General features: G+C 35.6%; 9 non-coding genes across 9 annotated transcripts; 7 read left to right on the forward strand and 2 right to left on the reverse strand.

The window, feature by feature from the left end:
* Positions 1-19268: 19268 nt before the first annotated feature.
* TRNAL-CAA (transfer RNA leucine (anticodon CAA)) lies at positions 19269-19385 on the reverse strand. Its single transcript has 2 exons — positions 19348-19385; positions 19269-19313 (listed from the first exon to the last, which is right to left on the reverse strand). It is a non-coding gene; the product is annotated as a tRNA-Leu (tRNA).
* Positions 19386-23461: 4076 nt separating this feature from the next.
* Positions 23462-23578, forward strand: TRNAL-CAA (transfer RNA leucine (anticodon CAA)). The gene is made up of 2 exons: positions 23462-23499; positions 23534-23578. It is a non-coding gene; the product is annotated as a tRNA-Leu (tRNA).
* Positions 23579-26204: 2626 nt separating this feature from the next.
* TRNAL-CAA (transfer RNA leucine (anticodon CAA)) lies at positions 26205-26321 on the forward strand. Its single transcript has 2 exons — positions 26205-26242; positions 26277-26321. It is a non-coding gene; the product is annotated as a tRNA-Leu (tRNA).
* A 4690-nt stretch (positions 26322-31011) lies between these two features.
* On the forward strand, positions 31012-31083 carry TRNAW-CCA (transfer RNA tryptophan (anticodon CCA)). Its single transcript has one exon. It is a non-coding gene; the product is annotated as a tRNA-Trp (tRNA).
* Positions 31084-34993: 3910 nt separating this feature from the next.
* Positions 34994-35065, reverse strand: TRNAW-CCA (transfer RNA tryptophan (anticodon CCA)). The gene has a single exon. It is a non-coding gene; the product is annotated as a tRNA-Trp (tRNA).
* A 3394-nt stretch (positions 35066-38459) lies between these two features.
* TRNAL-CAA (transfer RNA leucine (anticodon CAA)) lies at positions 38460-38576 on the forward strand. The gene is made up of 2 exons: positions 38460-38497; positions 38532-38576. It is a non-coding gene; the product is annotated as a tRNA-Leu (tRNA).
* A 1339-nt stretch (positions 38577-39915) lies between these two features.
* Positions 39916-39987, forward strand: TRNAW-CCA (transfer RNA tryptophan (anticodon CCA)). The gene has a single exon. It is a non-coding gene; the product is annotated as a tRNA-Trp (tRNA).
* Positions 39988-49013: 9026 nt separating this feature from the next.
* On the forward strand, positions 49014-49130 carry TRNAL-CAA (transfer RNA leucine (anticodon CAA)). The gene is made up of 2 exons: positions 49014-49051; positions 49086-49130. It is a non-coding gene; the product is annotated as a tRNA-Leu (tRNA).
* A 3406-nt stretch (positions 49131-52536) lies between these two features.
* On the forward strand, positions 52537-52608 carry TRNAW-CCA (transfer RNA tryptophan (anticodon CCA)). The gene has a single exon. It is a non-coding gene; the product is annotated as a tRNA-Trp (tRNA).
* Positions 52609-72089: the final 19481 nt, after the last annotated feature.

Below are 72089 nucleotides of genomic sequence, written 5' to 3' on the forward strand. Positions count from 1 at the left end.
ATAGCACCGGAGAATATCGCATTAATGGCTCCTATTTCGTGATTCTCGTGTGAACTTGGCTGCTAGAGTGTATGCGAAGGCAATGATGAATAATGTATTCTAGCGAGTCCAGTGGATCCGGTTTCCATTCCTCGTAGAGAAGTGAAAATTTGACGCTTCTTAACTTAATTTAAATTTAATTTTATTATATTCTAGAGATCGTACACCAGCATTGTAGCTTTGAGGTTTGGAACACGTAAAAAATAAAATAAAATAAAAAATGTATACAAAGTGAAAAGTGTTGAATGACAGTCATTTTAAGGGGCGAATCATGAGCATAAATGACACTCAGGAGGAAATTAAACGCAGAATAAATATGGGAAATGCCTGTTATTATTCGGTTGAGAAGCTCTTATCATCTAGTCTGCTGTCAAAAAATCTGAAAGTTAGAATTTATAAAACAGTTATATTACCGGTTGTTCTTTATGGTTGTGAAACTTGGAACAGAGGAACAGAAATTAAGGTTGTTTGAGAATACGTGATTAGGAAAATATTTGGGGCTAAGAGGGATGACGTTACAGGAGAATGGAGAAAATTACAGTACACAACGCAAAACTGCACGCATTGTATTCTTCACCTGACATCGTTTCAGATGGGCAGGGCATGTATCACGTATGGGCGAATCCAGAAATGCATATAGAGTGTTAAGCCCGGCTCAGACGGTGCTTGTTTCCGTGATGGATTCCAAGGTGGCTGCGCTGATGGCTAGCCTGCGTGCTCACTTGCTGGAAGTAATGCGCTCTGGTGGCTGCTTTGGTGGGTAGCTTGCTGGATTTCGAGTGTAGGTTCCTTGCTGTTTTTAGTGTTGGTTTGCAGGCTGGAACCAACGATGATGATATAGTATCACCACAGAAACCATGTCGTCATGTTCGTTTTTTTCTAACAAAACCTGTTTTTTTTTCTATATTCTGTAGTTTTTAAGAAACAGCAATTAAATATCTGACTTTAGCTCTTTTGTACTTATGGCTTAATTACCTTATTACGACATTTACTATTGTCAATGTAGGACTTGAGTTGTTTTCCACTCACGGTTTAGTTTCTTTTTGACCATGAGTGTTGGCAACAGATGAAACAGCAGATTTTTTTTCCAATTTGAACTGTGAAAAGAGCGAGCTCCGTGAGAACAACAACCATCACCGTAGCCAACACGGGAGCCAGCACCGTACCCACCACGCCACCCAGCTTGCTAGCCAGCAAGGAAACACGCAAGAAAACAAGCACCGTCTGAACCGGGCTTTAGTTGGGAGACCGGAGAGAAAAGGACCTTTGGGGAGGCCAAGACGTAGGTGGAAGGATAATATTAAAATGGATTTGAGGGAGGTGGGATATGATGGTAGAGACTCAATTAATTCTGCACAGGATAGGGACCGATGCCAGGCTTATGTGAGGGTGGCAATGAACCTGCGGGTTCCTTAAAAACCATTTGTAAGTGAGTAAGTATGCAATGGAGGAGGAAAGGAACTAGCCATCTTACTCTATTATATCCTGGCTTAGTTACCTCATTGGTGCCACTTATGATGTTCAAACCTGTCTTCGGACAATTGACTAAACAACAACAATACAAAAGCTACACAAATAGGCTGCATTTTGTTATGGTCCTAAAAGCTGCACCAGGGTTTACCGTAATCCTTTAGTTTAATTTACCAAAATCCTCGTGAAACGATAAAAAATTACTGCGATTTCTAATGAACGCTAGTGAATATGCTTATTCATTAACTTTTTCCTTCGAAACTGCTGATATTTGTTTGGTACTCTTGTTTTATCTTTCTTATCTACGTGTATTTATTGTAAAACATAATCCAAAATATCTGGAATACAAGTAGCAAACTCACAATATTATGACAAAATTTTCTCTCTCCTTGTATTTTGCTTATTTATATCTTTGTGTGTCTCTTCCTATATTTCTTTGAATTTGTAACTTTGTTTTTGTTTAATTTCCTCTTTATTCTATCTTGTCTTGTTTGTTTCTTTATTCCTTGAGCCACTTTTTCTCTGATCTGCGACGCTTTCACCGATAATTGCCTCGTACTCTAGAGATGTTTGGAATTACGTGGGATGTTGTTCATCCATTCAGTTTAATCTGAAATCCAAAAAGTTACTTGTTACACTGTTACACTGATCTCCTAGCAGACAATCTCGAGCAACCGTGCAGCAAGTGAGTTGAATAGAGAGGGAGTCTATGTAACAAACCACTCAAAAATCCACCCTTCACTCCTCTGCATCCTGCTGTCAACCCCTGATGATGCTGGTGGAACTTGCGGATCTTCATACAGCTAAGCCCCCGCATTGTCACCGACCTGTACACGTTGGGTTAACGCGTTTGTCTCTATAGACGCGCAGTTAATGATAGACAATTATTATGCTTTCGCTTTATACTGATAATCGGAGAATCCGTATTGTTATGAATAAAATATTATGGTCGACGTATATTTTTTATATTAAAAAACTATAAAGTTTTCAGCATATTTGGTACCTTAAGTTACTTTTGGCATGCTCATACCCTTTGCAAGATGTTGGAGCATTTTGTGGGGACAATGAATCCGCATCATTTAATTGCAATTTTTAAAGAAGGTACAGCATATTCATCAATATGCGGACACCTACGGTGGCTGAGTGGTCAGACCTTCAGTCTGTCATGCAGTCAGTCCGGGTTCGAGTCCCGGTCTGGCCTGGATTTTTATCGAAAATTCCATAGGCATTTGTGGTGAACAAGATCTTTGAGGTTTTCTCGAGGTAGGACCCAAACTTCTGATATAAGATCTCCCAGATCCATTACAGAAAAACAAGAATAGAAGCTGCAGAAATGAGGCTTCTCGGTCCATTGGCAGCTTATAGTTTACTCCACCATAAACGAAATACAGAAATCCGCGACGAACTTAAAGTAACATTTGAGCAGTTGAGAGCAGAAGTGGTGTAAGTCAGAAATGGGTAATGAGGATTAAAGTAAACATTCTGTAAAATACAGCGCAAAGTAGCAATTAATATTCTATTTATTTAAACTATTAGTAGTCGGTGGATAGCACGAAGGACATATTAATTGCTACTTTGAGCTGTATTTTACAGAATTTTTACTTTAAACCTCATTACCCAACTTTGACTTACACCACTTCTGCTCTGAACGGCTCATTTATAACAACTTTAATACATTAATATACGAGACTGAGTCAAAAAGTAACCTTAATATATAAATAATAGTACATTATGCAACGAGCCTATAATGATAGTAATTAAGAATCGAGTATGGATATTTATGAAACGAGCGCAAGCGAGTTTCATAATTTTCATACGAGCTTCTTAATTTCCATTATAGGCGAGTTTCATACGACTTTTTATGCTCGACCATATTTCTAACTTGAAATTACCGGTATTCAGATGTTTACATTTTATTTGTAGGTATCTGACAAGATCGGAAGTGACCTTGTTCTAGGTCGTGAATTGTGAGATGTGTGCAGACGCGAAAGTATTGATTTTTTCCGAGGAACAATAATGTCATTGACCTTGACGTAGTCCCGTTAAACTTGATAATATTATAATATTATAACCTTGATTATTGAATTCGACATTGAAAAACGAGATGACAAATTGAATTTATTTGAATATTATTTACAATTAACGCTAATTATTATAGTAACAGAACATAACCTTCTGCGACAGTATTGGATTTCCAGCCTCCGTGACTTTTCGCTAATTTTCTTTCGATTGCATATCCGAGAATAATCGATACTTGCAGTTTTATAACGGTACAAAGCTGACTTGTCATTGGTTGAACACATGTAAGCTGAGTTATCATTGGCTGAAGACCTGTACTTTAATGAGTAGGTGTACTTTAATGACATGCATTAAAGGACTGCTACCGGGTGTATAATTAGTACATTTCGGCATGGCCGAGCATAAAAAATAAAAAATCAGACTCACATAGTAGTACTACACACACACACACACACACACACACACACACATATATATACACACACACACAAAACATCTGTATAACAGGAATACTTGCATTGAACGTAGTGGAACTATGTTGAAAAGTGATGAAGTGTTTGTAGTCTTATTATACATATACAATTAATAAAACAATTATTAAGGTTACTTTTTGTCTCTCTCTCGTATAAATAGATAGCATTATCATATTCTCAGAATAGAACAAAATCACTTCCTAGAAATAATAAATAATCGATATAAACCAAGAGGTAGAAGAGACATCGGTCGACCTAAGAAGAGATGGAGTGACCAACTTTAATTTTTAATATTATTCTTAAATTACACATGGAGACGGAGGAGGCCTTAAGTCCCAAGCAGCTTTTTTTATAAATTATTATTATTATTATTATTATTATTATTATTATTATTATTATAAACATCATAGAAAAACACATTACATATCATCCACTATGATGAAATAAGACGAAGACTTGGAGTATATAGTCTAAATGAGACTGTTAATCGGTAGAGAGAAAACTGGATTGAACCATGAAATGCGTTTCGAATGCTAGAAAGAAGAACATTCTAAACTTCAGACCAGACGGGAAAAGAAATCTAGGACATCCATAAACAATAGTTTTAACAAATTACATTTAAAAAAGATGGCTCAATGGGTAAAAGTCAATGCTTGTTTAAGATGATGGTGATGACTATTATTATTATTATTATTATTATTACTATTATTATTATTATTATTATTACTACTACTACTACTTCATTTCAGCTATTTCTAAAGCAGCCTTGTTGCACTGTGCTTATGGATTGCAAACTCTGTAAAAAATGATGTCACCCGCGTTTCTCATATTTCTCGTCCTTGTTTCCGTCACCTGATCTTGTTTACACAACACAGGAATGACGGTTTATGTTCTCATGTTACTATCCGGAAATTCCTCTTATGCTTGATAGGACGAAATATGAAGCAATCTTAAATAAGTCGTAAGCATATTCTGATAATTTCGTCTCTGTTAGTTTCTTTGCAGCCTAGTGGTAACGTGATATAATACTGCGTGCTTATCTAGGATGCTGCCAAATAAGAATATTTTACCTTTACATAATCTTCACAGTGTGTACAGTAACCCAAAGAAAAATTGGGCCGTTGGAATAGATGCGAAGTGTCTGCTGCAAGACACTGTGCTTAAATGAGACAGGCTCATATCACTATATTAAGTGGCATGTAAAAGAACTCCTGCGAGACAAAATTCCGGCACAGATACAAGACACTGTTCATGATCCGAGACCCAGAGCACAGATACCACGTAATTTAGTTATTTAAATTCACTCTGGTTTGAATAATTGTGACGGTATCGTGTATAGTTCCTGGGGTAGCTCAGTCGGTAGAGCGTTCGCGCGCTAAGCGAAGTCGTTTCTGGATCGATACCCGGCCCCGGAACACTTTTTCCTTGAAATTATTCAAACCTGCTTTACAGGGAGCTTCTACCTGAAAGCCAAATTTGCATCTCTCTGGTTTGTTATGGAACTCGTTCCGAAACTCACTTGAAAGATTACAAGAAAATGTTAAAGTTGTTGCAAATAATAGGTACATATTATAGAAATGAATTCCTTTTTAACATGAACTAATTTTTTATTAGTCTCGAAACGATAGTTAGCGAAGAGGTAGATAGCTGAAGCAGCATTGCCCACCTTCAAACAAAAAATTATGGAATTATAGTCTAAAAATTATCGGTTTTTCCACAAAATCATTGCAAACATAATCAGTACCTAATAATATCGCTCTATCAAAACTTTACACAATACTAAATAAACTTTCAATCACTTCTCGCATAGAAGCACCAACAACTACGAATAGACTATTGTGATTGATTGATTAATTAATTAAATCATTAATTAACAAACTATGACGCAAGCTTTCTAGTGACTGCAGAAGAATCCGGTCTCTCCCCTGATAATCTTGACGGAAAGTGGTACATATTTGAAACGTTTATTCAGGAAGTACCAAAATAAATAAGATAATGTTTCCCTATGCAAAGCGAAGTAGAAGAATTCTGAGGAACGATAGATTAACGACAATTATCGCATTATCCTGTAAGAGTTATTGTATATCACATCAGGGTTAAAAATATCGCACAACGTGATAATTTAACGTGGTGTTGGCAACGTTGAACAGAGTTGATTATTTATTTTACGCCAATACAGTATATACCGGAACCGCTCATTCTACTGCTACTTTTTTCACCACCAGCAATGGAAAATATCCATTCTGCATCTCGCCTAAATACTGTAGAATGTAGCACATACGAACAGCATCGAACAAGAAATTGGAACGAATTTGCATTGTATATTGCAGTCATTAAAATGAGTTTAGGACGAGTTTATAAGTATGATTAGGCCTACCTACATTTAACAATAATCATGAGTTCATGACATTCTTGAATGTTTTTAATTAGATATTTTACGACTCTTTTCCAACTGCTATGGTTATATAGCGTCTGAATGAGAGGAAGGTGATAATGCCAGTGAAATGAGTCCAGGATCCAGAACCGAAATTATCGAGTTTATAAGTATGATTACTCATCTTTAACAATAATCATGACATTCTTGAATGTTTTAATTGGTTGTTTTACGACTCTTTTCCAACTGCTATAGTTATATAGCGTCTGAATGAGATGAAGGGGAAAATGCCAGTGAAATGAGTCCAGGGTACAGCGCCGAAATTATCCAGTTTATAAATATAATTACCGACCTTTAACAATAATCATGACATTCTTGAATATTTTTAATTGGTTATTTTACAATTCTTTTCCAACTGCCATGGTTATATAGCGTCTGAATGAGATGAAAGTGATAATGCCAGTGAAATGAGTCCCGGGTCCAGCGTCGAAAATTACCTAGCTTTTGCTCATAATGGGTTGAGGGAAAACCCCAAGAAAAACCTCAACCGGATGTGAACCCAGACTCACTCTTTCACGGTCAGGAATGTTAACCGTTAGTCCACAGCGGTGGAAGTTTTGAAATTGGACGACTTTATGTCCACTGACGACAACATTTTATTCTGGAATTCAAACGGTATTTTTTCGAGATAAAGAAGGCATGCAGGCCTATTGAAGTTCGCAGTATATGTTTTTATCTTCTTTCTTGGTGTGTTGTTTTGTTCAAAATTGGCAGAGAGCCGTCATTATCAGATATATATTTTTATTCCAGCGTATTTTGTTTTTATATAACCTCTTATTTTATTCTGTTTGCTACGATTACATTGAAACCTACTGCATATCTCTGTCGTGCAAGCCGCATATATTACAAACTAAATGAATTATCTTTTCAGTTGTTCTAGGAATGTAACTTGGAAAATTGTTACGTATCTATCTCCCTGGCAAGCGTCCACTGTACTGTACTGTACATACTCGCTGACTTTCTCATGGTCTCTAGCGTCTCTGGAACTTTTTGTTAATAGAGAGGAGAATAAAGTACTGTTGTGTTTAGATAGCTTGGCCGGTTATAACATTACGCGCATACTTGAAGTTGGTAGACTCTGATATCACCATACTGTTCCTTAGCCATTGCCATTTCAGTTGCCATGAGGCAGTGGACGGAAAAGCATCGTGAATCCGCAGGAAAAACAATTGTGGTTGTGAAGCTGTATGACGAGAATTTCGGTTGATCAATGCGAAATTGTCACAAATCCTAGTATTTAGTTCATGTAGGGTGCGAGAACACTCCTTTTAAAATCCTTCCAAAATTCACACACTGAAAGATCAGGCGATCGCGCGGGCTGGTCCATGTTGCTGTTATACATGAGACCCTTTACAAAGAGCTGTCGCAATGCAGCGATGAATATTGATTTTCCTCACATTTTGCTAAAATCGGTTTAGCAAAAGTTACCCATCTGTTGGCCGGCAAAGCGCGTCTCGTCCCCGGTCTGTAAATAAACAACCCCGGCTGAAATATGTTTCACTAATCCAGGGACCCTTCTCGTCCCAGGCTTAAATATATTTCCAATTCCAATTCTCATGCATCGACAACTCGTACACACGACTGAGTGAAATGTTCACGGGGTAAACCAATTCTCATGCACCGACTATTGGCAACCCTCCGAAAGATGGCGATGTGTGGTTGATAGTGTTACGACAATTCTGCGTTTCTGTATTGTAGTAAACCGAACGTAGTATTTCTAATAATTATACTTGTTTCCATGATATTATCCCTTACTAGTTAAATTGTGAGTATTCAGTATTTTTGAATATGAAATTTCGATTAAGGGGTTAGGTACAGCTTACAGCAGTAAAATTTTTTTGGAAATATTCAACATTTTTTTTTCTCCATTACTGTATCTTGTACAATAATGAAAATTAGTGTGTGTGAAACACTGTCCTTCTGCTATATGAAAAAAAAATATATATATTTTTACGATTAAAAAAAATATTTACATTTTTTTTTCAAAATTCATAATGGTGGTAGTTCACTGTGCAGTAATGAAGTGTTTCCCTTATAACTAATAAACTTGTTAACTTCTTCATGCCTCTTTCTTTTATTTTATTGCTGAAACTCATGTTTACAGTATCATGCTCTTTCAACTACATTCTTTAATAAATAATATATATTTTTTTATTTTGTGTTAGAAGAAAATACTAATATTTGACCATTTTTAAAATGAATTTATTTTTTTATCAGACAATCTATCAAAGGTAGAGAAGTGATCTTTCATCATATTGCAGATATGACATGCATAAACACACACAAAACATTTCATCACAGAATGTTGGATAGTTTTTGAGTTATGCGGGAAACGCTTCATCACTGCACATTGAGCACAATTTTCAAAAAAGAAAATGTAAATAAATTTTTAATCGTAAAAATATTTTTATCATATAACAAAAGGACAACGTTTTACACATACTAATTTCATTATTGTACAAGATATAATAATGGAGGGAAAAAATGTTGAATATTTCCAAAATTTTACTCTTGTAAGCTGTACCTAACCCCTTTAATTAAGATTAACAGGAACAGAACATGGCCAACCAAAATTAATACATGCGGAATACATGTACAATAAGCATCGCACGGTTAGAAATGGTTTTATTATGGCGGTGAGATAACCGCGGTGAGTGTAATGCAACGATCACGATTACATATGACCACACAAGAATAATCGAAGGCCTTGCATCTCATTCTCCTGATTGGGGACGAATTGAGGCACTGGAATATATAGAACTTGTGAAAGAAAAAAACAGGAACTTTAAGAGAGACTGTGTTTTCCATTATTCAAACTGGTGTGCTGCAGGTAACGGGTGAGCGAGAAAAGAAGAAATAAGACGAAACCTGCGAAAGAAAACTTCGCCATCTGAACCCAAGAATCTTCATGAGTTGGAATTGCTACGTCCGAACACTTGAAAATATTCCTAGGACGATCAACACTTGCGAGACGTGGCACTGAAGGCTTTACACTTTAGTTGGTAGGCTAAGCTACTCCGTTCCTTATATGATCTACTTCAGAGACTGAAGAGTGAAACTGCAGAGATTGAAATAGGCATAGAGAGAGTTGAAGCAGGAGGTTCACCAACCAAAAAGAAAATGAAATTGATTGAACATGGTATTAATATAGAAAGAATTGTAACAATTACAATTCCATAGAAGAAAATAATGCACTTCGATATCTTAGAGCCATTGGCCATAACTTGTCGGGGAATTACTAGTTAGTATTGAAAATAATAAAACTTTTAAGATAATTCAACTTGAACTTCGGGAATAAAATTCAATACAAAATTAGAAAATATTGTAACAAATTAATACTAAAATTAATACCTCCCCCATGACCAATAAAGATTATGACTAATACAATTGTATGACGAACTAACGCTGTGGAAAACTCCTCTTATATGACGAAGTGCAAGTGACTAGAAACACCTATGACGAGAGTAAGTGTAACCAGTTCTCCTACAACCTAGTAAAATATGCGTGATTTACTTTGCATGTTCGTCATCAAGGAAGTTCAAAACATGTATAAAAATATGATGAAGAGTGGGTGGAGTGGAGAAAAATTCTCTCCGGCACCGAGACTCGAAGCCAGGTTTTTAGCTCTATGTGCTGACGCTTGATCCACTAAGCCAAACCGCATTTAAGTTCCGATGCTGCATTGAATCCTCTCAGTTTAAGTTCCACCTCTTAGTTTCCCTTTAGGGCCAACCCTCATGCACTGTGTCACAGATGTATGACAGTGGCACCCTGTCCAACACACTATGTGCAGATGTGCATTCATTACGAGTGACTAAGTGGCCGGGATCCGACGGAATGAGCGCCGTCTTAAATCACTAAGTGATTATTTACGCATTTTATGTTATTGTGATGTACCGAAGTACCTACATATGATATTTCTGTGCAGGAATTCTGTATTATCATATGATGAAGGATGAGTGGAGCGGAGAAAAATTCTCTCCGGCACTGGGCTTAGTGGATAAAGCGTCAGCACATTGAGCTGAAGACCCGGGATCGAGTCCCGGCGTTGGAGAAATTTTTCTTCGCTCCGCCCATCCTTCATTATATGATAATGCAGAATTTCTGCACGGAAATATTATAAATGTACCGGTACTTCGGTACATCATAATAATATGTATAAAATGTTTTTGCATGACTTTCAACTGGCCAGTAAAAATATGCATTTGCGTATGAATCCTGGCCCTAAACATAAGTCTTCAGTAACGTCTTAAGAACAATGGAGCTGCCTTACGTGAGACGGCTTATACTGTGTGAGGTGCCTCTAATTTAATTGTAATTGTAGTGAAGCTGAGTCTCACGTTACAAGCTCCACAAGTGCTTGCGGGGCTAGCTGACCGTGAAACATAACGCCGAGCTCTGCTCGTCACGTGCTGGGCCTTGAACTAGGCTGGGGCACCTTTGACGAGATGGAATTTCGAGAACTTCGCCCGCAGTACAGATTTCTTCTTTATTTCTAATCATGTGTGAATACATCGTGTACAATCTGTAAGAATGTATCACTTCTGTTATTAGTATTGTTGTTGTTGTTTAGTCAACTGTCCGAAAACGGACTGAACCTCACAAGTGATACCAAGAGGAAACTAGGCCAGGAGATAATGGGGTAGAATGGCCAGTTCTTTTCCCCCTCCATTGCATACATCGCCGACTAGCTACATATTACACTAGTCAGACTTCAGACGTATATACAAACACTTGTTCTTCCTCTGACACATATCGTCAAGTGAGATGATAATAAATGTACATATCAGCCAAAACCTCAATCAGAGGCTTTATCAGTATTCGATTAATTTAATTCTACTAATAATTGTGAAATTAATAATAATAATAATAATAATAATAATAATGATAATAATAATAGAAACATTACAGATGATGAGATATCCTCAAGAAGAATGGTTACATATCTATACCGATGATTCCTTGATGTGGGGTTAGGGATCCACAGTAGGCCCTTGTTACACAAACTTTGATGGAGGAAGAAACTATCAGAATGGAATCGGTTTTCTGAGAAACCCCTTAAGTCACGAAATACGAAGTTTTGGGAAAACACAAAACGTGTTTAAAAGAAATGCATGAGTTAAGATCTGGAATATTTGAAATGGGAAATGTTGGTAAAAACATAGCGAATATTTCTGTATGCAAAAGAATATTTTAAAAATAGATTATGACTCAATATGAAAATGTTTGACTTATGGGGTTAATTGGAAAGTTATTTAAAAAAGTAATACGAATTTTATTCTTAAAACCAGTATTTAGAAATATTCATGTTTGAAAATGTTTGACTTACAGGGTTTCTCAAAATATGGTAAAGATTTAACAAAATGACTTCTTTATTTCATGAAATAATTGAAAATTTCGTTAAAAATAATACGAATTTGATTATCAAAACCAGTATTTAGGATGATTATTATGATTATTAGAGGAGAAAAATTCGCTCCGGCGCCGGAGATCGAACCCGGGTCCTTCGTTCCACGTACGAAGTGCTCTAACCACTGAGCTACGCCGAAGTTCAATCCACAGCACCGGATCAAATCCCTCTCCTCTAGTATTTTTCCTTTTTTTGGCCGGACTCCAAGTTCGACATATATGTTGACATTAGTCAATGCCATTATACAAGGAGTCTATTTCTGCAGAGCGAACATGGGGGAATATCGAACATCGCCATACTCGACAAACTTGAACCGAACTTAGCGCCTGTAATGTACGATACTAACGTCCATATTGCCTTTTAAAGCGACGCTGAACAGTAGTATCAGACATTATTACTACTAAGGCATTCGATAAATAATGGCAACAATGCTGTAAAACAGTGCTCCTAGTGATGACCATTGAAATCTTGTACTACGTAATAAAGCAGCGATTGTTTCATAACTTTGTAATATTGAAAGTCTCGAAGTAGCTTATTTTGTAATTACAGTGGCTGTTTCTGATTTGTAATAAACAATACAGCCCTAAAGGTACGAACAAAGGTGTTTCATAAAAGTCCAAGTTGCAAGAGAAAAACATGCAACTCAATGCTTTAGGGCATTACAAAAAGCCTGTGGGAGAGAAGTCCTACGATACTGAACTATTGCAAGTTGGGTGGAAGCGAGGCATTCGCTTTCAATCAACAATTGACATCCGAAGAGCTTTAGTTTGATCAATGAGAGAGATATCCAGAAATGGTGCTGCAGATGGAGTCCGCCTTCTTCCTAGAATTTTTTTTACTTGGTTATTTAACGACGCTATATCAACTACGAGATCATTTAGCGTCGATGGGATTGGTGATAGCGAGATAATATTTGGCGAAATGAGGCCGAGGATTCGCCATAGATTACCTGACATTTGCCTTATGATTGGGGAGAACCTCGGGAAAAATTCAACCAGGTAATCAGCCCAAGCGGGAATCGAACCCGCACCCGAACGCAACTTCCGATGGGCAGGCAAGCACTTTAGCCCACTGAGCTACGCCGGTGGCTCTCTTCCTAGGATTTGGCGACTATTGTTGACATGGCAGGAAACTATATTTGAAGTATGTAATGTCAAAAGTAACCTAAATAAATTGTGTGTGAAACAGTAACTATGTTATTACTTTTCGAATGCCCTTTTATTATTATTATTATTATTATTATTATTATTATTATTATTATTATTATTATTATTATTATTATTCTTAACTCCGTACGTAGATGAAATTATTGGGGATCATCAGTGCGGTTTTCGGCATAATAGATCGACTATTGATAAGATTTTTTGTATTCGACAGATAATGGAGAAAAAATGGGAGTATAAGGGTACAGTACATCAGTTATTCATAGATTTCAAAAAGGCATATGACTCGGTTAAGAGGGAAGTATTATATAATATTCTTATTGAATTTGGTATTCCCAAGAAACTAGTTCGATTAATTAAAATGTGTCTCAGTGAAACATGCAGCAGAGTCCGTATAGGTCAATTTCTATCTGATGCTTTTCCAATTCACTGCAGGCTAAAGCAGGGAGATGCACTATCACCTTTACTTTTTAACTTCGCTTTAGAATATGCCCTTAGGAAAGTTCAGGATAACAGGCAGGGTTTGGAATTGAACGGGTTACATCAGCTTCTTGTTTATGCGGATGACGTGAATATGTTAGGAGAAAATACACAAACGATTAGGTAAAACACGGAAATTTTACTTGAAGCAAGTAAAGCGATCGGTTTGGAAGTAAATCCCGAAAAGACAAAATATATGATTATGTCTCGTGACCAGAATATTGTACGAAATGGAAATATAAAAACTGGAGATTTATCCTTCGAAGAGGTGGAAAAATTCAAATATCTTGGAGCAACAGTAACAAATATAAATGACACTCGGGAGGAAATTAAACGCAGAATAAATATGGGAAATGCGTGTTATTATTCGGTTGAGAAGCTCTTATCATCCAGTCTGCTGTCCAAAAATCTGAAAGTTAGAATTTATAAAACAGTTATATTACCGGTTGTTCTGTATGGTTGTGAAACTTGGACTCTCACTCAGAGAGAGGAACATAGGTTATGGGTGTTTGAGAATAAGGTGCTTAGGAAAATATTTGGGGCTAAGCGGGATGAAGTTACAGGAGAATGGAGAAAGTTACACAACGCAGAACTGCACGCATTGTATTCTTCACCTGACATAATTAGGAACATTAAATCCAGACGTTTGAGATGGGCAGAGCATGTATCACGTATGGGCGAATCCAGAAATGCATATAGAGTGTTAGTTGGGAGACCGGAGGGAAAACGACCTTTAGGAAGGCCGAGACGTAGATGGGAGGATAATATTAAAATGGATTTGAGGGAGGTGGGATATGATGATAGAGACTGGATTAATCTTGCACAGGATAGGGACCGATGGCGGGCTTATGTGAGGGCGGCAATGAACTTTCAGGTTCCTTAAAAGCCATTTGTAAGTAAGTATTATTATTATTATCATTTACCGTACTATTACTATTATTGTGGTATTTCTTAATTCTGCCATATATATTTTGAAATCAATGTAACATGTGACGTAACATAAATTCTATACTCCGACAAAGCATGGGAAAAGCTTAACGTTTCACACTTCATAAGCCCGGTTGCTCTTCTCTATTCTCACACTCTCTCCTGGAATGCGCGAAGTCTCCTGACTCACTCGTGTCTGGCCCTTGTCCAACGTTATGCAACAGTATGGTCCCCTTCCCAAGTCATGGCATCCATTTCTGCTTCCAGTGATTTCCTTTCACTGAGCAGCAAAATTCAGAACTCATTTTGAAACTTTGTTAAAAAATTTACGGTATAACTAGTTAATAAAAGTTCGCAAAATTGGACGCCTTTTAAAAGCAAATAATCTTCTTCGATAATAATAAAACTAATATTAGAATCATAAACCTATATTCCGGACGTAAAAGTTATGGAAATATTAATTTTAATTTTTAACATAAATATTTTAGAGTTCTTTCTAGCATTTCTTTTTTAGCTGGTCTCTACTCATTCTGCAAAACATATGTTGTTTATAACAAGTTGATACCCAGCACTGACGACTGTTGCAGTGAATGTTTCCTGAATGCGAACTCTTCTGCCGTGTCTGTGGCTTAGCTTTAACGCGTTTGTCTTTCATCTATGCGGACCGGGTTCGGCCCCCAGCCTGGTCATGATGGAATTTTTGTTGGACAAAGCAGAAATTGTAGAGGGTTTTCTCGGAGTACCCTCATTCCATTAACACTCTTTATCTTCCCCTCATTTCATTTATCATCTTCAATAGGGAGTGCATGTTGTTTCTCAATGGCCACATGCACTCCCTAGAGACATGTGCATGATTGGAAACGAAAACAGAGGCAATAACATCCCGGCCCCAATGCAGCAAACTGACGAACTTCCATGTTGATATATAGGGACATCATTTTATTTTTACTTCATTTTTATTGTATCTGAATTTTTTAATGTACTTCACTCCCACCCCCTCTACTAGTAAACTTCCAACCGTTCTCCACACAGAACCAAGTCCGCGTATGCGGTCATAGTAAACAGTACTGAGTTAGTGAGTATAGTAAGTTCCATAAATATGTTCGTGTTTTCCAGTGATGAAAGAGCTTTCAATATGAATCATATTTTCGCACAGGTACTGTCGTCCGTTTTCCTACGTCGCATCCCGGTTTCCACCACTCTCTTCTGCTCGCCCCTCTGTAAAGGCTAGTGGCTGGGCTGTCTTAGCTCTTTTCTGAAAACATTCATTTCTGTTAGGAATTGGACGTCTACGTACTATTATACAACTGTTTAAAATAACTTAAATAAATAGGCCTCGTTAAGTAATAAACTGTCACGTGATTTCCCCCCTTTCTACGACCCTGCGACATAACCACTTGGACGGACAGTAGATAGCATGTGTCAGTAATTTTATATTTTTTAATCGGGCAGAAGTGAAAATTGAATTTATAGTAAGGTACTCTTTTTCTAGAGTAGGTACAGAATTATTTCAATATGAGTTACTAGTACGAAGGCCGAAACTGGTAATTGGAATTAGGTATAATAGTCTATAGTCCACACCTATGGAGTAACGGCTAGCGCGTCTGGCCGCGAAACCAGATGGCCCGGATTCGATTCCCAGTCGGGGCGAGTTACCTGGTTGAGGTTTTTTCCGGGGTTTCCCCTCAACCCAATATGACCAAATGCTGGGTAACTTTCGGTGCTGGACCCCGGACTCGTTTCACCGTCATTATCGCCTTCATATCATTCAGACACTAAGTAACCTGAGATGTTGATACAGCGTCGTAAAATAACCTACTAAAATAGGCTATAGTGCGGTAATATGCACAAAAAGAACTGAAGCCTGTATCGAAATGAATGGTCACCATTTTCAAAAATGTGTTTAAATATCCATATTATGATTATTTTTCAATTTAAGTTCATTATCTATATTGTACGCTAATGTGCTGTAGACAGTATAATATACACTGCATAATGAATACGTCCGAATGGATAGCTCAATTCGTGAGTAAAAACACTTATTGTCAATACAGTACTGTATTTTGATTAAACAAAAACCTATAATGAAAATTATCAAACTGAAAATCGCGATATTTCCTAGTTTACGTGAATGGATGAACTACGTTTCTTCCCTCCTATACCTAGTAAAGTGATTTGTTTGTATTTTACGCCATTATCATTGAACTCCAGCCGTGGAAGGGGGTAGCAAACGGTGCTTCCGGTTCTCAACCGTTAATCCAAAGATATAGCCAGGTTAATATTAGAAATGTTAGTAAAAATAAAATGATGTCCTTGTACTTTGCATCATAAAAGTTAAACCCACCTCTGGTTCAAAGAGCTCGAGTCGATAATGATATGGCGTTATACGTTTGAAGAATATGGATTTGTTATATTGTACTCTAATTAGGGCCTATAATGAAACGGTGATCATGTATTATGTACTGGCCTATGTATTTCTATATAATCAGTAACTCAGTAAAACTAAAGTAACCTTTGGAAGCCCACATGAAGGAAAACTGCCTCAGCGCATAGATAACGTAAAATATTGGTTACCTCAATATCTCTTCCAACTGTGCTAATTCATTCGGTTTGAGAAGTCATGGTCTACGAAGAGAATGATATGCAGAGACCTTGCTAGAGCGGATGTAACGTTGTTATCTGATCTGACAACTTTCGCTTGTCGGGAATTCTTGCGTATTGCAAATTATTTAATTATTATGGCACAAAATGTCTCAGCGCAGGGATCTGTACAGTGTGTCTAACGTAAGAAAATGTTGGCTAGTAGACTAGCATAACTACTAGATTACTTTCCCCTGAAATAAGTATATTTCTTTATTAACTCTTCTTCTAAATTACAAAGTTTATTCAGAAACAGTGAGATGAAAGCATGATGGTGTAAAGGAATTCTGTAACTTTATAGATCAGATAGGTCTAAGTATTTGACGAACATATTTTTTAATTCGTCTACGAAAAAGGTGGACTGAATTCCATCTCCACTGCAGTGAATCAATTTTTTATGTACAATTTTTACAAAGAATGGATGACGTGTGGCATTAAGCCTTGGTATTTCTGAACCGACGCATGCGACGTGCGAGGTGCGAGGCCCGCTCGCATCTCGCAGTTATAGAAACCACTCACTATCTCTCATGTAGTCCGGATTTGTGCGAGGCGGGCCTCGCACCTCGCACGTCGCATGCGTCGGTTCAGAAAAACCAAGGCTTTACTGTCCGGAAATACCATAGAGATTGGAAACCCTTATATTTATCGAATTTAACTGACTCTGATGTGGAAACGATTCTCGCAAAGTTAATTTAAGTCGGGTCTTGCAAAATTCTTCCTCGTGTCATTGAGACCGGTCCATAGTGACGTCATAAAAAAGCTGAAATCCGGATATTCACTTTGATTGGAAATGTATCTGTGTAGTGCCTTTTGTGTTTATGTTTTGTGGTCCAAGTAATGCATAGTAGATACAAAGTAATCAATTATTTAATTGTTTACTCTGTTTAGGGAAGCGAAATTCTGATGATCGAAGAAGTGTATAATTGACTTGTGCCCACGTGGAATATACCCCTCTGAAGCTCACAATGAACCCAAATGGCCAAACAGCAGGAACAGATGCTCCATTGTTTTAATGACATAAGAATTGCGAGTTTGTGTTAATTCAGAACTGGACTGTCAGGATTGTTATAATAATGTGAAAAATGTTTTAATTTAGGACATAAGCTGTACCACTAACCAAATTTATTATTATGGAAAAACATAATTTGTCGCTTCCTAGGTATAATAAACGTTTCTGTTCTTCATTATCAATAATAGATTGCTTTATTTAGATGTGTTTAATTAAGAAACAGTTACTCTTCGAATTTATTCAATGGAGTGTTCTATAAAATATACAGAAAACAGCTATAGATTTTTATGTTTTATGATAATTTATATTTTATTCCACACTTTAAGTACCACCCAGCAGTGGCTCACGTGCTGGTTAAAATATTATGGCCACATTTGTGGATACCCCGTTTTTCTCTGACTAAATCTTAACAGTAACACATCATTTTTTTAAATTTAATACTTGTATACTAAAATGCATTTTCCTGTTTGTGATTATGTATTCAGTCTCTTTTTTTATTATATATATTTATTATTATTATTATTATTATTTTTTTTTAAGTTAATACTGATTGTGTATATGTATTCAATCTCTCTTCTTACTTTATTATTATTATTATTATTATTATTATTATTATTATTATTATTTTTCACAACATTATAACAATCCTGGGGCGCGCTTCCGAACAGGGGCAGCAGTATTTCCTCTAAGGTTAGAGCCCAGTTTAGGTGTGTGTGTATTAATCGAAAATTAGGAGCTAGAAAATATTGAGAATAGGACGCATGTTTATATGACATTTTTTCGATTCATACACACACACCTAAACTGGGCTCTAACCTTAGGGGAAATACCGCTGCCCCTGTTCGGAAGCGCGCCCCAGTCCAAGACAGTCCAGTTTTTAATTAACACAAACTTGCAATTCTGATTAATATTATTCTCAACACGATGAAGATACACATTATTTTGTTATGAAACATGTGGAACGTACTGTAGGTCTATAATGAAAAAGTGTCATCTTAGTTGTTGTACATTTTCTTTCCAAAATATACGTTTCAAAATTCACATACGAATAATCCGCAAACACGAAAATTGGGAGTTTGCTGCTGTAAATATCAGTGTGTACAACATAATTAATTATGCACGCAAAATTGCATTTTAGCCGGAAGTTCTTCAGTGAACGTGAGCAACATTTAGAATGATCACATTTCAAAACAATTAAAAATTATGTCAGAAGTGGGATTCCAACCCACGCCCTCAGAGAGAACCAGAATTCCATTATACTTACAACGAAAGAAAGGACGTTCCTTGAGTCTGGCGCCTTAGACCGCTCGGCCATTCTGACACAGGTGAGAAATACGTCGACAAATTATGCTTTTCTACACGGATGTAATATGATTTGGGGAAAACATCTGAATACAGTGACCGAATCCCTGTAATTGCGTTATATGTTCATGCTGTATGTGATTGTTATTGTAGGCATGGTTGGGATTATAATGATGTTTGGGACTTGAAATAAAAGTTTAATATTACTTTTCATTTCAGTCTTCACACTCCCCTCATTTAAATTTATTAATTAAAAATAGTAGTACATCAGTGAAAAATGTTGAGAACAGCTGATTTTAATAATGAAACTGCGTAACTAAATAAATGTATCTGCAGATAAACTTGGGCACTCATTGTTAAAATATTATAGCCAGGTGAAATAAACTCGGTATTCTATCCATTTGAAATTTATCGCACGTTTAATAAAGTTATTCATAAAATTAATGTCCTACAAACTGAAAGAAAAACTAAAGTTTCATTAAACTTAATGCTAAGTTTCATCAGGAAAGAACATTTTCAAATCTACATCATATAGAGCAGGGCTGGGCACATTACGTGATTCTGAGAAATGAGCGCTGTGTGCTTTAAAGAGCTGGTCTTGCGAGCGCTGTGTGCTTTAAAGAGTTGGTATTGCGAGCGCTGTGATGTAAGCATACTGTACGTCATTCAGTGTCGGTGCAGTGGTGACTCTGGCGAACTTTGAAGACGGAGCTTCCGCTCATACACTAAAGCGTCCCGCTACTCCCAATGCTTTTAATGTATCATGGGAGGAGGAGTTCTTTTTGGTAGAGAGCAGTGGATTAGCAAAGTGTTTAATTTTGCATAAAACACTCCAACTGATTAAGAAGTTCAATATTCAACGACATTATTCTTTACAACATGCTACTGAATATGACAAATATGTTGGTAATGAACGCCATAAATTAATACAACTTAAAAAAAATGTTTCTCAGGTACATTATATTAGAGTATCTATTTGATATTTATAATACATTATAAGTTATTATACATTTAATAATATATAATTTTAAATTATACGAATATTATATCATAGTATAGTATATTATAGTTTATGATATATTATATGATATATATATATATATATATATATATATATATATATATATATATTACTAAATGTACTATAATGACTTATAATGCAATATAAATATCGAATAGATACTCTAATATAATGTACCTGAGAAACATTTTCTTTAAGTTGTATTAATTTATGGTCATATATTATATTGTATTATATTATATTATATCATATCATATCATATCATATCATATCATATATCATACCATACCATATTATATTATATTATATTATATTATATTATATTATATTATATTATATTATATTATATTATATTATATTATATTATATTATATTATATTATATTATATATTATGTATTAACAGGATGACAATAATGCACTTAGTGAATCGGTTATGAGAATTAGCTACAAAATTTGCCACGAAATTGCAAAGGAATTGAAAACATTCAACGAAAGTGAATTCATCAAGCGAAGTTTAATTATATTGGCAGATGAACTCTGTCCACAGCAAGTAGGGGAAGTGGAAGCCATACGCCTTCTCGTAGAACCGTGGTGAGGATATTGCAGTATGTGCGTATGGGTTATGTAAATAAGCCTAATGATGTGTGTGTGCATAGAGCGAAGTTTATTCCATTAAATTAATAAGAGTGTTATAAATTCTGTAATGTACAATGGATTGATGTAATATCCATATAAACTATTATATACTGACAGACTGAATGACTAGAACAACGGTGGCTCTTGTTATATTAATGCAGGGAAGGTAGCTGTAATGAGAGTCCGCCACTGCGTGAACGTTCTGCTCTGGCTTGGAATTGAAGTGCGTTGCGGAGCGAGAGCAGCTCTGGCCGACTAAATAGAGCCGCTCTCATGCCCGGCCCTGATATAGAGTGTCCACAAATGCATACTTTACTTTCACAAATTTAACAAGGCGAATTTCCCTAATTTTTACAAAACCCATCTGGCAGCTGTGTGTATGAGATATATGCATTTATGTTCGAGTATGCCGTTGGTTATTAAGGGGACACATAGGCTATGATGTTTTAAACTGTAATCATTTTGATCCAAAATTTATTAAATTTTAACTACATAAACAGGTCTACAATACTATCTTTTGGATAAAATTTGGTGTCATTAAGGCTATTAGTTTTGTAATTATATTTATTAAATATATTTTATATTTACGCCACTAAAAAGACTCCATGCGCTAAAATTATCAAAATTATTAGTTCATATTTGCTGAAAAGCTTGAAAATAGTCATTGGATTAACAATTAATTAGCTTTTTGAGCTCAATCTAAATAGTCTTTCACAATTGATTTCTTTTTAATTTCAAGAATTCATTATTACAGCATATTTTAATCTAAGTGCAATGTGAATATGTCCCGAAAAAACTTAATATTAATACTTCATACAAATCCTAATTAAATTTTATTTATCAACATCTAATTGATCCCTGTGAGAAGTTTCAGACCAATCTGACAACTGCTGTGCAAGAAGCTTTTTTTTTTTAATAAACTGCTTAAAATTTTGAAGTCGAGAGAACAGCATAAAAAACATTTCTCTCAACTCATTCACGCACCGTATGTTTGGCTGCATTTGTTTATATGGTTAGATAATTTAAAACAGTCTCAAATGTAATTACGATCATAAAAACAAAAAAAAAAGTGGATTTCCTTAATTTTTAACATTATTTCACCGTAGTAGCTCCTTAAGCAAAGCAGAAATTAATCGATATCACATAATATTTTACGCTATAGACGAAGTGTCGTATGAGACGATATCATTATAACTAGTTCAACTCTGTAATCAGTTTTAAAAAATTGTACACGAAGTTTCTCTCTGACGTCGGGTGAGTGAAATGAAAGCGGGCTAACCTATTGATTGCGTGGCTTTCTTCAAAAGAGAGTGAAATTCTTCCACGCGGAAGAATCATCCCATCCAGTCGGACGTCATAGGTCTCGGCGGCATCACAATGATTTTGCTATGGAAACACATCTTCTGCCGAAAGACATTATGACAAGTCTCCAGAGATAAGCTGTGTTTGGCGTCACTTTTGCAACATTTGCACAGAGAATTAGTCATGCTTCCCTTCCTTTTGGGTCTTACACTGAAATATATCGGAGATATACAACGACGGAGCAAGTTCAGCATATTTACGTTTTTCTTTCGCTACTACGATTCTTGTTTATGTAAGTTAAATTGAAAAGTGGAGATCCTATGTATGGTGAGACGATGGCGACAAATTCATAAATTTAGTCTCCATGCTTTTTACTCACTCATTAGAGGAAATATTTTGATGCTACACGAATTACACTTCGATATTTTCGCCTAAATACACTTTGTCAGTACCAATGTTACCGAATTATAGTATTAGTTTTTGAAACATACAACCTTTTAACGTGAAATGTTTCTGAGCCTGACATTCAAGAAATCTGGTCACATTTTTTGTTAATACGATGACGTCATAGAAGAGCGCTACGTCACATAGGCAATAAAAGCAGCGCTGTAATAATAATAATAATAATAATAATAATAATAATAATAATAATAATAATTCACTTATTAATTTGTTCATTCATGTATTTATTTTATTTATTTAAATATTTTTTTGTTCATTTATTCTGGCGGAGTTAAGGCCAACAACTTCTCTTCCAGCCAGCAAGAAATATAAGAAGCTTATACATTATTGCAACTTAATAATACAGACTAATATTTAAAGAACATTCAAAGTTGAGTAAAATAGTATAATCATATTATTGTTCGTGTTTGGAACCTGTAGATCTGGGTAAAGAAAGGGCTCCGTCTTGTTAAATTTAAATGAGGGGAGTATGAAGACTGAAATGAAAAGTAGTATCAAACTTTTATTTCAAGTCCCAAACATCCTTATAATTCCAACCATGCTTACAATAACAATCACATACAGCGTGAACATATAACGCAATTACAGGGATTCGATCACTTTCTTGAGATGTTTTCACCAAATCATATATCTGTGTAGAAAAGCGTAATTTGTCGACGTATATCTCATCTGTGTCAGGATGGCCGAGCGGTCTAAGGCGCCAGACTCAAGGAACATCCTTGCTTGCATTGCAAGTATAATGGAATTCTGGTCCTCTCTGAGGGCGTGGGTTCGAATCCCACTTCTGACATAATTTTTAATTGTTTTGAAATGCGATCTTTCGAAATGTTGCTTACGTTCACTGAAAATTTTCCGGCTAAAAGACAATTCTGCATGCATAATTAATTGTGTTGAACACACTGATATTTACTGCAGCAAAATCCCAATTATCGTGTTTTTCCTGATTATTCGTATGTGAATTTTGAAACTTCTATTTTGGAAAGAAAATATAGAACAATTAAGATGACACTTTTTCATTAGATCTACAGTACGTTCTACGTGTTTCGTAACAAAATAAGGAGGTTTTTCATCGTGTTGAGGATAATATTAAAATTGTTAGATTTTTTGTTTGAACTATTATTCAGAAGAAGAGCGTAAATTAAACCATTGACTATGCATTTCAATAAAAAAAGATATTGTTTCTCAGAAATACACATAAAAGTCATTCTATATAATGTCAGAATCAACACAAACTACTTTGATTACTCCCTAGATTCAAACAATAAACGTATACAAATCGACGCTGAATAATCTAGTAGTTGATAAACGTCGTTAAATAACCAAGTAAAAAAAGTGTATAATATTATCGAATGCTACTGCCCAGTGTCTAATAATGCAGTTAGTATTGTTAAGACTTAATAATAACATTTTATAATATAAGACAGTAAAATTAAACCTTATCCGGGAGTGGAAAGTTTAGCGCCCGAATCGAAACCAAAGGTGATAATTTCCATTAGCGCATAAAACCTGTTTACTGTAGTGTGTTAAGTAATATTTTATACATTATAACTTTTAAAAATGTGCAATTAAATCCAATTTCATATTAAAATTTCAACTAATATTCCAATAATAAATATAAATGTTGTTCTCATTACTGATATCTAAATTTCATTTTAATTTGTGGGAAATTTCTTTGTAATACAAATCAGTTATTTAAGGCGAAAATACAAAACTAAAAACGTCAAATGTGGGCTACTTATTTTCAAAGGGCTGTAGTAAGAGATATGGGGAAATACTCTTTCCTCTCTCATGTTAACAATGGGCGCAAGCTAAATGAAACAAAATCTCTTATTACTAATAGAAAAAATTGCGTTTGCGAAAAGCACTTGCCGAAATTATCATATAAACCAACAAAAAATTACTGGTGGAATAGGATCTTAGATTTATTAAGAAAAAGGGTCCTGGCCATGTACAGAAGATTTAATAGGTGTAAATGTGAAGCTCTTCTTCCGAGCTATGAATACAAAACCAAAATGAAGGATGCTAAATTCAACTGCTGGAAGGAATTATGCTCTATGCAAACAAGTAAAAACCCATGGGACGTAGTGTGTAAAATTTGCCGTAAACCTCAAAATTACAATGAAATACAATAATCAAAACCGAGCACGGATACACTAAACCGGCATTAGAAACAGCTACCATATTCGCACAAAATTTCTTCCCAGATGACACTCAGAACAACGACACTCAAAAAACCATTCGGTGTGACTCAATTTTCCCACCTTATACCGAAGATGATGTTCTGTTTTCATATCAAGAAATAGAAAACATAATCATGAGCAAAAACGACAGCAAGGCCACAGAGTGGGACGGAATTTCGGCAAACATTATTAAAAACGCTTTCAAAAGTACTCCAAAACTACTTTCCAGTCTATACAATAAATGTTTGGAATTATGAACTTTTCCTGATATCTGGAAAAGGTCTGTGGTGAAACTCATACCTAAACCTCACACTCAAGACAGATTTAGCACCAAATCATTCCGACCCAAGTTCCGCTTAGCCAAAAGACATGCAAACTGCAGTAAATGTAAAATTTTAATGAAATATTCAACTTAATTTTAATTTAATAGAAAATTATTATTCGTTCGCAAATGGGGGTGATTAATAAATTCTGGAAGTGTAAAGACAGAAATAGTTCATTTAATATCCTAATTTAAGCTACTGGCGTAGCTCAGTCGGTAGCGCATTTGTCTTCTGATCCGAGGCTGCTCTTGGGCGTTGGTTCGATTTCCGCTTGGACTGATTACCTGGTTGCGTAATTTCCGAGTTTTTTTCCAAAATGTAAGGCAAATGTCAGATAATGACTTGCAAATCCTGAGGCTAATCTCGTCATATACCATTTCCGTATCAACGATTCCATCGATGCTAGTAATTGTCACAGCTTCCTTAATTAACCCTTCTAAAGTATAAAAAATGAATACTAATAATTATGAAGTAGCCTATTTCACTATGGTATTAATTTACAAATGAATTCAATCATCTGAAATGGGTAATAATGTGTTATTATTCATTATAATTTTACATACGAGTATCTCATTGGCGTCATATTGATATGTGAATCGTTTCGACTCAGTTGGATTGTTGTTTCCACACTAGGCCTCACGGAATAAGGAAGGGGTTGTGAAGAAGGTAACGAAAGGACTCCGTTTTGTTAAATTTAAATGAGGGAGTGTGAAGACTGAAATGAAAAGTAGTATCAAACTTTTATTTCAAGTTCCAAACACCCTTATAATCCCAACCACGCTTATTATACAATAACAATCACATACAGCAGGAACATAATATTGCAATTACAGGAATTCGATCACTTTCTTGAGATTTCTCGAAATCATATATTTGTGTAGAAAAGCATAATTTGTCGGCAAAGTTACCATCTGTCAGAATGGCCGAGCGGTCTAAGGCGCCAGACTCAAGGAATGTCCTTGCTTGCATTGCGAGTGTAAAGGAATTCTGGTCCTCTCTGAGGGCGTGGGTTCGAATCCCACTTCTGACATAATTTTTAATAGTTTTGAAATGTGATCTTTCGAAATGTTGCGCACGTTCACTGAAGAACTTCCGGCTAAAAGACAATTCTGCTTGCATAATTAATTATGTTCAACACACTGATATTTACAGCAGCAAACTCCCAATTTTCGTGTTTGCGGATTATTCGTATGTGAATTTTTAAACGTCTATTTTGGAAAGAAAATTTATAACAACTAAGATGACACTTTTCATTATAGACCTACAGTGCATTCTACATGTTTCATAACAAAATAATGATCATCTTCATCGTGTTGAGAATAATATTTAAATTGTTGAAGTATTTTGTTCGAATTATTATTCAGAAGACGAGCATAAATGAAACAACTGACTATGCATTCCAATAAAAGAGATATTTTTCTCAGAAATACACACAAAATTCATTCTATATAATGTCAAAATCAACACAAACTACTTTGATTGCTCCCTAGATTCAAACAATAAACGTATACAAATCGACGCTGAATAATCTAGTTGTTGATACAGCTACCGGCCCAGTGACTAATAATGCAGTTAGTATTGTTAAGACTTAATAATAATATTTTATAGTGTAAGACAATAAAATTAAATCTTATCCGCGAGTGGAAAGTTTACTGAATGAGGTATAAACAAATAGTAAGAATAAAAACATTCAAGATTTATATAAGGGTATAAAGTAATTTAAGAACGGATATCAGCCAAGGGTAAACGTGATCAAGGATGAGAATGGCGACTTGCTTGCAGACTCTCTATCAATCCTAAACAGATGGAAAAACTATTTTGCGCAACTACTAAATGTACATAGGCCAAATAGAAATGATCGGGAAGAAATTGAAATACAAACTGCTGAGCCATTTATACCCGAACCCACGCTTTCAGAAGTCGAAATTGCGATAGAAAATCTGAAAAAGTACAAGTCGCCAGGTATCGATCAAATTCCAGCAGAATTAATACAAGAGGGTGGAAGTGCATTATATAGCGAAATTTATAAACTTGTACTTGCTATTTGGGAAAAGGAAATTGTACCAGAACAATGGAAGGAGTCCATAATTGTACCTATTTTTAAAAAGGGGGACAAAACCAACTGTGGTAACTTTCGAGGAATATCACTTTTGTTGACGTCGTACAAAATTTTGTCCAATATTCTTTTGAGAAGATTAACTCCGTCCGTAGATGAAATTATTGGGGATCATCAGTGCGGTTTTCGGCGTAATAGATCGACTATTGATAAGATTTTTTGTATTCGACAGATAATGGAGAAAAAATGGGAGTATAAGGGTACAGTGCATCAGTTATTCATAGATTTCAAAAAGGCATATGACTCGGTTAAGAGGGAAGAATTATATGATATTCTTATTGAATTTGGTATTCCCAAGAAACTAGTTCGATTAATTAAAATGTGTCTCATTGAAACATACAGCAGAGTCCGTATAGGTCAGTTTCTATCTGATGCTTTTCCAATTCACTGCGGTCTAAAGCAGGGAGATGCACTATCACCTTTACTTTTTAACTTCGCTTTAGAATATGCCATTAGGAAAGTTCAGGATAACAGGCAGGGTTTGGAATTGAACGGGTTACATCAGCTTCTTGTCTATGCGGATGACTTGAATATGTTAGGAGAAAATACACAAACGATTAGGTAAAACACGGAAATTTTACTTGAAGCAAGTAAAGCGATCGGTTTGGAAGTAAATCCCGAAAAGACAAAGTATATGATTATGTCTCGTGACCAGAATATTGTACGAAATGGAAATATAAAAATTGGAGATTTATCCTTCGAAGAGGTGGAAAAATTCAAATATCTTGGAGCAACAGTAACAAATATAAATGACACTCGGGAGGAAATTAAACGCAGAATAAATATGGGAAATGCGTGTTATTATTCGGTTGAGAAGTTCTTATCATCCAGTCTGCTGTCCAAAAATTTCAAAGTTAGAATTTATAAAACAGTTATATTACCGGTTGTTCTGTATGGTTGTGAAACTTGGACTCTCACTCTGAGAGAGGAACATAGGTTATGGGTGTTTGGGAATAAGGTGCTTAGGAAAATATTTGGTGCTAAGCGGGATGAAGTTACAGGAGAATGGAGAAAGTTACACAATACAGAACTGCACGCATTATATTCTTCACCTGCCATAATTAGGAACATTAAATCCAGACGTTTGAGATGGGCAGGGCATGTAGCACGTATGGGCGAATCCAGAAATGCATATAGAGTGTTAGTTGGGAGACCGGAGGGAAAAAGATCTTTAGAGAGGCCGAGACGTAGATGGGAGGATAATATTAAAATGGATTTGAGGGAGGTGGGGTATGATGATAGAGACTGGATTAATCTTGCACAGGATAGGGACCGATGGCGGGCTTATGTGAGGGCGGCAATGAACCTTCGGGTTCCTTAAAAGCCATTTGTAAGTAAGTAAGAAAGTAAGTAAGAGTGGAAAGTTTACCGCCTGAGGCGAAACCAAGGGTGATAATTTCCGCGAGCGCATAAAATCTGTTTACTGTGGTGTGCTGAGCAATATTTTATCCATTACTGATATCTAAATTTATATACAACTTTAAAAAATGTGCAATTAAGTGCAATTTCATATTACAATTTCAACTATTAATGTAATAATCCAATAATAAATGTAAATGTTGCCCTCATTACTGATATCTAAATTTAATTTTAAATTGTAGGAAATTTCCTTGTAATGTGTTGTATGTGAAGAAGTTATAAATGAATGTATGGATGTTATTGCAGCTAGTGTGTTGGTTGACAAGGAGAGGGTCAATAATAGTACATTATGCAACGAGCCTATAATGTTAGTAATTAAGACGCAAGTATGTTCGTTTATGAAACGAGCGCAAGCGAGTTTCATAATTTTTATACGAGCATCTTAATTACCATCATAGGCAAGTTTCATGCGACTTTTTATGCTCGACCATATTTCTAACTTGAAATTATTCATAAGTTTTCATGTTATGGTTATGTTAAGTGACGAACAGAACTGACCTGAATTGTGAGATGTGCGCAGACGCGAAAGTATTGATTTTTTCCGAGGCATGAATATCATTGACCTTGATATAACCTAGAGAACATTAGTCTTGATATAACCTGGAAATTGATTTAGAATTGAAAAACGAGATGAAAAATTGAATTTATTTGAACATTATTTACAATTAACTCTAATTATTATAGTAACAGAACATAACCTTCTGCGACAGTATTGGATTTCCAGCCTCCGTGACATTTCCCTAGTTGTCTTTCGATTGCATATCCGAGAATAATAGGAAACCTAAACTTTAATGAATAGGTGTACTTTAATGACATGCATTAAAGGACTGCTATCAGGTGTATAATTACTACATTTCGTCATGGTCGAGCATAAAAATTTTTAATTCACATGTGAATAAAGCCATTGTTTAGGTTGCAAAGGACTGTGAAATAGAGTCCAGTTCAGATACCAGCTATGTATAAAATTAATGTATTTCATTTAATAGCCTATTATAAAAAGTATTGCATCGGAAGTATTAGCCTAAAAGAGGAAAACGAAATACTATATCTTTATGTATCTTATTAATGTGTTTAATAATGTATTATGCACTCGAGAGTCCATTTGTTTTTAAAAATATTGTTTTTGAATACTGCCTTCTATTGCTGTGTATGCGGAATTATCATTGGGAGGGGAAAGGTTAGACAACTGCCGAATTAATCGCACATGTGTTTCAAGGTTGCAGGTATATCATATTCCTGTCGTGATAGCCTCCACAGTTCACAAACAACATTGTAGTAATAAATACATTACGATCACTTCGAGCTATTTTTCGTTTATTTTTTAATTATATGTTATTGTAATATTAAAAAGGTACAGAATTTCGTGTTAAATTAATATTCTTACTTTATGTAACAAAAATGTAACTTTTTAACTTAAAATACTTAACAACTAGGTCTACGAGCTGAGACAAATTTTATTTAACAAGCGGTTCGGGCGAAGCGGTGCGAACCGTCTGAATGACATCCACTGATATTCACTCCTCAATTTATACTCGCTACTTACCAGCTAAAAATCGAAATATTTTTTTCAAATAAGGGACATTTGAATCAAAGTGAAATGTTAATGGCAAGCAGAGTAATTATCTCATGCCTCCATGTTAATTACTGTACCAGTGCACTTCATTTAAACCAGGTATCCAGCTTTGTAGCCGTTAGCCCAATATATTTAATTCCCCTGTTAAAAGTTTTAGTTTTTACTAAAATATTGACAATAATTTATTAATGGAGGGAAGAAAGTGCCTGGAGTAATAAAAATCGAAAGAGAGTTAGTTGGAGTTTTGACTGAAAACGCTACTCCTCACGACACAACAGGAGAGAAAGTAATTTATAGTAGAATGAGAATGAATACCCTAAGAGTGCTGGAAACAAACGGAAATAAGAAAACCATGAATTAACTCGGTGAAGATTACCGAGCAATATACGACACGCATTGTTATTCTCTCCCCAGTTTTGTCTTACTTTATTTATATTTTGAGTTACGTTATTGTACTCATAATTAGAATAGTTGGTGTTATTTCGTATTTAACGACTTAATCCGTCTAGGGAATAAATAGATGAAAATTTAGTATGATTACTCCGAAATCAGTTCATATATTTGTTACCGGTACTTTACCACTAATGTAATTTTAAGTAGAATGTAATGTATGACCTCGTGGCGCAACGGTAGCGCGTCTGACTCCAGATCAGAAGGTTGCGTGTTCAAGTCACGTCGGGGTCATTTCTTTGTGATCATAAACTACTGAAGTAATAGTTATTGTAGAGAAACTACAAGCTAAACAAGCTTCTTACTGTGAATTTACAACTCTTTTTTTAATTAAACATTAAATCCTTGAATTCTTCACTTTTAAAATTCTAAAGTCACACTGTCATAGAATCGTTATAATTGTGTTCTTCCTATTGGTATTTCTTTAGTTCCTATTTTAATCAATCTGTCAGGAATAGATATCATGCTATTTCCAATTCATTTCATATGTCTGATTTTAATTTTAATTTTATTAATATGTCTGGCTCTTTAAATAAATAGTAACTTGTTATGTTACTCAAATGTATTAAAAAACAGAACAATTTATTTTTTTCTGTGACTGCAACTGTCATATACATTTTAAATACTACTCAAAATATTGACAAGACTCTTCGTGACAAGTGCGGGATTTACGTTAATATGATTGATTGATTGACTTGACTTGACTTGACTTAAAAGAGAAGGATTAATATCTGCCTCGCCGGCGGATGGGTGGATAGATAGGTAGGTGGATCAGCAGACAGTTTATATTTTGATTTTTATGTTGTTACATAAATGCATTTCTGATGGTGTGGAAGAGATGACCTGAGGACCTTAACCATATCAGAACGAATGAATGAATGAATGAATGAATGAATGAATGAAGGAAGGAATGAATGAATGGATAAATAAAAAAAATAAATAAGTAAATAAATAAATAATTAAATAAATAAGCAAATAAATAAGTAAATAAGCAAATAAATAAGTAATTAAATAAATAAATAAATAAGCAAATACATAAGTAAATAAATAAATAAATAAGTAAATAAATAAGCAAAAAAATAAGTAAGTATATAAATAAATAAATAAGCAAATAAGTAAGTGAATAACTAAGCAAATAAATAAATAAACAAATAAATAAATAAATAAATAAGAGATAAACACACAGAAAGATATACTCTCAGGCAAGTCAAGGAAAGGATAGCCATACAGACAGATCACCTAAGAAATGGGAAACAGTATGTTCCTTGTAAGTAGTTCATTCTCAGATAATAATGATAATGTAGTCTGCTTGGGATTTAATATCTGCGTAATGAAGTAGCGAGAGTCGTGATCAAACGCCTTCTGTTTCTCTACTCATCGTACTGACGAGTTGAACAAGTTGCCTAACGACAAGGGTTGGAGTTGAATTGTGCTGTTGGAGAAAAATATCTGTCAAAGATAAATTGAACGCATTTACCATGCTCCTTTCTTGGTCCTTTTCGCGTTTTTTGCAGTTTTGTCGCTCTGATGTAGGGATCACTTCACTAGCCTCAAATCGTCACTTTGGCAGAGTTCGAATTGAACTTTTTAGAAGAAGAATCTTTTAAAGAGAAGTGATTACGTACGTCATTATTCCCTTGCAGTTTTAATTATGAGTGTGAGTCGAGGTAAACTTCTGTGAAGAGTAGGAAAGTCCATTATTCTCCCGGTATGTCATCCTCTCAATACATTAACTGATTATTCATCCCCTCAAATATTAGAACACGACGAACATTTGAGTCGTCCAGTTGCAAAACTCGTTTTGTCAATGAAAACAGAATTTTCAGAAATCAGGAAAACTGTCATTTGCTTATGCCTAGTGTTAGAAGGATGAATCTTTTACCAATTAAGAGCAGAATGTGGTCCCCGTCTGTCACAAAATGCCAACAAATCTCTGACTCGTACATTCCGAGATTTTAAATAAAATAATTTGGATGAATCTTTTACCAATTAAGAGCAGAATGTAGTATTTAGTAGTATTAGTAGTATTTATTTATTTAACCTGGTAGAGATAAGGCCATCAGGCCTTCTCTGCCCCTCTACCAAGGCATTACAACTATAATATGAAGAATAAAATTACAAGTAATATTAAATTTACAATTACAATTACAATAGACATTAAAGTACGACAAGATTACCTGATTAATGAAAGCTAGGCAATTTATCATAGAAGTTAAGAAAAAAGAATATTTTTGTATTTACTGAATTACAAATTAAACCTAGAATAACAAAAGTTTATAGTGATGAAATTACCATATATTGAGATATTTTGTGATAGATTAAGAGAACTATTTACAAGAAACCATGTCTGAACGAGTCTCAATTACTGGCCAAGTGCCTAGTAAGTTTGCGTTTGAATTCAATTTTATTTCGACAGTCCCTGATGCTAGCAGGTAACGAATTCCAGAGTCTTGGCAGGGCTATTGTGAAAGAGGATGAGTATGAGGAAGTGCGATGGGATGGTATTGTTAGTATTGTTTCATGGCGAGAGCGTGTGTTCAGATTGTGGTCCCCGTCTGTCACCAAATGCCAACAAATCTCTGACTCGTACATTCTGAGATTTTAAATAAAATAAGTTTGGACATAACATGATTTGCAACAGTATCTTGGAGATAACGAGTTTTGCAACAGTTCAGATTAGCGAGATATGATTTCAAGTGCTAGGAAATGGAAAACCACACACTTTTTAATCAAAATGTAATTATATTAATACTTTTACAGTAGTCAACTCAAATAAAGTATACTTTAGAACATAAAATTAATTTTCACTTGCTTCTTGCATTACCAAAAAGATTCTGTCTTTTTAGCTGTATTGCTGGAAAAACTAACATAATGTTGTAGGACAAAGTCAGGTTTCTTCAAATAGCCTAAGTTTTACACTTGTGTTACAATGAGTCCCACAAAACCAGTCCCACATCTCACAATACCAGTCTCTCATGTTCTTCAACAAATTCTCCCACATCAGATTCCATGCCATCTGCCTTATGTAAAGTTTGTTGTTGTTCAAACAGTTCCTTTAAAAAGTCCAGTTTTTCATGTTGCTTCCAATTTTCTTCAAAATGTTTTGACAATAATATGTTTAGATCGGCAAGTTTTTTGTATGGGTATACCTTTCTCCAAAATATTAATAACAACATAACTATTTTAAAAAGTGTCTTACTTACCAACTTTATTTATGGAGATGCTGAAACTGGCCACCTTCGTTGTCCACACATTTTTGGCACCTCTTTATGAAATACCGTCTAAGAAAATATTAAATGTGGGTCTATTGGTACGTTATGAATATTATTCAGCATCCACTCACAAAATGCGCGCCTAAGTGCAGTATCCTGCGGTCGAAGAGTCTTCTAAAACCCTCACATTCCTTTGCCGCACCTTGTAATTTGAGTATGTTATCAGTTGCTTGTGTACAATACGTTTCAGTATTTTTGATAATGTCGTTAGGATGCTAATAGGTCTAAAGTCGTCCGGAGAAGACGGAGTTTTATTTCTCAGAAAAAAATAAAAGTATCTTCTTTTGAAGAGAAAAGGAAAATTATATGTTTTGGTTCCAAATACCCTCAAATCCCTGAGCTGCAGTTCCAGAACCCTCATTATTCAGTGTACGGTTCCAATCAATATCTTAATTCAAAATATTAGGTATGCCTTATTTTGTTATTATCCTTGAAGTTTGAAGGATAAAACTTAGTTGACTGATTTTCTTCTTTATTTTTTTTTTACTGAACTTTAACACATAAGTTTAAGTAGATTATCAAAAAGTACTTTACAGAAATGTTTTTTGTGGTTAACGGAAAACCATAGAAACTGGACAAAAAGGATTTTAGAACCTGGCGTCTCAATTATAAGATGCATGACAAAGCAATTTAAGACGCCACCGCTTTAAGAACTTATTTAATTTTTTTAGATAATGGCTGGGTGTTTACTTCTAAAACAAACGCAGCTGTGCTTTGGTGTAGTCTTTTGAAAAACACTAGAGATGCCACATTTTCATGTCACGCCTTCCTTCTGTAAGTAATTTTCGTTTGCTCATTTTGCATTACTAGTCTCAAATCGTATTCGTTCCTTTAAAGTAAATGAGGAACTGAAAGTAAACAAAAATGCATGTTGACCCCGACGTGATTTGAACACGCAACCTTCTGATCTGGAGTCAGACGCGCTACCGTTGCGCCACGAGGTCCGTGGGATTATCTGCCGTTCCCTTCGTACTGAGCTCGATTACTGTTGCCACGAACTGGCATTACTGTTCTTTTCTTTCAGTTGTTATGAGTCACATTCGAACTAACAAAAAGGGATCTTTGAACCTTACGCTTTGCGTGTTATAAGTATGGTGCGTAGTTGCCAGCAAATAAGGAAATCTTTGACGAAGGATTAAGATTAAAGTATGTAAATTAAATAGTATTTTGAAATCTCTTAAAATGCAAATGTAACATTTGGACGTACCACATATGTAGATTAAATGTACATATAGCCTATGTGTATATGTGTGTAGTTACTACAGAAATACAGAATGTTCATAATGTTGTTTTTTTAGTTTGTTATTTAACGACGTTGTATCAACTACGAGATTATTTAGCGCCGATGAGATTGATGATAGCGAGATGGTATTTGGCGAGATGAGGCCGAGGATTCGCCATAGATTACTTGGAATTCACCTTAGGGTTGGGGAAAACCTCGGAAAAAACCCAACCAAGTAAACATCCCAAGCGGGATGTAATAGTCCGAGCGCAACTTCAGATCGGCAGGTAAGCTCCTTAACCGACTGAGCCACGCCGGTTTTACTGGAGTATAAAAAAATGAAGTAAACCAGAAAGCAATATGTGGACGTTGGGAATAAATCCGGTCATTTCAACCGAAAACAAAAAAATTAGTTTTTTACGGTTTCCGTATGTTTAGAGAGGCATCTTTCTAAATATGTTACTGTTTTTATTCTAACTAGGTCATTTGCGTGAGAAACAAAATGGTGAAATCAGTATTCTCAATAAAAACAGGATAATTTCTTATCTTACTAACGCAAATATTTTCATTGTCTTTTTTTTTTTTGTATAAAAACGGACATTTTGGACATTCTGTATGTGTTGCAATTACCAATCCATTCAAAATCGGCCATTTCCACTTATATGTGCAAGAGTCATAATATCTGATTGTTAATTAAAATAATTGTAAAAGTGTTATAATATATTCATTTTTCCATGATACAATAGAATGAAAGTGAAGGATATCTAAGAAGATAAGCTATTCAATTCATCATGCCATGTGCATTCACATATTTGAGTTAAATGTTTCTTAATTGAAATTATTGTAAATTATGTAGTAAGCATCGGCCAAGCCTCCACCTTCCTACAATAGAGGTCTTGGGCACATATTTTCTCGTTGGAATGTAAAGGGACTCTCAATATACTAAACATAAGATAATTTTCAAAATTTAATTAAAAAATATATATATGTATATACGTGTATTTGGTAATGTATGCCTGTGTGCTCTGCACCGCTATTGCTGGAAGATTGCTTGGCCGATGCTTGTTACATAATTACCATATAATGTTATAATTGTTACTCCATGATACAGTTCGTGTTGTCCTTTAAATGAGCAGAAATTTCATCCGAACAAATATAAAGTTGAAAAATTCTTTTGCAGAACAAAAAGTTACATTTCTTCGGGTCATATTTCTCCACATTTAAAGGACAGAACTAAAATTCTTTCAATAATTTGTTACCATAATACACTTCTCTCTTAAATTGACTGAGTATATTGGGAATAAATCAATGGCTCCCCTAAAACACGCTAAGAGATGCTTCATATAAAACAATTTTTATCTCGAAAAGGAAGCAAAACTTTGTTTGAATTACTGTACCACAAAGAATAACACGCTAAAATGAATAACTTTACTTACGATTTACCCTGTATATTTATATCATTGATATTCAAAATATTTCCATTTCGAATTCATCACATTAGTGAGAGACACAATCTCCATTTTTATATGTTGCTCTTATTTAAAACATTTCCGTTTTGAACCCATCACATTAATAAGGAAAATAATGTTATTTTTATGCTAGCCTATTGATGTTTAAAGAATTTTCGTTCAGAACTATTTGTGTTTCGAACCCATGTTATTTGTAATACAATTTTACGAAGTGGTGTAATTATTTAAAAAGTCCATTGCTGTGGAGTAACGGTTAGCATGTCTGACCGTGAAACGAGCGGCCCCGGGTTCAAATCCTGTTTGGGACAAGTTATCTGATCGAAGTTTTTTCCGGGGTTTTCCCTCAACCCGCTAAGAACAAATGGCAGGTAACTTTCGACGCTGAACCCTGGATCATTTCGCTGGCTTTATCGCTTTCATTTCTTTCAGACGCTAGCTAACGATAGTACATAATAATAATAATAATAATAATAATAATAATAATAATAATAATAATAATAATAATAATAATAATAATAATAATACTTGCTTACTTAGTTACTGGCTTTCAAGGAACCCGGAGGTTCATTGCCTCCCTCACATAAGCTCTCTATTGGTCCCTATCCTGAGCAAGATTAATCCATTCTCTATCATCATATCCCACCTCCCTCAAATCCATTTTAATATTATCTTCCCATCTACGTCTCAGCCTCCCTAAAGGTCTTTTTTCCTCCGGCCTCCCATCTAACATTCTATATGCATTTCTGGATTCACCCATACGTGCTACATGCCCTGCCCATCTCAAACATCTGGATTCAATGTTCCTAATTATGTCAGGTGAAGAATACAATGCGTGCAGTTCTGTGTTGTGTAACTTTCTCCATTCTCCTGTAACTTCATCCCTCTTAGCCCCAAATATTTTCCTAAGCACCTTATTCTCAAACACCATTATCAATAATAATAATAATAATAATAATAATAATAATAATAATAATAATAATAATAATAATAATAATCCGTGGCGCTACAGCCCGTGAAGTGCGTAGACTAATCCAGCCGGCTGCTGCCCTCACACCCACATGCAGAAGCAGAGGTGGACGATCATTCAACTAGAATGAAGGTATCGTGTGGTTAGCACGATGATCCCCCCAGCCGTTATAGCTGGCATTCGCAACCGGATTTCGCTACCCATCGTAGCTCCCCAAGTGCATCACGATGCTGGGTGGACACCGGTCCCATACACTGGCCGAAATTTCATGAGAAAATTTCTTCCCCCATGACTCGAACCAGCACGCATTCCGTAACGCGAGTCCTAGGCAGGATGCCTTAGACCACGATGCCACGGCGCGGGACAGTACTTGATAAAGCATCGTGAAATAAACCAATTAAAAGAAACTATGTAAAATTCTCATATAGTACATCTGGTTCTATACTTACCACTTTCCATTTATCTTCATGAAGAATTGATGTTTTTACCTCGTGTTTGCTGTGTCTTGTGTTAGGGAATTGTTTCACATTAAGTTTATACCATGAAAGGACTATTACACTATTTGAGGATGTCAAATGCTGGTATTGAATTGTGTAATGTGGGAGAAGAGGAATGAGCCCGACCGTATTGTGTAATCGGAGATACATTACATAATCTCTATCGTTGACGGATTTCCAACTGTCAGAATGGCCGAGCGGTCTAAGGCGCCAGACTCAAGGTTGTTCCTTGCTTCTTCTATAAGCTATGTAGAATTCTGGTCCTCTCTGAGGGCGTGGGTTCGAATCCCACTTCTGGCATAAATTTTACTGCTGTTCTAACAGTACGACATATATGCTGTTTCTGATTTAGGTGCGAAATATTAAACAGCTTGACAACCTCTTGTAGGGGAATGTTAGGAATCCTACATTCACTCTAATGCCAAGCCGTAAATCTTATTTTGGTAAATTGCAAAGAATTTTCATCGACATTTTACTACTAATCAAAATAGAAATCAGTCACAGAATTAACTGAGGCAGTCCGCGAGTTTACTACTGATCCGGACCTGCACTCGGGCGTGGGTTGGAGACCTGCTTGGGCTGATTACCTTGTTGGGATTTGTTCTAGGTTTTTACCAACTCTAAGACGAAAGTTAATAATAATAGTTAATAATAATAATAATAATAATAATAATAATGATGATGATGATGTTTTATTTTCGCTGGCAGAGTTAAGGCCATAAGGCCTTCTTTTCCACTCAACCAGCCTTAATCAATACAATACATATTTAAATTACGAATATTTACACTACACTTAAAAGGTTCTCCAGCAATAATCTTCAGTTAAGTTTTAACGACTAGTAGACTACATATTTATTTAAATTTAGATAAACCTATAAGGTAAAGTAGTAACTTAATTTATGAGCTAATTTAATTCAATCAATTATAATTAATTTGAGATTTGAGATAGCTAGTAAAATGATGAAAATTAATTTAATATAAGCTTACTAGAACTATGTTACAGGGAGAAAAAAATATACATATAAATCTAAAATATATTTCTATGATGAGAATATTAATGTAATTGCCATTAGAGGTTTTTAAACCTATTTAGAGAAATTAATGATAATAATAAGTATGAACAGATGTTAGTTTCATTATATGCAATAAATATTAATCAGCAATTAATTTGTAGGTAGTCACATGATGAAATCTCGGCCTCATCCCTCCAAGTACCATCTCGCTACTGCTGATTATATCAACGTTAAATAACGTAGTACTATAGTTTGATACAGCGTCGTTAAATAACTTAACCTAATTAAAAAGCAATAATAATCGAAATAAATATCACCACATCTGATTTCATGTCTAGGGAATCCATAACGTATAAAAAAAATGTTGAAGTGAATGGAAATTTTACACACATTAATAATAGCACCTTAACTCTGATCTTGAAATCCATACGGCATAAACAAATATGTTAGAACAGAACATAAATTATTATACACACATTAATCATGCAGTAGATATACGAGCTGGCGGGTCGGAAACAAGATCAATACTAGAAACAGCTGAGATGAACATATGAAAAAGTACCTTGAAGGTGGCATGCACTTAGTTTGAAATTGAGATCGTATGAAAAAAACTTTCTTGCGATGTAGACCTCGTGGCGCAACGGTAGCGCGTCTGTCTCCAGATCAGAAGGTTGCGTGTTCAAATCACGTCGGGGTCAAAGCGAAGCTTTTGTTGAACTAAGTTTTGGTAATTATGTTAACTCGTCATGACAACGCCGATAAAATAAAAAATCTTATTTTGGAAGTTAATGTAGATATGCTTAAAGTTGGCGGTCAAGCAATAAAGTGTTTGTTATAAATGTTAATTTGATGTTTGTGATTTTACCCGTTTTTGGTAGAATATGACTCTCTGGTGACCAAGGATTCATATATTTATCATCATCATATCCTTCACGTATTAGACCCTACATTATCTGTTACGGTCTCATGCCAGCGCTTGCGTGGTCTTCCCATTTCCTCTTTCCTTTTGGTACATAAGTAAGAATCTGTTTAGGCCATCTAGTGCGATCCATCCTTTCGACATTCATATACTTATAAAATTGTGAAGTTACTGTGGCAATAGTTTTTCGTAATATGTGATAGTTGGCGTCGTAGAGATGGTAGATTTGATTGTATTCCGTGAAGTTAGATCATACCATTGAGTGTTCAGGTCAACGATCATGGAGGAGGCAGGGCCCAAAGTGCATGGTTTGTGCGACGGTTGTCAATGGGCAATTTTTGGATGTTCAAAGGGGGCATTGTTGAATATTGAAGAACTGTGATCTTTTCTGTTAGGACATAGGGTTTTATCCGCTAAACGTGTTTGTTCAAATTGTGGAACTGTGCAATAAATTAATTTTCGTAAGGTCGAGGACTAGTTAGTGATAGGTTAACTTTGGTTTGTTTAGGCTTTTGTTATGCTCTGCATTTACGTTTTTTGGCAAATAGGTAGATACAGTTGACTGAAAGCAAGATTTAGTAAGGTCAAGGATCAGTGATAGGTTAGGTTTGGCTTGTTTAGGTTTTTTTATGCCTTGCGTATACGATTTTTGGTATATAGGCATACAAATAGAAATATAACTGTGCTCATTTAACGGAAGAAAATTTGCCAAGTCTCATTTAAAGCGAAACCATTCTCTTTGTTAATAATTGTAGAGTATATTCCATTCTCAATAACGTCCTTCCAAATAACCAGATTTCTTTGCCAAGAAATGCTGTAGTCAGTCACAGCCGGTTTATGTGTTCCATATAGACTGATATGTCTTGAGTGTTTCTTGTTATGGGTTCCGATATTACGCCCGGTTTGAGCAGTACAGGGTAAGGTTGCCTAATTCCGTGACATATTTAATAAAGTCTATACTTATGCCAAATTTGTACTAACATTTTCAAATAACAACTAAATGACGTTATTTGGATCTTTAGCTACACTTTTTACAATATTCAGTGTCAACAGTTTCACAAGTTTGGTATATAATATATGATTATTCATTGTTATACAGTGACTCCTAAATCCGTGACAGGAATCCATATTCCGTGATAGTGGTTTCCTAATTCCGTGAGTGATATCCTAATTCCGTGATACTAAAATAATACTCATTAACTGCTCAGAAAACAAACGTGTATTTGGAAAAACACTTTAAAGTAATGGTATATTCTTTAATATGGATTAAGCAAGAAATTACAACATAGAAGAAGGACCTAAGTGAAAAAAATCATAGAAAATACTTGTGTAACTACAAGAATATATATATATATATATATATATATATATATATATATATATATATATATTACAGATTAATATATTATAAACAAAATAAACTGAAAGTTAAATTTAATAAAAAATTAAATTTGAATAAATTGAATTATAACACAATTATTTCTCACTATTTATATTCCTAACAACAGCAGTAATTAAGTTAAATACATACCCTATTATTTTATTATAATTATAATTGATGTTTTCTATAATATATTTCTATTATTATTTCCACGAACTATTTTCTTTCATAGACATTAATTTTCACAATTTAGCCTTGGCATCACTGGTCGAGTGAGCCAGGAAGGAGAAATATGAAAATAAATCCGAAAATGGGAAAGCTCCTGTAGCATTGTTATTGTCTCACAATGTTTAAATAATCATACACATTGGTTCAGCTGACTATAATCACAGTAATATATCATTTTTATAATGTTATATTAATTCTTACCTCAAATATAAAATGTTTCTTCAGGAGCGGTCACAAGAGAAAGAAAAACTTACTGGTCAACCACCTTTCACTGAACAAAACTTCTGCAGTCGACTGCTTCTATTCAAAAGGCGGGTAGTTAATAGAATTGAAAAGAAGACATCTCCTAGCATCTGTTAGGTATTTCAAAAACTTAAAAGTCAGAGAACATAACTCCATGGCAGTCAATTGAAATTTTATCACGGGATTAGGGGTATCACGGAATTAGGCACCTTTACCCTACAAGTCGAAATAATTTTATAAATTCCCGGAGTCCTGAGAGGAAGGTCATCCTTCACAGGATTTTACGTAACTCTGATTTTATGTTGTGCTCCACCAAAAGCCCACTGAATCAGAATTGTAGCAGTGGCAACATATGGAAGAAAGACCACAGATGTAGGTTTCTCTATATTGATGCTGTTTCGAGGACGAGGATTGAAAGCTTTCTTATGCCTCGTTTTGAATAGCCATTCTGTATGAAGATGTTCCTCAGAAATCGCATTTCTGAAGAAATGAAATTTATTATAGTCGTATTCTTTAGTAGCTGATTCGACATCTTTTCCTCTAAAACTGTGTTGAAGAGGCTGGATGCTATATGCCTGCTTAAGATTTAATACTGTGGATAGGAGACGTGAAGTTTACAGTTGGTGAAAAATAACGAATAAATTTTATCTGTAGGTCTATGATGTAAGGTCAATTTTTTTTTACGTGTAGCAAGTTCATGACAGATCGTTTGGCTTTTATTGTCCTCTGAAGGATGCTGTGTTAAGGATTTTTATCACTCTTCAAATTTAAAGCCTACCGTTCTCAGTACAGTTTGTAGTCATATAGGGTAGTATTCATAGACATTCTTAGCGCGGGCTTCCGGTGGATGATCAGCGAAGTAACGTTTTTCGTATTCATAAACCAGTGTTAGCGATATGATATGATATGAATCCTGTGCAAGTAACAGTCGATAGCCGGGGCTAGTTTAGCACGCTCGTAGCGCTGGCTAGCGAAATGTCTATGAATAGCACTCTTATAGTCTGTTTTATTAAGGAAAAGCTGTCGCTATGTTTTTAAACGGCCGAGTTCCTCTTTATTAATGTCAGGCATGCACAAAGATGTTGTAAAAAATAACTGCTACTTTGTAAAAACTTGGCGTCTTAATATTTTACGTTCGTAAATGTGAAAATAATTAAATAAAAATGTGCGTTTGAAATGAATTTAAAAAAAATGAATACTTCCATTAAGAAATCCTAGTGTAGCGGTTTCAGGATCGTGTTCAGTGATGTGGCCACCTTCGTTTTCACAATCTCCATCATTATCATCACCGCTTTCTACTGGGTGTTCAGTTCAAAATGTGTCTTGGCTCGCTGTATGCCGTCATGTGGCTAGCTGATGAGCCTAGAGAATTCAATCTTCCTACACTTCCGCAGCTCAGGTGTATAATCTAAGAGGCAGAGAAGTTGGCTAGCAAGTACGGCGTCCATTCTGAAGAGTACGTGCCGAAACGTACGGTAACGCCGGTAGTGGCAGGAATGTGAACTGTTTGGAAATACGTACTGTCGGGATATGGAGAGAGGGTTAAGACGATTACTTACGTATTTGTTGACATTAACTTCGACGGTCAAAATGGACACTGAGCATTTGATTTGTGTTGTGGAATGTTACCGTACACAACCGATGATAACAAATATCCTGCGTACGACTTGCCGGCGCAAAACACAGTTCGAAAGAGGTTATGGTAGCACACAGACCGTACAGACCGCCATCTGTTGCTACGACGTTCAAGTTATACCGTACACGTTCTCAAGTTCAGATTGAAGAACGCCTTAAATAACAGGCAACTTCTCTAACATATAAGCTGAAACTCGCTTCAAATCGGTGACCCAACAACAGTGACGTCATGACACACTTTGAAATGAACACTCAGTAGTTGTATGATAAATTAATCTGAAAATATGTTATCGAGTAAATTTCTAAATTGTCAATTACCTATTAAATCATCGCTGCAAATCGCGTTACTACCTCGTTACATTAATAATTTCCCTCTGTATAGAAACTGACTCCAATAGTATTATTTTCTTCACAGTGAGAACAACACTTATTTATTTATTTATTTACTTACTTACTTATTCATTCATTCATTCATTCATTCATTCATTCATTCATTCATTCATTCATTTAATTCATTTATTTATTTTATTTATTTATTTATTTACTCATTTATTTATTTACCTATTTATGTATTTACTTACTTTTTTCTTCATTTGTTCGTTTGTTTATTTGTTCGTTTATTTATTTCTTTCTATATTGATCTATTTATATTCTTTTTTAGAGGAGTCTATACCTGGTACTGCATCTGTAACTATCCAGAACTTTTGAGTTCCTGTATTGAAGTAAATTCTATCAGTGTCAGCGTTATTTCTGTTACTCCGTTCTTTGATCTCAATATTAAGATTGTCTTCGCCGTACCGTTAAAAATAATAGGGCCTACATAGACATAACTTAAAACATCAATATTGTAAGTCATTGTTATTGAGAACATGGTTGGGATTGTAAGGATGTTTGCGATTTGAAATAAAAGTTTGATATTCCTTTTCATTTTTGTCTTCATACTCCCCGTATTTCAATTTAACAAGTCGGAACCTTCTCAATAATTATTTCATAATTGCTTTCTCATTCTGAGGTCTAGTCTGGAAATAATAGTGCAATTTGATAATCGAAACGATTCACACATCAAAGTGACGCCAATGAGTTGTCTGAATACGTCATTTCAGAGAATTGGATTCATTTGGAAATTAATGCCACAATTAAATATTTTAGAATTAGACTATGTTAAATGAACTATTTGTCTCTATACTCCCTACATTTATTAATCTCCCCAATTTGTGTACGAATAATAATGAATTCATTATGATGGCACATTAATTTTTTTTGGTTTCATGTTTTATCACGGCTGGCTGGATTCCAAACGACATCCGTTGTTTCAGACACATAATTTCAGCCATCCAAGGCCTACTGTGGTTAGTTCCCGGAGTAGCCAGACGTAAGGGGCTCAATAAAGTAGGCTATCCTTATCTGTTGTGATGATGGGACTTGTATGTAGTCCGAAACGTTAGAAATTTCAAGTTCCAACGGTGAAATGCCTGAAAGCCTAATCCTGATTACTTTCAACGTAAAAACCTAAAAACGCATCCGAAATTTCATGAGAAAACTCCTTCCTCACGAGCTCTTGAACCAGCGCTATTCCGTAACGAGAGCCCAGGTATGATGTCTTAGACCACGATACCACGGCACGGCGTTTTTACAGTGCAGAGGGCGGAACTTATGCCCTGATGCTGCACTTGAGCATGGGTTTGATTCCCACTTGGCTGATTACAGGTATTTTTTTTTTAATTTGTCTAAATAGTAGGAAAAATGTCATGTAATCCCATGGCTAATTCTCGGACTAATGCCATGAAATGTCATCTCGCTATCACAAATTCCATCGACGCTAGATAACGGAGCACTTGATACAACGTCCTTAAATAACCAATTAAAGAATGTCTATATAATGATTTTCTTTCGAAATTAATTTCTACATACTGGGAACAAAAAGGACTTCAAATAATTGCTTCTAGGAATTCGCAAGTTTTTCCAAGAACTGCTACTGCAAGTGTTTTACTCGTATTATGGCGTTGCTGCCAAGAGCATTCGAGTCTCTCTCACAGAATATCCATTTGGAAGATCCCTCTTATTTGACTGCCTAACGATAAATCATCTCGGCGATTGATGATATCGTTCAGTGGGTATGAGGAATTTTTTGTAGTTGATAATTCCGGGAAGGAAAGGTTTTTGCTGAATACGTTACTCATCGGAAAATGATAGCTGACTGGTTGTTTGTTTAGTACAGTAAGCTTTTCATCTCCCATCGCATTAAAATCTCTTCAATTTTTGTATTCCTAGGGAAATAATAGGAAGTGAAAAAGCAAGAAATAGGTCTACATAGCGCTTTTATGTATAACGTTATGGGTATCAGAACCGATAGTAATTCTCTTACACTCTATGGCAAAAAAATTAACATTTTTTAAATTTAATATTTTCACTTCTAGGCCTCTGAAACTTTTACCATCTATTGAACACATCCTTTGAATGAAAATGTGGGAATGAATCCTCTGGGACTGTTTGTTTATGATTACCAAATTTTTAAATTATTATGAAATCCACAGAATATATATACAGGGTGTTTCCGGGCTAGTCTTACAAACTTTCAAGGATGATGGGGAAGGGCACATTTATCAATTTGAGATAGGGAACCCTGGTCCGGAAATGACCGACTCGAAAGTTCCAAGTAAAAATAGTTCTGTGGAAATGAAATAATTTTATTCCTCTGTACACCTTATTAATGTATATTTATCTGTAGATCTTACACATACTGTATTCATCTGACGTTGTTTACGTTGTCTACTTATAGTATTCCATTCAGTACACTGTCTCAGAGATGGGGACAGGAAACTAAACTAAAGCAATGCAAATGGCGTAATGTGTAACGGACATGGTCGGTCCTGATATGCACGTCTGTAGACAGCAGTGTATGTGTACAAGTTGCAGTGTCCAGTCGATCAGTCCTAGAGAAATGGAGGAGTACATGAGAGCGGAATATGCAAACATGATTTTGGAATACGGATGAGCTAATGGGAACAGTAGACAAGCTCATAGATTGTATCGGGCAGAGTACCCACGTAGGTGACATCCGACCCATACCATCTTTCCACGACTGTTCCAAAGGTTAAGGGAAGGAGGGCACGTGGTGCCAAATTACAATTCCATTTCCACACAACTATTTTTGCTTATAACTTTCGACTCAGTCATTTCCGGACCAGAGTTCCTTATCTTAAATTGATACATGTGTCCTTCCCCATCATCCCTGAAAGCTTGTAACACTAGCCCGAAAACACCCAGTATATATATATATATATATATATATATATATATATATATATAGTCCACATCTGTGGAGTAACGATCAGCGCGTCTGGCCGCGAAACCAGGTGGCCCGGGTTCGATTCCCGGTCGGGGCAAGTTACCTGGTTGAGTTTTTTTCCGGGGTTTTCCCTCAACCCAATATGATATAACTTTCGGTGCTGGACCCCGGATTCATTTCACCGGCATTATCACCTTCATCTCATTTAGACGCTAAATAACCGAAGATGTTGATAAATCGTCGTAAAATAACCTACTAAATATATATATATATATATATATATATATATACATACATAAATACAGACATATATAGTCGACCTGGTTGGCGAGTTGGTATAGCGCTGGCCTTCTATGCCCAAGGTTGCGGGTTCGATCTCGGGCCAGGCCGATGGCATTTAAGTGTGCTTAAATGCGACAGGCTCATGTCAGTAGATTTACTGGCATGTAAAAGAACTCCTGCGGGACAAAGTTCCGGCACATCCGGCGACGCTGATATAACCTCTGCAGTTGCGAGCGTCGTTAAATAAAACATAAAAACATAACATTAACAGACATATATACTGTATGTTTCAACATAAATATGTATCATTATCTCAGAAATCATTAAACACAGAGTGAAGAATTTTTACATGCATACTCGTATAAATTTTATGGAACTCTATACAGACGGTGAAGACTTATTACATTATATTGTAAAATTATTTAATTGAAAAATATTGAATGAAAAAATTAGCATAAATTTATATGTAAATTAGACAGAGTTACGCAGAGACTAACCGACAAAAACCTGTTTTCGAGATATTGACCGTTGAAGTAAACCTGGTTATTTATTAAACATTTTGCACAAGAAGTATTGTAACACTCATACTATTACAAGAAATACCACAAATAAAAATACAAAATTCTAACCGATTTTAATAACAAACCAGCAGTTGATTTAGTATTGCAAAGCAAAATAAATAAATAAATTTTATGCAATGAAATAATTTTGCTTATAAGTGACAGCAGAGCGCAGATATCGCATTCTTGATTTTTTCTGAGTTAAATAATTAAGTCAACAACAGATTTCTGCAAATATCTCCATTTTTTTTTTTTCAAATTGTCGGTTGGTCTATTATTGCATAACTCCATCCAATTATAATAGGCTATCTTTTATATTTAATCTGAATAAAAAGGTAACAACAAGCTTTACCGGCTATGTTAAATGTGTGGACAATAATATATAAAATTTAGATCCTAATTTGAATAGTGCTTTCTGTGGTAATGGTATCTAATATAAGGTGCAACATTTTTTTTTCTGTGCACTTCATAATTAAAAAGTCTGGTAATCATAAACAAACGCCCCAAGAGGATTCATTCCCACATTTATTTATTAAAAATTGTGTGTTTAATAGATGATAAAAGTTTCAGGGACCTGCCTATATTTAATAGCAGTAAAAATATTACATTTTTAAAGTGGTACATTTTTAGCCACAGAGTGCAATATGATTACTACATGGTACTTCTAATATCCTAAAGTACTACAACACTTAATTTACATAATTTGAACGTAATTGTACCACAAAACATAGCCACTAATACGAAACTGTGAGAAATAAACCATGGAAGATATCCAATTCGTTTCAGAGCTTACAATATAAACAAATCATACGCGCTTATCCAGTGGTATCATTTTCTCAGTCACTAGCTTAGCTTGAGAAGTAACGAGCTTGACTCATCATTCCGGAATACACTTGGGATTGATTTCGAATCCAGCTTGGGGTAATTATATGGTTGGATTTTCACCGAGATTTTCCCAACTGTGAAGGAAATATTAGGCAATATCATGGCGAATCCTGTCTCGTCTCGTCTAAATACCATCTCATTATTACTAATGCCGACCTCTACATTGGCCTCGTAATATAGGGTATCAGTCTGTCATGTAGACAGAATGGGTTCGAGTCCCGGTCAGGCTATCATATTCTTTATTCAGGCAATTGGACCAATTACATATACCCTATCGACCTATCGCTAGCGAAGTTCTCGTTGTCAGAGTGGCCGAGCGGTCTAAGGCGCCAGATTCAAGGTTGATCCTTGCTTCGTATGTAAGCTGTGTAGAACTCTGGTCCTTTCTGAGGGCGTGGGTTCGAATCCCACTTCTGACATTTTATAACTGCTTTTGAAGTCCGACGAAGCTTGTTGGTTTATTGTGAAGCAAGAAATGTTAAATAGCTGAGAGCCTTTCGTATGCAAGTGATATATTCGTTCTAATGTTATTATCCGGATTTCATGTTAGAAAATTGTATAGGCCTGTAATTTATTCTGACAACTTTTCTGTCTTGTTTTACAAATTAGAACTGAAACTTACTGTAGAGTATTCATTCATAGTTTTCTTACCAAGAGCAGGTCTTTTAGTGCAAACCCAGAATTCTCCAATCTTTCCTATTTTCTATCTTTCTTTTTAGTCTCCGCATACGATCCATATATCATAATGTCGTCTTAATCTGATATCTTTTTCTGCCCGAAATTTTCTTCCGTTCATCATTCCTTCCAATGCACCCTTCAGTAATAAGTTTCTTCTCAGCCAGTGACCCAGCAAATTTATTTTTCTCTTCCTGTTCAGTTTCAGCATTATTCATTCTTCACCATCTCTTTCTAGCACAGTTAGTGGAGTATAGAGTTGTATATTTCTGTTCCACAAAATGATGTATGACACTGAACATTAATTATTAGTAAATGTGTATAAGTGATATCATAAAAATAATGATGTATATACAGTCTGCTTAAATTAGTATCTTATGCCTATAATGAGGTTATGCTCATCTCTCTTATATCTATTAAAATATTTAAGGAACTGTGGCAAAAATTGTTACTAAAATATATTATGGAATCTGTTATCATATTACCTTGCAATTCTAATAATTTATAATATATTTTGATAGTATTACATCAGACAAATTTTTCTGAAGACAATTCTAGTTTCTGCCTCCATATGAATTGCAGTAGTACTAATTTTAGTCAACAGACGACACTGGCAACAATCTTCTGTTCTTCCATGCACTCAAATTCTGTATTATAGACACTATGATTTTCATTATCACCCCCATCACTTTCATTGCTACTAGACCACATTTAATAATTTATAATATGTGGATATAATACTAACTGGTACTCTTGCATTAACAACATTAGTTTTCTTTCACTAGTAGAGAAAACTGTATCATTACTCATATTGTAATTTAAATTACTTTATGCTCGACCATGCCGAAATGTAGTAATTATACACCTGGTAGCAGTACTTTAATGCATGTCATTAAAGTACACCTATCCATTAAAGTTCATGTTTTCGATTATTCTCGGATATGCAATCGAAAGATAACGAGGGAAACGTCACGGAGGTTGGAAATCCAATACTGTCGCAGAAGGTTATGTTCTGTTACTATAATAATTAGCGTTAATTGTAAATAATATTCAAATAAATTCAATTTGTCATCTCGTTTTTCAATTCTAAATCAATTTCCAGGTTATACCAAAATTAGTTCATGTTATTCTCTACATCAAGGTCAATGATATTATTGTTCCTCGGAAAAAATCAATACTTTCGCGTCTGCGCATATCTCACACCAGCTATGCACAAGGTCACTTCCGATCTTGAGTCAGATACAAATAAAATGATGCTTCTGAATAATTTCAAGTTAGAAATATGGTCGAGCATTAAAAGTCGTATGAAACTTGCTTATAATGGTAATTAAGACGCTCATATGGAAATTATGAAACTCGCTTGCGCTCTTTTCATAAACAAACATACTTGCGCCTTAATTACTATCATTATAGGCTCGTTGCATAATGTACTATTATTTCATTTAATAGAATTATACTCAATTTCACCTGAAAACAAAATAATAACTTCAAAATAAAATGGTATAATTTTATGTACTTTAATAATTAATAGACTATTTGAAAGAATTAAAATCTAACTAATAAAGGTCAGAGTTTTTAAATAAGAAGACAAAAAAATATTAAAAGGGTATGAAGAATAATTAAACTAAGAAATGGCCAAATAAATTGACTTATAAACATATCTATAATAATATATGAACTAATACTAATATATTTATGGTACAAATAAGTGATAATTTCACTTTTAATTTTTAAGTATGGAGTAATAAAGTACAATTGTGTACCATTTTTTTTGGTGAAACACAATCCTCATAATTTCTACAAATTCAGGTGAATTTTCTTGTAATACCGTACTTCTGTAGAATAAGGTTCTGAAATTACCATCAATACAATTTATATTATCACTACAGAAATCGGAAGTATAAAAACCATGAACAGTATAATGGAAATTTACGCTAATAGTTGATGCTATAACTTTAATATTTACAAGTATATAGCTTGAAATAAACCATTATAATGTTCATCATCATTATCATCGTCATTATCACCATCATCATTATCATCATCGTCATCATCATCATCCTGAGAGGTTATGTAAAAGATCTGTTACGGTCTACAAAAGTTTTCCTGCCATCTCTTCAGAGGGCATCCTAATCTTCTTTCTCTCGGTTTGTAATTCAAGATTGTCCTAAAGATTCTTGCTCTGGAAAGTCGATTAACAAGTTGAAGACAGTTATTTTGATATATTCATGTACTCGAGTATTATTTCAATTTCAAATTTGTGTAAAATATTTTCATTTCTTTTGTCATACCACTAATGTAATTGTAAAAGCCATAATGAAAGGAAACCCAACAACTACCGGCCTAGCAAGGCACTCGAGGTGTATTTTATTTAAACTCAAAAATACTAGAGAAAGATGAAAATATTTTTTATGTCTGGGTGCAACAAGCTTAGAGCCTATTAAGACGGGGAGGAGGAGGAAGAGGAGAAGAAGAAGAAGAAGAAGAAGAAGAAGAAGAAGGAGAAGAAGAAAAAGAAATAATGAAACACAAAGAATAACGCTTAAATTTTATTGTTAAACACCTGTATTTTTTATAAAAAAAAGTAAAAAAGAATGAGATACACTTGTAACACTGACATTAATGCTCATCAAAGTTTCACTAACATTATGAAAATCGACTATCGTAGGATTCAATCTGCTGTAATTCCTTACAGGTTAATAAGGACCCATGTTCATATGGCATTTTATGCTCAAAATGGCCTATAGAACTGATTTCCAAAGCGCGGATAATTAGTCGTGAATCACCCTGTATGTCAGGGCTGGGCACCAAGAGCGATTTCTAATCTCTCACGGGGACCCATATGACTTCTCTTTAGTCCCTTTCTTCTACGCCGAACAACGCGCAGCGTTGATGCTGTGACAGATGAATATTAAGCGTCCCCGTTTAGAGTTTGGATTCGCTCTCGGTGCCCTGCCTTGCAGTATATAACACACAGGCATCGTACTCTGAGCCAAATTGACTTTAATATTCTGATATTCATTGAATGATGGAGATATATCCTGTTATCGATAGAAATTAAGGTCTAGAAAGTGAAGTAACCATAATAATTAAACGTTCTTCACATGGAACTCTATTTTGAGACCTGTGTAGAAGGTTTAAGTGTTGTCTGACCTCGTGGCGCAACGGTAGCGCGTCTGACTCCAGATCAGAAGGTTGCGTGTTCAAATCACGTCGAGGTCAAGACGTAATTTTACGTATTTTGTGAGGAGAACGCTCGAGATTGATATGAGTCATTAATCCTTAAGGGATGAAATAAAATCATTAAATCGAAAGAATTTTTTATTTCCTTATGACAAGGCCATTAATAATAGTTATGCAAACAGATCAACAGATAAGTAAAGAAGTATATAAAAGAAGAGTTCATAAAATATTAGACATTTGTAATGGTGTAGTCTATCTAGTTACCAACTTATTTAGTTTTACATCTTTCAGTTACTTCCAAGCAATTATACGATATCTCAATTACCCATACGATTAAGTCTATAGTACGTGTGAAATAAAATAATCGTACTCTAAAATAAATGTAAGTTTATTTGAAACTGTTATACCGAAATTACATTAAATGGCGATTTAAGTCAGTTCTAGAGATTTTTTCTCTCTGTCTATATTGTTTTGCATCAGTAATTACTGTATGACTGGCCGGAAATGTCATGAAATGTTTATCACAAAATTGTTTCACAGTACAGTATAACTGTTATATAGTATAGGCCTAGTATATATTACCTGATAGTAAAATAAGGCCGTTCTCTTCTCTAACATTTTCACACAGCTAGTGAGGAATGTAAGGGTTTTTGTTTCGTATTACTGTAGATTGACTTTTTATTGTTATTATGTTGTACATGTCTTGAATAGAGGTAAGAGTGGATAAATAATTGATTACTACAATATAAAATATTCAAGATGTATAATGAAGACAAGACGAGAAAATAATACTTATACTTTGCAAAAGAAAGGAAAGTTTTTTTGTGATAAGCGATATTCTGGAAAACATGTAGATCTATTACAGTGGTTAGTTTCATTGTTGCGTAGTGTGTATAGTGAGTTTGCGTCACCAGAGATTTATATCTTGTAAAGTCTCTTTTTATGATGTTCAGTATAGTATATGGCCTTAACTTCCATGAAGTAGCTGAAATGAGGAAACAACTGTAATAAAATTTAGAAGTCCCTTGTTGCTCGGATGGTCGTAATTATTGGAGTTGGACAGAATATTACGAGGAGCTAGTTAAGGATTATAACTACAATCAGCTTTGTGTTTTTCCAGTGAAATTAGGGTGTTAAATAAATATAAAAAAATGGGATTTTATACGAAGAAGTGTCAATGTATTTACACATTTATATTTAAGTAGCTTATATAAAACACAAGTCCCGCGCCGTGGCGTCGCGGTCTAAGGCATACCGCCTAGGACTCGCGTTACGGCATGCGCGCTGATTCGAGTCCTCATGGGGGAAGAAATTTTCTCATGAAATTTCGACCACTGTATGGGACCGGTACCCACCCAGCATCGTGATGCACTTGGGGAGCTACGATAGGTAGCGAAATCCGGTTGCGAATACCAGCCATAACGGCTGGGGGGATCATCGTGCTAACCACACGATACCTCCATTCTGGTTGGATGATCGTCCACGTCTGCTTCGGCATGTGGGCGTGAGGCCAGCAGCCGGCTGGTCGGTCTAGGTCCTTCATGGGCTGTAGCGCCACGGATTATTATTATTATTATTATTATTATTATTATTATTATTATTATTATCATTATTATTACATAAAACACAAAGAAAATGATACAAATGAATACAGATGACGATACAATATTAAATGTAAAATACTTACTTACAAATGGCTTTTAAAGAACCCGAAGGTTCATTGCCGCCCTCACTTAAGCCCGCCTATCCTCAGCAAGATTAATCCAGTCTCTACCATCATATCCCACCTCTCCCAAATCCATTGTTATATTTTCTTCCCATCTACGTCTCGGCCTCCCCAAAGGTCTAGCCTCCCAACTAACACTCTATATGCATTTCTGGATTCCCCCATACGCGCTACATCTCCTGCCTATCTCAAACGTCTGGATTTAATATTCCTAATAAATTATGAAGAGTACAATGCGTGCAGTTCTACGTTGTGTAACTTTCTCCATTCTCCTGTAACTTCATCCCTCTTAACCCCAAATATTTTCCAAGCACCTTATTCTCGAACCCCCTTAACCTCTGTTCTTCTCTCAAAGTGAGAGTCCAAGTCTCACAACCATACAGAAGAACTGGTAATACAACTGTTTCATAAATTCTAACTTTCAGCTGTTTTGTGAGCAGACTGAATGACAATAGCTTCTCAACCGAATAATAACAGGCATTTTCCATATTTATTCTGCGTTTGATTTCCTCCCGAGTGTCATACTGAATTAATATTGAAACATAATTGGTTTGGACATTTATTAAGACTGGGGAAAAAGAGATGGTAAGAACCTGTATTCAAATCAATTCAATTCACTTTTATTCATCTTTTAATCATTAAGCAATTGACGTTGTTATAAAAATAAAACAAGATAATCAAATTCATACCATTATTGTCTTATTTATAGAGTTCTTCGCACTTATAGTAGATTGCATAGATTAGGAGAAATAGATATATTTTATATGACTGTGTCTTAAAACAATTCAAATACACCTGTAAAAAATTTCTGAAAATGATATAGCTTATATTACATTCTGTTGTTTTGTGTTAAGATTATTATTTCATTCATATTAACTTTGTTTTAAGATTTATATTTACTTGATTTTCACTCTGTTGTTCCTATACATCTTCATATTTTTTATGTTCCTTGCATTCATATCATGAGATTGTCTTTGTCACCTTAACTTTGTAAAAATATACATACGTGTGTGTGTACAGGGTGTACCATAAGTTTGAAAACATAGGGAAAATATATATTTTTTTCTTTTTGTTGTAGGTTGACATTTCAACGATGGGCTTGAGCAAAGAAGAAAGTATCGAAGTCATTTTGCTGTATGGCGAAAGAAGTCTGAGGGAAGTCGCTGATGAATTCAACAGTGAACAGACTGCATCCCGAACGTGCACCCATTTCATTCTCATGTGTTTGCAAATTAGTGGAAAAATTTAAGCAAACAGGTTCCGTCGAAGATAAGCCGCGTAGTGTCCCCACAGAGGTCCACCGACGAAGAAACAACAATCAACATCAATCGCTGTTCTTGGTCGGTTTGCAGTAAGTCCCAATAAATCTCCCCATTACAGCTTGGCAGTCAGGACCTGGCTTGATGAGAAATTTCCTGGCTGTTGACTAGGACGTCGGGGATTAGTGGAGTGGCCAGCACGAAGCCCAGACCTGACAACTTTAGATTTTTATCTCTGGGGTCACTTGAAGCCATTGGTGTACGCTGAGATTCGATCCCGTGCTCATCAGCAGTCGCGCATCGTTGAAGCATGTTCACAAATCACACCAGGCATCATTCAACGTGTTCTCCAGGACTGGCTGACCCGGTTGTGTAAGCGCACATTGCAGAATGGGGAACATATCGATCACATTCTGTAAAAGCTCATTTTCCTATGTTTCCAGACTTATGGGACACCCTGTACATGTATGCCATTTTTGTATTTAATAATTAATATCTTAGTCATAAGTGAACATTATAATTGGTTGGCCTGTTATGCTCACATCTTAAAATAAAATAAAATTATAACATTACATTAGCCTACATAAAATCTACAAAATTTGTACCTAAAAGTAAAACAAATATAATCAAATAATTTGTCCATCACTACCTACCGGGTACATTGCTGTGGAGTAACAGCAAATCTGACATTAAAATGGGCGGGCCCGGGTTCAAATCTTGGTTGTGACATGTTATCTGGTTGAAGTTTTCCCTCAACCAATTTTTATTTATTTATTTAATGCAGGGCTGTAGAGTTTATCTTTAGCCGTGATAATGGCAACATGCAATAGTGTGAAATAAGTAAATGAAAGGTAGAGTAACAAATGGGATGTAATGGTAAACTCACCTCCTCGTGGTGCACCCTGGAAACGCAAAAAGAACGGCTAAGTAGTTTATCACGCCTGCAGGAAATTCCCTCAACCAAATGAAGCAGAATTATTGGGCAAGTTTCGGAATTGGACCTCGGATTCATTTGGCCATCATAATTACACTTCCCCTCTTTCATCATAATCTTCATTTCTTTAATATATTTCGGGCTTACACCGATGCAGAGTCGGATGCGGGCCGTCACTGAACTTGGACCCCATGGATATGTGGTCATTCGTTGCTGGTGGTAGTGCTATGCACCACGGACTAGTGGTAACTCGTGGTACCGGAGTTGAGGAATCACTGTGAGGCCTACGCGGAAAAGTAAAGTGATCGTGTAAGCTGTAGGGGAATTCTGAGGTGGTCCGCGGGAGGTTTTAGGGCAAGCACACCATTCCATTCCGAGTAATGCAATGGGCCCACCCGAGTGGTCTACGTACGACGACAGTCCCAATACGTGCCTTCCCCTGAAGGAGGACTAATAGATAGATATACAGGGACATCATTTTATTTTTACTAACATTTTTAATATTAACTTACCTATACCTCTGAATCAACGCCGTTTGCTACTCCCTTCCACGACTGGAGTTCGATGATACTAGCGTAATATACAAACAAATCACTTTACTAGGTATAGGAGGGAAGAAAAGTAGTTCATCCATTTACGTAAACTAGGAAATATCGCGCTTTTGAGTTTGATCATTTCCATTAGGTTTTTGTTTAATCAAAATACAGTACATTATTAACAATGAGTGTTTTTACTCACGAACTGAGCTGTCCATGCGGACGTATTCATTATGCAGTGTATATTATACTATCTACAGCACATTAGCGTGCAATATAGAGAATGAAGTTAAATTGAAAAATAATCATAATATGGATATTTAAACACATTTTTGAAAATGGTGGCCGTTCATTTCGATACAGGCTTCAGTTCTAATGTGCATATTATCGCACTATAGATTATTGTAACTAATCCCAATTACCAGTTTCGTCTTTCGTACTAGTAACTCATGTTGAAATAATTCTGTATCTACTTTATAAAAGAGTACCTTACGTACTGTAAATTCAATCTTCACTTCTACCCGATCCGCAAAGATAAAATTACTCAGACATACTATCTGCTGTCCGTCCAAGTGATTATGTCGTAGGGTCGTAGAAAGGGAGGAAATCACGTGACAGTTAATTACTTAACGAGGCCCTTTTATTTAAGTTATTTTAAACAGTTGTATAATATTACGTAGACGTCCAATTCCTAACAGAAATTAATGTTCTCAGGAAAGACCTAAGTCAGCCAAGCCACTAGCTGGCGAATAAAAGCTGGTGGGGGAAACCGGGATACGACGTAGGCAAATGGACGACAGTACCTGTGCGAAAATGATTCAATATTGAAAGCTCTTTCGTCACTGGAAAACGCGAACATATTTCTGGAACGTACTGTTTACTATGACCATAAGGCTACTATGACTGTATATGCGGTCTTGGATCTGTGTGGAGGACGGTTGAACTTCATTAGTAGAAGAGGTGGGAGTGAAGTACATTCAAAAACTCAGGTACAATAAAAATTGAAGTAAAAATAAAATGATGTCCCTGTACTGCCTGACCTGAAATGGAACCCGGGGCGCGTGGATGGGAGACCAACAATTTAGTCACAAACGCGGCTATTCCGATGGCCTGAACAAATGCACGCACGCACACACATGCACACAAGGATGTGCTGTCTAACTCTCAGAATACAGAACAATGTCATCCCACTTTCATTCAAATTAAATCCCTTCCATTCCATATACGTCGGATGTCTCCGGAAATGAGCACACAGCTTACTTTAATATTTAACTAATCTTAAATTCCTTTCGCACCAGACAGACCGCTTTCTCTCTGCTATCAACTTTTTAATTGACATTCCGATATGTCTCTTTTCTTCTACCCAATTTCAGCCTCTGCTCGCTCGTGACGCATGCAACCCTAGAAACTATGACGTACATAAAGACACCCCGGAGCGGGTTTGATATTTGGGGCGTCATTCGAGGCGATTAAAGAAATGGGGAATCATGGCTCCAGCCTGACTCACTCTGAATTTTTCATGCCCTTCTTTATCTTTCACCATCTCTCCCCCACTTTCACTTTATTGCGTTATTCTTATCTACTTCCCTTGCCCTATTCAGCCCGACGAAAATATATCAAGTCGGCTTGTCAAATAAACTTACAGTAGATGGAGGAGAAGAGGACGACTTCTCCTTTATTGCACATAAAACCCAACTTGCTAACACAAGTTATAAGTCCAAAAAAGTCAGTTCCGTGCCCGCCCGTCGGAAGCTTCTGCAGGTCTTGTTGGTTCTTCTCCACATCGAGTTCCCGCTTCTTCTCGATAACGCATACATTACTTTTCTTTCGTGTACTTTAAGGTAACTTTCACAGCAGGAAGTTACTGCTTTTGTAGTTCATTTGATTTCTCTGTAGACTTGATGTAACTTAATAACACGCCAGACCTGTATTAGCGAACTAAGGCCAACTGTGTAGCTTGGACGGTAGAAAGTTGGACTCGAGATGACAGGCTACGATCGGTCGCGCGTTCGAATCTCATTAGAGATGTATATGGTTGGATTTTGCTCGAGATTTTCCCGATTACGTTCTATTTATAAATGTTTTGGAAGATATCGTCTACTGGATTATCACTCAATTAGTACACTGCGAAATGTCCAGTGCACAAATTTCCCTCATCATTAATGTACAGCATCAAAAAATATCCCCAGTAAAAAAACGTCCAGTATGAAATGTGTCCACAGTCAATAAGTGGCCGTTATCTTAAATGTCCACAGACATTAAACGTTCAGTATCAAGAATATCCACAATATGAACTGTTTATTATAAAAATATCCGGAGTTACTAATAGAGTTCGAAATTGAGGCACATTTACTCTGAAATTAAGTATACACCGAATAATACAGTGTTTACAAAGCAGCAGGCGAGATAGTCCCTCTACTCATACACACATCATGTTAGTTGGATGGAGCAATACAGAGTGAGCAAGGAAAAAATAATTGAATGTGCGCCTGAAGGACAAACATAAATATTGCGTTGATTGGAATACATCGCATTGGTTGTAGAAACGTAATATTATTCTTAGGCCTATAAACAGTTATACAGGGCAATAATATTTACAAAGGTACTTTGTAACAATTTTAATAATAACAGAGAAAAATCTATATGAAGCAACTATGGAATTCACAACACATTTTTGGCTTCAGAATACTAGCTAATTAAAGATATGATACTCCTGAATAGTTCATTCTCTATCTACAATATTCTTTTACCCTTAAAACTAAAGCAGCGGTGGCGAAAATGTGATTCGCAAGCACATTGTGGCTCGCAATGATAGCTATGCATTTCTCTTGCTTCCTACCTCCCCAACTCCCACCCTCTCACTCACTGGAGTCAAACTCCGTTCCATTTGTATTTGTCTCTGACCTGCGAGTGGCGTATCGTCGCAATGTCTCTCTCGAAACCATGCGCCTTTACAAAAACGAAAGTTTCAAGTAGGATGGGAGGACGCATTTTTTTGCTGCCAATATGATGAGAATATTAAATGTATGATTTGTTCACAAGTATTACGAGGAAAACGGTTGTATAACATAAAACGACATTATACTACATGTCACTCATGTAACATTAAAAGTTTAAGTATTACTATTACTATTATTATTATTATTATTATTATTATTATTATTATTATTATTATTATTATCATCATCATCATCATCATCATCATCATCATCATCATCTCTGTATGTCGATCCTTTTTCAGCACATGTACGAAAAATGCGGTTAGCTATTCAATTTAAACTCACAGATTTACAATGTGATGTTAAATGAAAGCTAGATGTAAGAACTTGACAAATGTTGAACGTTTCAAATCTTTGACAAAAAATAAATATCCGAAGCTTTGTTCTTTCGCTTGCTCTGTTGAAGCCATTTCCACATTGAAAATAGTAAAAAAACAAATTTAGATGGCGACTGACAGAAAATATCTTCATGATCAACTACGACTGGCAGTAAATGACATAATTCCTGATTTTGAAACTCTGTCGCAGAGACATTCTGAAGACAGTTAATTTTAGGTTGTGGTTGTGTCCTATGTTTTCTTATTAATTTCTTTCTCGTTACATGTACTAAACATTAGTTTGTAACCTTATACTGTATAAAATTATATTTAAGTGTTTGACGTAAAGAAAATGAAAATCCGTTAATAAGTCAGACAGTTGCTTCACTTCCTCTTCTGGTGTCCGCCTCCCTCCACAGGTACTATGCACGTTGCAGGTTACACAGTTGATCGGCGCACGATCACATTTTCGCCACGGCTGAACTAAAGAATAATAGTATTTCATAAACAACTTTAAACTAATGTAACTCTGAGAATATTGAGAACAGGGCTCATGCTTCTTTGACATTTCTTGCTCGAAATGTCTTTGGAAATGTGCTCCGTAAGTGCCGGTAACTCCTCGTGAATCACCCTGTATTTCAACACAACTACGGCAGAGTGTATCGTAGCAAGAGATTTCCCGCATTTTATTCTCGAACCTCTGGCGCAAGTATCTGACGAGAAATATTGCCGCCTTCATTACTTCCTTCCAAACACATATTTCATTATGTGGAAATATTCGTATGTTATTCGGATATAGAACAGATGTTCAACTCCCTGCTTGCTTTAACAATCAACTCGTAGCAAAACAAGAGAGTGATTAGTGTGTGCTCATCTATCTTTACTGAAACTGAAACACGTCTTAATTAGATTAAAAGTCCGTCCCATCTATTTTGTCTCTTTTCTGAAGTAATGAGTGATTAATAAGAGGAGAGCTACTGTACATATGAAGTGCGTGTACAGATGCTCTTAAAATGCATTTAATCTGCTCTTGATCAGTAGATAACGTCATTTTTTCCGGTAAGGGATAACATTAAAATGTGGTAAGTATGTATGGATGTTAGTTAAGACGGTAACATGAAAAGGTTTAAAAATTAGAAGCTCTTAATAATGTGATATTTTTACACTACGATATATTTTTACAATAAGGTACAGTAGAGGAGGCAAGATCTGTCCTGTGACCTTATATTGTGAAATGGCTATATAACCAATAGAGGTCGGCAAACTGTCGATCAGGCTTGCCCATAACTGTTTACGTCCGTGAGCGGACTTACGCTTCGTATCGTTCGCCGGCCTGCAACCTTCCCTCTCAAGCAGGCAGGCAGTGTGGTTGCACGTGACTCCCTAACAGTCCTAAGAGTGACCCGAAAGGCCTGTTGGGTTCCGCCGACCCTGCAGCAGACTGCTGCTTTCAGATGCATGATAAATATGAACCAAGTCATTCAAACCTGACAAGAAGCCTATAGATATAGATAAACTACTGAAAACTTAATTTGTTGTCTTCTGAAACGTACCGTTAATAAAGACAAAGAAAACTATTTCTCGTCAACATAATATCCATTAAATGTCAACAGTTATTATAAATTACTTGCACTTTCCTTTTATCGTAGTAATATAAATTTAATGCAAACCATTCAAACTTTCTGCTTCATAAATAAAAAGAAATCTGTCCCTCAGGATTTAAATAGCAAATCAATATTCTGAAGAACGAAAAACTTTCATACAGTTTACAGGTATTCATGAGGCTTTTAATTGTTTGTAAGGAAAAAGTTAAAATGAAATATTTTTTTATAATAGTTGTTGATATTCATAATAATTGTTACCAATATATTTTCAACATATCTCTTCTCTTCTCTTCTCTTCTCTTCTCTTCTCTTCTCTTCTCTTCTCTTCCTCTCCTCTCCTCTCCTCTCCTCTCCTCTCCTCCCCTCTCCTCCCCTCTTCTCTTCTCTTCTCTTCTCTTCTCTTCTCTTCTCTTCTCTTCTCTTCTCTTCTCTTCTCTTCTCTTCTCTTCTCTTCTCTTCTCTTCTCTTCTCTTCTCTTCTCTTTCTGGTCAACATATAATATCCATTAAATACCAACAGTTATTATAAATTACTTGTACTTTCCTTTTCATTGTAGTAATATACATTTAATGCAAACCATTCAAACTTTCAGCTTCATAAATAAAAATAAATCTGTCCCTCAGAAGTTAAATAGCAAATCAATATTCTGAAGAACGAAAAACTTTTATACATTTTACAGGTATTCATGAGGTTTTTAATTGTTGATAAGGAAAAAGTTAAAATGCACTTTGCAGGAATATGAAATGTGTAATATTGTCTTATTACTTTATGAATTCTGTAGCGCAATAAATCGTAAAACTGTGTTTCTTTAATCAAGAAATATCTGCCGTGTTGGACCATAAGATAAAGATTTTTTGAAGTGACTAAATAGCCAACGAACTTAGGTTTCAAACTAGTACTGTTTCATCTTAACCAGCGCAGACTGGCTTCCGTGAATGCAAGTCACTCTACCTTATAATACGAGCAAACAGGCAGGCTTTCTTGGGTCCCGCCTGGACTGAACCTATAAAACCCGGGTTCAGACTAAAAGTTAACTTGCTTTGTAGCGTCACCGGAACCCAAGCCTGACGGCAACCGGGTACGGGCGTGAGTCTTGTGTGATTTGCCGGTCTCTAATAACCAATAGGTATGGAGGAGGAAGGTAGGTTTTAGTCTGAGATGAGCTTGTGTCGGTATATTAGTATAATAGGTATAAACTATCATGAAACAAACTCTTTTTCTGATACAGTAGAGCAGCGGTCATCAGAACACTGCATTCTCGGGCTAGCGTCTCTTATCCGCGGACAAGACACTGCCCTAGCGTGCATTCGTGGCTGCTGGTGGGTATGCTGTCTCTCTATCTCTTGTGCACGACGGAGCATATTTCCTTACCCTCCATACATTCTACCCATTTCAGCGAATGCTAACGACCACTGCAGTAGAGCGTCTCGTTTAGGCACAGTGAAAACACAGTCTAGTATATACAGTCACGAAGCTTAATACGTACTAAATAGGCATCCATAGATAGTTGCTAACCACTAGGATCGCTAATATTGCCTCATTACAGACAATGCGAAATAATACCGACATAGTCTACTGTTCCTAGCAGCCTCACAACTCAAGCTTCGTGAGTGTATATCCTAGACTGTGGTGAAAACGTAAACAAAGTGCAGGTAAGCTTCGGGGGAGAAAGAGTCGTACGATAAACGCGAGGGATGCACAAGGTTTTAGTTACAACATTTATGGCGGAGCATTAATTGAAATTATATTTTCCAAAACAGACAAAACAAAACAACACAAATTGCATAACGCTATCATATAGCCTACACATTTTTAACAAACAAGCAATTGTAACGTTGAAATAATTTAATATAAAAAACCAAATTTTGCTACCTATATGATGTTGCTTTCAAGCAGCATTTTTTATGGTCACGAATTTCATTCTTTGTATGACTAACATAATATCATCGTTTTCTGTGGCCAAATTAACAAAACCACAGTAGACTATATTGGTCTGGAGTGACAACACTATTTCCTAAACATAATGATCCCTTCTCAAAGTTCAATTTATTCAGGTATAGTAGCAAAATTTGATTTGTTATATTGAATTATTTCAGCGTTACAATTGCTTATAATATATTCGTATATGAGGTCTCGCCGTCTGGTTGAATAACCAAGATTATTTGCAGTCAACTTGTAGATATCTATTATTATACTTACAATTGCTTGTTTGTTAAAATGTGTATATGATAACGTTACGCAATTTGTGTTCTTTTGTTTTGTGTTTTTGGAAAATACAGGGACATCATTTTATTTTTACTTCAATTTTTATTGTACCTAAGTTTTTGAATGTACTTCACTCCCACCTCTTCTACTAATGAAGTTCAACCGTCCTCCACACTGATCCAAGACCGCATATACAGTCATAGTAGCCTTACGGTCATAGTAAAGAGTACGTTCCAAAAATATGTTCGCGTTTTCCAGTGACGAAAGAGCTTTCAGTATTGCATCATTTTCCATTTGCCTACGTCGCATCCCGGTTTTCTCCACCTGCTTCTATTCACCTCTCTGTAAATGCTAGCGGCTGGGCTGTCTTAGCTCTTTTCTGAGAAAAATTTCTGTTAGGAATTGGACGTCTACGTAATATTATACCCATACAATTGTTTAAAATAACTTAAATAAAAGGGCCTCGTTAAGTAATTAACTGTCGCGTGATTTCCTCCCTTTCTACGACGCGACGCTGCGACGTAACCACTTGGACGGACAGTAGATAGCATGTCTGAGTAATTTTATCTTTTCGGATCGGGTAGAAGTGAAGATTGAATTTACAGTACGTAAGGTACTCTTTTATAAAGTAGATACAGAATTATTTCAACATGAGTTACTGATACGAAGTACGAACTTAGTAATTGTAATTACGTACAGTAGTCTATAGTGCAATAATATGCACATTAGAACTGAAGCCTGTATCGAAATGAACGGCCACCATTTTCAAAAATGTGTTTAAATATCCATATTATGATTGTTTTTCAATTTAACTTCATTCTCTATATTGTACGCTAATGTGTTGTAGACAATATAACATACATTGCATAATGAATACGTCCGCATGGAAAGCTCAGTTCGTGAGTAAAAACACTCATTGTTAATACTGGACTGTATTTTGAAACAAAAACCTAATGATAATTATCGAACTCAAAATCTTGATATTTCCTAGTTTACGTAAATGCATGAGCTACTTTTCTTCCTTCCTATACTTAGCAAAGTGATTTCTTTATATATTACGCCAGTATAATCGAACTCCAGTCGTGGAAAGGGGTAGCAAACGGTTTTTCCGGTTCTTAATCGTTGATCCAAAGGTATAGCCAGGTTAATATTAGAAATGTTAGTAAAAATAAAATGATGTCCTTGTATAATTTCAATTAATGCTCCGCCATAAATGTTGTAACTAAAACCTTGTGCATCCCTCGTGTTTATCGTTCGGCTGGTCCTCCCCCCACATGTTACCCGCACTTTGTTTACGTTTTCACTGTGTCTAAACGAGACGCTCTGCTGTAGCTCTTTCTTGTCCTAATCACATAGCTCTCATGCCAGGTCTCGCCTCCTCATCTGTATTTTAAAATGAAATGAGAAATGTTTTTATGAAGCTTACCTATATTCATTTACTTCTTAATCAAATTTTCCCATATTTTAATTCAATATCTCGAGAAGGAATCTTCACCTTGCATCATTTCCGGATAATTTCACTTGTAGATAGGTCTACTAAATATTAATAACATCCAACCAATAGTAATTCGGTGTTAGTCATGATTTTAATTTTCTATGCTTTCACTTTCAGACCTACTTCACTACAAAATTACATGTACTAAATTTTAACTTATTTTGAGAGTCACTGAATTAAAAACTGCGGGTTGACAAATAAAATTGTGTCTGAGAAGTTATGGTTTCCTCAAATTCTGTGAAATATATTTCAAACAAGCTGGTTAGGCCTATATCTTCACTTTTCTCCGGTACTACATAAGTATCCGTGTCAGGATTTCTCCTTCAGTTGCTTTTAATCGAGAGTAAACTGAGAAAGAGGAGTACAAGATTAAAGACATATTGGAAGAGATAGAAGAAACATTGATTTCCAATAGGTCAGTACCACATTCCGCTCGAGAGGTTGGGAACTCATCTTCTCAGCTGATCGAATTCTCACGGGAAATCCATTTCTAAAGACATATTGCTTTATTTCGCCATCTCGAAGGAGACAGATATCCACACCGTAAACTAATAGTTCTTTCTTGCTTTTCATGTACCATGCTATGTGGCGAATGTATTGTGATGGTGAAAAATGTTCTGCTTTCATGTTTTGTCAGAAACTGTGATGGTGGTGGTAGTGGTGGTGGTGGTGATGGTGGTGGTGGTGGAGGTATAAGAGCTACTATGAAATAATATTTCCTTTTTTCTTGGATACTCCTGGATCTACAAAAATTCTGCTATGTTCTTCAGATTTTCTTCAGCGCTCAAAAAATTCTCTGTATCTCTGTCTGTAAATAAGTGAAAGGGGATTTGAGAAATCCCTGTGATTGCGTGAAACATCTATATAGGAATTAGGGTAAAGGAATTAGGATAAATAAATACAATTGCTGTAAGATTTTAAGTATCTAATAAACGGTATGAAATAATTCTTAAGTAACAGTCAATTCTCCAGTAACAATAATTGTAATAACAATAATAATAATAACAATAATTCATTTAACAGAATGAAGAGAAGAGGTAGGTTATTTTACGACGCTTTATCAACAGCTTAGGTTATTTAGCGTCTGAATGAAATGAAGGTGATAATGCCGGTAAAATGAGTCCGGAGTCCAAAACCGATAGTTATTCAGCATATGCTCATATAGGGTTGAGCGAAAACCCGGGAAAAAAACTCAAGGACGTAACTCGTCCCGAACGGGAATCGAACCCGGGCCACCTGGTTTCGCGGCCAGACGCGCTAGCCGTTACTCCACAGGTATGGACTATTTAATAGAATGTTATAAATTGTACGAATACAGAATAAAGTCCTATTAAAATTAAGTTAAATGTGTTGTACGAACTTGGAATGTGCACTACAGTATTCGGAGATTAACTTCCGAATAAGCTATTCCTTGCTTTCAATCGCTGTTAAATTGTTATCTAGAGAATAAATTATAGTATTAGACATGAATTACTATATACTACTAATATAATTTTGAGAACGCGGAAACAAAAGAAAATAAGACGTAATAGACCTGATGTATGAAATGAATATGACGATGAAGAATTTCTGGTAAGATTTAGACTAAAAATGGACACTGTTTTAAGCGTATTAGAATTAATCAATGATGGTTTGGAACACATGACAAACAGGTAAAAATAGTTCACATCATAATTGTAAAGAAATGCTATTTTTAAATAATTAAATTTAAATTTTAAACAAATTCATAAGCAATATTGTAATATTATACCAGCATTACGTTCTGCATTCCTGTAGATAGTAGTCTGAGCATTAAATAACATAGCTATAGACTCCCATGCTCTTGCCTTTTGATACACGTTATGACACATCACTTTTTTTCTTCTTTTTTTCCCTAGCACTTTATTATAGTCATTCACTATCTCAACTAGCTTAAATGTATTTTCTTTCTTACAGCTTTAATTTCTAATTCTTTTTATTAATTCATTTATTTATAATAAATTCCGTAGGCAGAATAGTAATAATGTGTTCAGATATATTTAAAAATATAAACAAAACACCATCTAAAGTATTGCCAACCTCTCTTCCAATTCTGCTAACTATGGAATAGATAACCTTGAAGTAAACGAACGTCATACAACTCGGAGCTCCATTTATCCTATAGTTAGGCTATTCCACAAATAGCTATTTCAATATTTATCCCGCGATCGTTCAACTGGACCTAAGAGGACAATAATTAAAGGAGTGTTTTTGAGCCACAGACAATTAACTAACATACTATATACAGAGTGGAAGTAAAATAACCAGGAAAATTATCATGTTGCATGTAACAAAAAAGTGTGGAATCATATTGCAATGTTTATAGTTTTCGCAGGAAAAAATAATTTTCCCAAAATCTTTAACACTCTCTGTTTCGATAACTATTGCTAGTGGGAACGTGATTTATGTCTACGCTGATATAGGATATAATAAAGAATTATTTTTCCCTTTGGCATATTTCAATAGAGTGGACGATTTCTGAGAAAATTATTTTAATGTAAATGTGAGGATAATTTAAATATTTTAAAATTCAAGGAGATTGCAACATTGTAACCTGAAGGGGTGGTTAGTGGGGGTCGTTCACTCGGCAGACAAACCTGAGTTCGTTTCCTTGTTGTATCAGTTCTTACGTTGGAGATCCGGTGAATGGTTGTTTAGTGCTGACCTGAGGGGGTGGTTGTGGTGGGAGTCGTTCACTCAGCAGAAAAACAAACCTGAGTTTGTTTCCTCGTATCAGTTCCTACTTTGGAGAGCCGGTGAGTTGTTGTTTAGTGCTTGTGTGTACCAGATAATACCACCATTTTCAAACACCGAATATCTTGATATTAATTTACGGTGAAACACGATGTAGTTCCCGTGCAGCTCAAGTGCTTTATGGAGAGCGATATCCTGAGAGGAATATTCCAAATCCAAAGACATTTATCTCATTCTGTCAGCGGATCTGCGATACTGGCAATGTTGTTCCAGGTAATCGTAACCGTGGACGGAAACGTCCTAACAAAATTATCGACAAAGAAGAGGATATCTTAAATTTAGTGGAAGAAAACCCTAGGCACAGCAGTCGCGATATTGCTCGAGAGGTTGGGACATCGCATTGGACTGTGCTTAGGACACTTAAAGAACAGTTGCGTATTTTCCAAGCAGCTAGAGATGTCAGAAATGACCAGGAATCCTCGCAATGACGCGTCAAAATTGAGAAGATATCAAGCATGTGTAGAAGAAATGGAGGCCATTTTGAAAATTACTTCTGAAATGTTCGTGTAATGCTTCAGGTGAGTTTACCAATGTTCTTATTGTGGTTTCATTGCTAATGAATCTAGCTTTAAAGATTGTTTTTAAGTATCATTAAATTATAAACTGATGGAAATGAACAAGTACGCAATGTTTTCTTTACATTGAAGTTCAAAGACAGGTTATGGGCGATGGGTAGCCTACGTAATGTTTTGTTTACATTCAAGTTCAAAGATAGATGGGTCATTGTAAGCCCAAGAGGTTATGCCCAGTTGATAGCCTATTTAATGATTTGTTGTAAATCTCTGCTAGTAGGAACCTTTTCCGTGCCGTACACTCGATTTGATTACGCCTTTTCTCGCCAAAAGTCGATCTAGTCATAATGTATTCACCACAACGCACCATTTCTATTCCATGCGTGTTTCCATTCGTATAACAAATCAGTGGCATGCACGGGATGTTCGAACCTTGCTTAACGAAGTATTTTCTGACACGTGGATCGGTCGTGCAGGTCGAATTGCTTGGCCGCCACTATCTCCAGATTTAACTCCTGGATTTTTTACGGGAATTTGTTAAGGATAGTGTGTTTGCAGAGAAACTCGCACAGTTCCAGAATTGATGAAAAGGATTGTGCACACGATACTGATGATTACTCCTGAAATGCTCTCGAGAGCGCATGATATGGTACGTCGCTTGCGTTTGTGCATTATTCGGGGCGGAAGACATGTTGAGAACTGTGAGTCATAGTTACTGTAAGTGTAAGTTTATTGCAGTTTATCGTAATTTGTGTTTTTTGACACTAATCCTAAGTTTTAAATTTCTTAACGGTAGTTTCATTCATCTCTTTACAGAAAAGTAGAGACTTCTGGCGGGCAAACGCGTAACCAAATCGAGTATACGGCATCGGGAAGCAAAGATGAACAACACAGCCAAATCACTTTTTCGAGTGATCAGTTACTCATGAAAGACGTTGTATTGCAAACCCCATTGATTATAATAATAAACTTTTCCAATCAGGTTATAGCCAATATACTGTAACTGCGGACTCTCCTCTCGTTTTTAGGAGTGGACTATTCACATTGTTTATCGCATATGATGTAAGCATTTACATGACGACCTAATTCGAATGACGTCAGTGTAATTTAATTTCCACCAAATATTTTCATTTTTTTTTCTTTTAATACAGGTCAGATATAGACGTTACACGTCAAATTGTAATCGGCTTCCATCCAGATTTTTCTCTGCGACAGAAAATTAAAAATTAATAGTCCTTAAGTATTTCATTTTTAAGTTCATAAGCAATTTATATTCAAGTAGGTTACTTAATAACCTAATTGAATTCGTTCTAGCTAAGAAAATTTCGTTCGGTTGTTTTTTTTAATTGGGTTATTTTACGACCCTGTATCAACATCTCAGGTTATTTAGCGTCTGAATGAAATGAAGTTGGTAATGCCGGTGAAATGGGTCCAGGGTCCAGCACCGAAAGTTACCCAGCATTTACTCGTATTGGGTTGAGGGAAAACCCCGGAAAAAACATCAACCAGGTAACTTGCCCCGACCGGGATTCGAACCCGGGCCACCTGGTTTCGCAGCCAGACGCGCTGACCGTTACTCCACAGGTGTGGACTTGTAATTGTAAATAACCAAGAATAGCGACCATTGCGAGCTGGGGAATGCTGGTAACTTACCAAGTTCTCGCTCAATGAATATTAGCAATCACATGACGATTATAGTTCGAGTGTTCATGTCATATGAACGGGTGTCAAAGAGATAAGATAAGAGTTTGTTTACTGATTAGGTCTCCTCAGATCATAAGAAACGATAACATAAAATGCCTATCAAAGATGCGTTAGAAATTGTACTTGACGTTCTCATATCTGCTGCACGTGGAGTAAAAACCAGTGTTGTCGTATCTGGAGTTGATTGATGACGACAAAAAAGTTAGTAATTTCAATTTCACTTTTAGCTATTAAAAATCATCTTAGAGCTTAAAATTTATTAATTGTGGCTTATGGTCGTAGAAATCAATGTACTGATGTCGGCATAAAAATAATTGTAACCATAAATAATCTTTGCAACGAAAATGTGACAACACCGCTTGACATTACAACTATTGATACGTGCAAAAAAGATATATCCAACACAGAGCCCTCCGTCTGGGTATTAATTGGACGCTCAGACTATATATGTGTAAAGTACAGTTTATGCACCCACTTTACACAAATCTCTCATTTACAGTAGAAGCTGCGTTTTAATTTTGTGTTCTGACGAGTAGCCACACGGACATTGCGTGCGGTTGCGTTTCTGCAGCCGACAACGTCAAGGAACGATTATATAGCTAGGTGGTGAATTGTGTGAAGTGGAAAAGATATCCTGCTTTTATGACATTAGTAGTGGTGGCTGTGGGGGCAGAAATATTAAAAAAGGAGGAAAAAGGAACGAGACATGGCAGAAAGTTTGCTGTATTATAATTCTGGGATGGAAGGTTTGTAAATGTAGGCTACAGAAAGAAATAAGACAAGCAAGCGAATTAGCATTTTGTTCTTGAAATATTCTATAATCGTGAAGTTCTATTTTTACTAAAGTGAGTATAATAATACAAAGAAAAAAATGTCACGAGAAAGGAACAAACTTTAAGTCTTTTGCGTTTCGTAAAAGTTGTGTTCTTCTTTTGCTAAGTTGAATGTTGTAGTTTTATATCAGTCTCACCTTGTTGATATTCCATTTTTACCTTTAGCTGTTTTAAAGCAGATCTAGACAGTATTTCTTTATTAAAACCTTCACTGTGTTTATTTGTAACAAAAAATATCATACGTAAGAGAATGTAATAGAACATAATATAAGCTTTACCTTCCTTCTTAATTAAGCCTTGATTTTTCTGAACCGACGCATGCGACGTGCAAGAGATAGTGAGTGGTTTCTATAACTGCGAGGTGCGCAGACCTCGCACGTCGCAGTTATAGAAACTACTCACTATCTTTCGTGTAGTATCGCACGTCGCATGCGTCGGTTCAGAAAAACCAAGACTTAAAAAAAAATCTTTCTCTTTCGACTCATCACTAAAGGGAAATGATGTGGGGATTATATTGTATTTCACTTAAAACGAGCCGCCACTTACTGCAGACGCGTCTTGCAAAAACAGCATATAGACACTACAGCTAGTACAGAGTCCGTTCTACCTGCATTGAGTTTGTGT

The sequence above is a fragment of the Periplaneta americana genome, chromosome 13 (genome assembly GCF_040183065.1).
Source record: "Periplaneta americana isolate PAMFEO1 chromosome 13, P.americana_PAMFEO1_priV1, whole genome shotgun sequence".
NCBI lineage: Eukaryota > Metazoa > Arthropoda > Insecta > Blattodea > Blattidae > Periplaneta > Periplaneta americana.